A 72,089-nucleotide genomic window follows, 5' to 3' on the forward strand; every position below is an offset into this window, starting at 1 on the left:
AAGCTTATTATACAGAATATTCTCATGTGCTATACGGCAACCTTCTCGAAACGGGGTTTCAAAACTGTGTTTACACAAGGACAAAAACAGAAAACAAAACGGAAACAAAAACAAAGTTCCAGATGCTTCACACACAGTAATGATCCTGGCTCTGTCTGCTGTCAAACAACCTCTGAACACAGTTCAGTAAATGATTTTGTACGTTATCAGAGCAGTTTTAAGATCATAACTTCATCATAAACATTTAAAGTATCTCAATAAAGTGTTGGTTTGTTTGTAACAATCTGATTGTTGTAAAGTTCTGACTGCTCTGTTCTGATGTTGGTTTTGTCCCACCACACTGTTAATAGAACTTTGAGAGGACAACACAGTTTATACTTGTAGTTTTAGATTATTGTATGAAACATATGTACGTATAAACAGGAAGACTGATGTCACCTGCAAGCCCTGAACTCATCTTTGTGTCAACTTCATTATGCAAACCGAGGGTTTATAGATCATATGACAAATAAAACGGTGAGAGTACAAGTTTAGTTGCACCACTGTTTTTATCCTCTTATTCTCATATGTAATATTCAAATGTACTTTTAAAATCTTTCTCTGGCAGAGCTGTTGAGTGATGAAACCACAGTGAAAGGCTGCAGAACCAGTTTGGTTTCCTTTTGTTTGCGGTTTCTGAAGTTTCACTCTCCAGTCTGAAAAATTTCCCTGATGACAGGAAGTGCGATGAGGTCAGTGTCTGATGAGAGTATTTAAGCTGACCGTCAGGCTCCTAGCCTCACAGTCCTCCTGCTATCACCTTCACCAGTGGAAGTTTCTTCTCCCGCACCGCAGCGTCGTCTCGACCACAGAGGAAACCAAACATGTCCCACATCATGAAGGTGTTTCTGCTCCTGGCTGTCATCATCTGCATCTCTACAGCTCAGAGTGAGTGTTTATTCAGTATTAGTGACTCTGACAGAGACACTGTGGGGCTCATTCTGTACTTTGTTTGTTTTACCGAAGATTTGTTTTAATCAACAGATGACTTATTCAAAAACATAAGAGGCAGAGAACAAAAACCAAAACAATCAAACAAAAAAAAATTCAATTAAATAAATTAAATTCGATGTAATCAAATTAAATTAAGTTAAATTAAATTACATTAAATAAAATTAAAGTGAATTGAATTAAATCAAATTAAATTAAATTCAATTCAATTCAATTAAATTAAATTAAAGGATACTATTCTTTAAATACAGAGAGGATACACTAAAACTAAACCTACGGGCAGTGCCAGCCGTGGCATAGGCAGTCTAGGTGAATGCTAAGGGCGCCATCAGCCACAGGGGGCGCCACAGATGGGGGAATCTGTTTATTTTTGAGTCATTTTGAGTTATTTTGAAATATGACATAATGTCACAACAACATAACTCCAGAGCAAAGCCTACTAAATAACAGAGAGGCATATTTTGGGCCCCCAGCCCCCCCTCCCCAGATTGTTGCACTTCACCTGCTCTCTGGGGGAGATGGGCGGAGTTATCTGACGTCACGTGAACCCCCAAAGGAAAAGCACTCTGATGCTCACTCAGTTATCACGGCACTACTGAGAGGAGTGGATGTGGAGAGAAGGAACATGACATCAGCAGGAGGAGAGCTCCTTAAGTTAGCTGTTAGCCGTTAGCAGTTAGCAGCTAGTTATCATTACCTCTAAGCAGCTTGCTGAGGTTGCACTGATTTGCATTGTGACCCGTTCAAGCTCTATTCAGTAAAAAATTATATTGGGTGAACGTAAATTCTAATATTCTCATGATGTGTTCAATGTTATCTTGTAAATTGTAGCTTTGGGTGAGACACTTGTAAAATAGTAAATAAAAAATAGTAGAAAATAATAAAAAGGCTGTTTTTCATGTGAAGGAAGGTCATGTTAAAGGTCGTTTCATAAATGTGTATTACTGAATTTGTGCATATTTAAAGTTAGTGTAATGTAGGACTGAATGACTTTAAAACTTAATTTTCTTATTTTTTATTGTGTGGATTCCCGTGTTTCCCTGGGACAAAAAAAAAAGAGAAAATTATGTTGTAAATTTTATTATTATTTTACACTAATATATTATTTTATTATTTATTCTTCTGAACAAGTTAATTTGCAATGTTTTTTTATTGATTTATATGATTATTATAACACATGTACAACATGTTACAGAACACAAATTAGCTCATATTTTAATCTGATGTTTTATTAGCTATAGGGAGTTTATTTTCATTTTGGCCTCAGGGACATTTTGACATACGATGGGCTCATGAGTGGATCAGAAAAGATCAAAGTTGGGAAAGAAGAAGCTGTTTGTCATTTTATAGGCTACATTTATACATGTTTTGGTGGAAGAATTCTTATTAAATGTTTTTTTTTTTTGTCCTTTGTCTTTCTCCGTACAGTGGGCCGCCAGTCAGGAAGGTGTCTGTGTGAACGCGTCAGGAACATAATCCCATCGAAGTCCAACGTAAAGGAAGTCAAGATCTACCAAGCGACCATCTTCTGCGACAGAGTGGAGATTGTGTAAGACGTCTTTAATTAATGCCAGTGCTGATGGTTGCTGACTTATTTTTCTGTCTTTGGTTTTGTATTTTGCACATTCTCGTTCCCTTTTTGGATTTTTAATTAAAATGTTTGTTTTACATTGTGTTCCCTTGTATTGACCCCAGGAAGAGAGAGTTGTCCCCTCGTGGTGGCTATGGAGACCCGTATAAATAAATAAATTTGATTTGAAATAAATACAAAAAGAGATTTGATAATAAGATATTTTTGTGCTCATGTATTACCAGTATTAAAATGTAAAAAAAACAAAACAAAACAAAAAGTCTCCATACTGCTCGTGTGGTGTCCGTTAGCCGCCACATTCAAATTCAAAGACACCATTTAAACCACGTTTTTCGCCTGAATGTCGACTGTAGCCTCTCAGACCAGAGCTGCCCGCATGTTCGTGAGGTACACAAGCGCCGGCGCGACATGGCATCAACGAGATTTCACAATACCTGCACACCTGTGTTCACACGCTACCAGGAAGCGACTCACACAACAGAGAGAGAGATCTCATTGATCCCATCTCGCGCCATTGCTCTGGTCTGAGAGGCTACAGTTGACATTTAGGCTAAAAACGTTGTGTAAATGGCGTCTTTTCAGTTCGAGTTTCAATGTCGTGGCTTACGGACACTTGGATTACACCACATGAGCAGCATGGAGACATTTTGTGTTTTTTTTGTGTTCTTTTTTGACATTTTAAAACTGGTCACCGTTCACTTCAGTCGCACTGGATCTGGCTGCAGCGCTATTTTCATTTTAGAGTAAACGATCGCTTTGATCTGAAAACGGCTATACTTCACAAACTATTCAATTAAATGGTTCATTTCTTACACTCTAGGATATTTTTGTCAGATTTGCAGCAAGGATTGCTGGGTAATGTGTCTGCTGATGTTGTCCAGTGTCAAGCCCGTTATAACTTCCTCACGCCACTGGTTCCGCCTCAGTTCATAACAGTCAACTTCAGTCCTGCCTGACGTATTTATTTAGCAGTTTACATTAAATGAAGAGAGTCTGACCTCACCTCCACCGTCCGTTTCAACAGGGTCACCAAGAAAAACGGCTTTCGTTACTGCCTGGACCCCGAGCTGGACGCTGTGCAGAAACTCCTGGCCTCCCTCGTGTGAGTGCATGAATCCCATCCTCATCCTCTGAGTGACAATCTGTCAGTGTTGTGACGTGTCTAACGTGCGTCCTGCTTGTTTTATTGTCATATACAGGAAACCGAAAACAACAGCCTGATCAACTGAGCTCCCGTCCACCAGCACGGACCAATGAGAAGTTTGATGACCTCTGACCCACCAAACGCACTTTCAGTGAATGTAGACGTGACATGAGTGAAAGCTTTATATCTATTTATCTCATATTTATACTGACAGCACTGAGACTGTGTCTCCGCTCTATTTTATTTCCTTGTTTTTTAAATGTGACTTGTGAACCAAACGGTTTGTATTTTGGGAATTTAGGAGTTTTTTAATTAATAAAAAAAAATAAAAAAAAATCAAAGAAGCACTGAGTGATTGTTTTTTGTTCTGAGCCTGACACTGCTTTAGTATTATTATATGATTATGTCTGTCTTTATATCTCTCTTATTGTTTTTTGTTTGGACTATGTTTTTTATTATTATAATTATTATTATTATTATTATTATTATTATTATTATAGTTATAGGCCTATATTTTATGTGGTTCTTTAATTTTATATTACTCTGTTAGTCTTATCACTGTTTGAATAGTATTTAAATCTATTGTATTAAATGTCTATTGTTTCTCATGCACTGGTCTCAAAATCTTATTATTATCATTATTATTATTATTATTATTATTGATTTATTTTATCATTTTTATTTTAATTATTATCTCAGACTAAATAATTATCAAATTTTTTTCACTAGACTTGCTTTTTGATTCAAAACCAGGCCTCTACTATATCATTATTTTTTTTAAATGCGAATAATAAGAATACGAAAGACAGAAGAAAGAAGGAAGAAGAATTTTACTGGCCAAAAGTATTGACTAAAAGTTAATAATTATTTAATTTTTTATTTATGAAGTTAATAATGACAATTAAAAAATAAATTAAAAAATAGATCAATAATAATAAGAAGAACAATAATAATTATTATAATAATAATAACAATTAAACACTGAGACAATAAAAATGTAACAAAATACATTTCAAATCTATTAAAACAGTAACTAGAGGAAAACAGAGTGAAAGGACCCCATAATGGTAAAATATATATTAATAGTAATAATATTATGGTAGAGGCTTGTAATGAGCAGTAAGTATAATGACGTATAGTAAAGTGTTGGGACTATATGTTGATCATTATTTTAAGAAATAATAAAAACAAATTGTTTATCAATAATAATAATAATCATAATCATAATAATAATAGTAATAATACAGTAGAGGAAGTATAGTGAATTTTTTTTTATTAGGCCTATGTATTGTGACTAAAAGTTGATGATTATTTTGTCTCAGTTAATAATAAAGATTGAATAAATTAAATTAAATAAAAACACATTTTTTTGTTGGGGGAAAAAAACACTGAGGGGCGCGTGACCAGATTCGTGACGTCATCAAACGGCGCCAAACAAAGCTCCATGTGCAAGCGGGGCGAAGCAGCGCAGAGAAGAGTTTGGTGTGTTTTTAGTCCGTGACAGAAAAACAAGACTCTGAATGAAAACACAAACCTGCAGCGGAGAAGTTTAACTTGGAGATGACGTGTTGGATTTCGAGCTGAAATATCCACAGAAGAAGAAAAGACGAGGAATAAAGAAGGAGGAGGAGAAGAAATCCCGGCGTTTAAAATTTAAAGTCCGGAGGAGAGAACTCTGCGTTTATTAAAGGTCGGTCTGGTTTATTTTACAACTTTATCTCTACCCTAACATTACTGACGTCTGTTAAAGGTGTTTCAGTAAAGTTTAGCTGTGAAGTAAATGTTCCTGCTGCATTCATGTGTCTGTGAAGAGCAGCACTAACCTCTGAGATGTAACGTTAGTGGGGAAGTATGAAGCAACATAAAACTGAAGTGAAAACACCCAGAGTTGTATTTCCACACAGGATGTGAGTTACTGAAGCACTGTAAGATGTTTACAGCACTGGACAAGGACATGCTGTCATGGAATATAATATAATGAGTCTGTTTCCTTCAGTGTTTGAGCACCTGGAAATATGAATCGCTGTGTTTTGTTACCTCAGAGTGAGCCGTGTGTATCTACACAGGGAGCAGGTCCTCGTCAGCTCCCGGTTAAAACCTCCTCAACAACTCTGACTGGGAGAAGTTTCGGATGGTCTCAATCTGCAGCTACAGGCCTCTACAGCCCAGTTTGCAAGCGTCCCCATGTTTGGTCCCCCCTCTGTTGGGGTACCGAGCACACAGATGTGCTACTAAAAGGTGGAGCTGTGAACACTGCAGTCTGATTGGTCAGTAGAGGACGCTCACTCTGCTCAGGGCTGACTTGTGTCTGGTTTTGAGGCTCATGTAACCACTGTTCATACTGTGGAGAGTTTTATTAGTAAACTGTAACTATAAAATGAGAGGATGTTTTGCTGCCTCTCACAGCAGCTGGAGTCTGAGAAAAAATAACTTCATTCACTGGGCCGACTGCCGGAGACTTTTAAGGTGCTGACACACCGTCGGCCAATGTCGGGCTGTCTGTGAGCGTCTGTCGCCCTAGTCTTTGCATTGTGTCCCGCACTGTTGGCACTAGTCAAACCCCTGTCGGCGGCTTTTCTGCCGATTGAGCGTGTTGAATCAGTGGCAGAGCTTGTTGGTGAGAGAGATCACTCTGATTGGCTGTTCAGGTTTTATTCCCTCGCCCCTGTAGCGAGTGAATCTGCCTGTAGTGAAACAGGTGTTTCCTCCTCAGGCTCCACTTCACTCAGCTGCCCCACAGACCCGCTGCTGCTTCTTCCCACTTTAACCTGAATAACAAACCGGAGCTAGCTGGGAGCATGACCAGAGGGAAGCACAGCCAGCTGTTGCGTCGTCTACGTCGACCTGTGTCAGTTGCATTTGAACACACTGCAAAGACGTCATCTTACGGCCAAGGAGCACGTACGTTCTGCGCCTGCGTGAGAGAGAGCGGAGTGAGAGAGTGGTACATCCTGTCAGCCGAGGGGTTTCCTATCTGTGCAGCCGAGCACCGCAGCACCTCCACGGACTATTACATCCAGACGGTCCCGGTGTTTCCTCCGCAGGCTCCACTTCACTCAGCTGCCCGATAAACCCGCTGCTTCTTCCCACTTTAACCTGAATAACAAACCAGGGCTCGGTGCTCCGGTTGGATCCAAACGGAGAGGCGGGGCTAGCTCAGAGACTAGCGGAGGCTAACTGGCTGTGCTTCCCTCTGGTCATGCTGCAGCTAACGCTCCACTAGCCTCCCAGCTAGCCCATTTGTTATTCAGGTTAAAGTGTGAAGAAGCAGCGGGTCTGTGGGGCAGCTGAGTGAAGTGGAGCCTGAGGAGGAAGCACCTGTTTCACTACAGGCAGATTCACTCGCTACAGGGGCGAGGGAATAAAACCTGAACAGCCAATCAGAGTGATCTCTCTCACCAACAAGCTCTGCTGCTGATTCAACACGCTCAATCGGCCGAAAAGCCGCCGACGTGAAAGTGCCGACGGTGCAGGACACACTGCAAAAACTAGGGTGACAGACGCTCACCAACTGCCCGACTTTGGTCGACGGCCGACCGTCGGCTTGGTGTGTCAGGGCCTTTAGCCTCCCAGCTAGCCCCGGCTCTCCGTTTGGATCCAACCGGAGCACCGAGCCCTGGTTTGTTATTCAGGTTAAAGTGGGAAGAAGCAGCGGGTTTATCGGGCAGCTGAGTGAAGTGGAGCCTGAGGAGGAAACACCGGGACCGTCTGGATGTAATAGTCCGTGGAGGTGCTGCGGTGCTCGGCTGCACAGATAGGAAACCCCTCGGCTGACAGGATGTACCACTCTCTCACTCCGCTCTCTCTCACGCAGGCGCAGAAATTAGGGTTGGGACTGTTAGGATTTTAACGATTCCGATTCCTCTTACCGATTCCTACATTATGTTCATTGTACTTGCTATACTTAAACAAGTATATAATAAACACAAATGCAATCATACAAATACAAAAACTTCATTCTAACTGTTGCACAGTACAATTAGATGAAAATACACATTTGTGTGTGGTGTGTATTTCAGATTTAGAGCTTGTATCATCTCCCTGAGAATATATAACAACAAAAAGTGATTCTCTGATTTCTACAGTAACACTATTACCTCAAATTAACCACAGCAATGTAATAAAAAATACTTATATGCACTCATGCTTGGGCACTGTTATTTACGTGACAACACCTGAACAGAACACACACACACACAGCTCTTTGTTTCTACCGCTCCCCTCGCTGGAAGTCTCGGACCTCCCGCCGCCCGCCTCTGCCTTGATTAAACACTGAAAATTAAATAAAAGAGGGAGACAGGTGTCTCCTATTTTATCTTATTTTGTTATATTTCTCCCTCTCCTCTCGCTGGAAGCCGGCTCGGACCTCCCTCCACCCGCTCCCGTCTCAAACACGGAGGTCTCCCTCTCTGCGGAGCACCCACGGCGCACGCCCGGCCTGTTAAATAGCATGTAACCATGACAACTGTGTGACACAAACTAACTAACTAACTAACTAAATTAAATAACATCGAGCTCGGTCAGGTTCGGACAGAAATATGCGCCCGTGCTGCACTCTAATGGAAATGCACGTGACGTTGTTTTTTTTTTTTGTTTTTTTTGTTTTTTTTTTTACAATCTAGGAATCGTTTGTAGGAACGGTTACTCCAAATGTGATGGAACCAGTTCCAGAACTGGAACTTTGGACCCGGTTCCAAAAAAGAACCGGTTCCGGATCCCAACCCTAGTTCAAATGCAACTGACACAGGGCGACGTGAGGCGACGTAGACGGCGCAGCAGTTGGCTTTCGTCGCTGCTAGTTCTTTGATGTCGGTTTGGTGTGTCCGCACGAAAGCGTTTGGAAATGGGTTTAAATCCCCCTGAATCGTACACACTGGTTGATATCCAGAATATATCCAAAAGGTCAAAGGTCAACTTCACTGTGACATCATCATGTTCTGCATAAAACACTTCTCTGGTCATTATTAAACGTCATATCTCAGGAACAGAAGGGGAGACATTTGGTCGGAGACTGAGTTGGTGACACTGATCTTCTCCTCATGTTTTCACTGACATGGTGTAAACTCGGTGTGTGGAGGCGTACACCTCTGGGCGGTAATTCTAGTCACAATTACTCTAATTAATGTGCTGATGTTGCTCTTTGTGTCTTTTTCAGGATGCTTCTCTCTCCTGCTGCTGTGTGACGAACCAAAGATGGACAGAGAACACCAAGAAAGGAGAGAGGAGGAGGCGGAGGAGGAGAGGACAAGTGGACTGGGAGAGAAGGACAGAATACTAAAAACTCCACCCAGGAGGAGAGAAGAGGAGGTAGACGAAGAGGAGGAGGAGGAGGAGGAGGAGATGATGAAGGCAGGTGCCAAAGACAAAGAGATTGGTGGACACACTCCGATCTCTGCCTCCTCCTCCCTCACCTCCTTTCCTTTCCTCACCTCCTCTGTGTGCCGAGGAAGAGGAGGCGGAGGAGGAGGCGAGGACGGGGAGGAAGACGAGGTCAGAGTCGCCATAGTCACCATCGAGGATGAGTCCTGTCCGTCCGAGCCTTTTGGCACGGAGACGACCAATCAGATCACACGGACAGAGGACGGAGGAGACGTAATGAAGGAAGGAGAGACCGAAAGAGTGAAAGAGAAGGATGAGGAGGAGGCAAACTGCGATGAAAGAGAGGATGAGGAGGAGGAGGAGAAGGCAGAAGTGACGTCACCATCGCTTCACCTGCAGAATCAGGTAGGACTGTTCATCAAGTCTGTTTCAACAAGAGCTCAGTTGGGATTTAACAGTGAAGGAGCATAACTGAATACTTTTACTCGATTACAAATTCAAGCTTTTACAACCACTGTTGTATACGAAGACGTATAAAGAGTAGTGCAACAGCAACTGTCAGAGACAACGTTCCACATCACACTTGAGTGAGCTGGATTGGACCAATGATTGGCTCCGAACACACTCACATGTCACATGTCCTCAGTAAACGACACCAGTGCAGCACAGTGAAGCTTAAACATCACGGTAAGACAACAGTGAAAGTTAAGCAGCGTAGATGTGCGGGTTCAGCCAGCAGGTGGCGACGTTACACACTCTGTGAACGACACAGCAGACAGCAGCACACCTGTGTGTTTGTGGCATTCAGGTACCAGTCGATGACGTCAGCGTCTTTGTGTGTGGCGTTCAGGTGCCATTGTGTCTCCTGTTTTGTCGTCTTTATAAACAAGGGGAACACCAGCTGCTGTGTGTGTGTGTGTGAGAGACAAAGTGTGTGTCCTCCTCTTACTTTTAAGTTTGAAAACAATACTGCATTTTAAAGACAATTTAATGTTTATTTTCCCAAATAATGAGTCATTTATAGTTTTATTTTGTTGTATTCTTTGACTTAATTTCCCCTCCACCTTATTGCTTTTATATAGATGAGTTAATGGTAAATACATTTAACATAAGTTCGTTAATAAGACAGAGCCAACTGTAAATTTACCAACTGTGCTGCACACTGTGTTTTCTGGGGTCAGAAAGAATTTGATCCATTTTTGTTTCCAGTTGATATTGTCCACTGAGATGTAGTGGAGTAAATTATAATGTTGTGTTAAGTGGAAATACTTCAGTAACGTACAAGTACACACTCACAGACAGTAGGTGTGTGTGCAGGAATGTGCAGCAGTGAACATTCCTCAGATTCCTCCATCGGGATCATGGGATATGAAGTCTCCTCCCATGGGAACTGTTAGCTTAACACACACACACACACACACACACACACACACACACACACACACACACACACACAGAGCCATACTGGTACAGAACCAGTACCACACCCTCCTCATGCTGGGACACCTGATGAGTAGTGAACGTGTAGTGCTCTCTGTGACCACTAGAGGCAGCGCTGTTATTAAAATCAAAGCTGATTATTGAAGCTCAGATTTGGTGATGTTCAAGTGTGTGTGTGTGTGTGTGTGTGTGTCAGACAGTCAGACAGATTGGAAAAACTAGGGCACTAATCTGGTGAGACATGCTCTGTAATCTAAGAGCATTTTTTTCTAGATTACTACACATATAGAAGATTAAACACACACACACACACACACACACACACACACACACACACATACACACACATGCTCTGGCATCAGATGACCGGTGTGAACAGAGCTGCAGTGGTATGTCCGGTATGTGGACACGCACATTTAATTTCTCATAGCAGTGGTGGAAGAAGTACTCTGAACTTTTACAGGTACCAGTACAACAGTGTAGAAGTCGTGCATTCAACATCCTGCCGGGGTCAAAGGGCAGAGCTATTAACAGCTAACTAAACTCACAGTTTTTAAGTAAAAGTATTCATTGTGCTGTAAACTGCCTGTTATTATGTCTGACATGATCAGATTATTAATCCTGTTGCATCAATGTTACGCCCCGTTTCCACCAAACACTTTCAGTATGGTACCTTTGGAACCAACAGTGACCCTTCAGACATGGTACCTAGACCCTCGGTCTGTTTAGTGTTTCCACCACAAACAGTACTCTTAAATGTGGGCGGGGTTGTTGCCACTCACTGCTCCGTCCAGCACTCACTGTATTTCCTCATCAGCGGTGACACAGATGGAAGTCTGCACCTGGTTGATCGTTCACAGAACAGGCTGCAGTGAGAGTCTCTCTCCATGGGATATTTAAAAACAGCAGCTTTGTAGCACACAGGAATGACGCTCCACAATGTTTTTTTCTTTCTCCGAGTGAGGATTAGAATATATGGAGTTCACATAACTCAGTCTAAAATAACATATACTAGTCCATACTCATTGGTAGCTTTGTCACCTTCTACCTATGCCAGTCCTCAATGCCTATGTGCAGTTTCACATAGATTGACCACGTCAGTGAGTAGAAAAACATGGGACAGACAGAATGACTGACTGACAGAATGACACACTGACAGTTTCTGTGATTATGTACAGCATACCATACCATGACTTAGTCATACCAAACATTAGAAACAACACCAACATTGGTCCACAGGGGGAGCCACAGCGATCGGTCGCATTTTAGCCATTTTGAAGCATTTTTCTGTTGTTATAGCGCCACCCAGTTGCCAATTAGAGTTAAATTTCTCCAGTCACCTTGAGGCGTCCTGTTCTACATATCTACCAAGTTTAGTAAAAATCCATATGGCGGTTAGGCCTAGATAAGAAATGAGCTCTCTAGCGCCCCCATTTTGTTTGATGGGGTCAATCATGGAGGGGTCCCCTCAGATTATGTGTGGTCATATGCCTACAAAGTTGCGTGGTGATGGGTGAAACCCTTGAGATGTTCTACACCTTTATGTGATGAGCCACGCCCTCCGCAATATTCATTGCCTTATAGAAGCTCAGTTTTAGGAAGTTTTCCAACTTTTGCCAAGAGGGAACTTTAGATATTGGTCCCTAGATTATGTTCACCCAGTTTCATGCAGATCGCTCAAACTTCCTAGGAAGAGATCCATTTGAAGTGTTTTTCAAAAATTTCAAAATGGTGGAAAATCTATATAAGCGGAAGTTATGGGTTCTTGAGGCAAATGTGTTCCTCATGAGGAGAGGCATCTCTGTGCAAAGTTTCATGTCTCTACGACATACGGGGCATGAGATATGCCCATTCAAAGTTTGACATTTCAGTGGGTTGCTATAGCGCCCCCCTTTGGCCAATTGATGTAATATTGCTTCATTGGCATCCTCCCATGACCCTCTACCACTGTGCCAAATTTCACATGGATTGACCAAGTCAGTGAGGAGAAAAACGTGGAACAGACACACACACAGAGTTTTCATCATTATATAGTAAGATAAACACTTGAAGATCCACTCATTACTAAAAGTGTGTGTTATATAAAAACTAAAGTGATGGTCAAAGTTGTCACAGTGAAATTTAAGGTGATGGATTCACGTCATCAACTCATGCATTGAGTAACATAAGTTAACATTCCACCTTAAAAGTCGCCGGCAGTCGGCCCAGTGAATGAAGTTATTTGTTCTCAGACTCCAGCTGCTGTGAGAGGCAGCAAAACATCCTCTCATGTTAAAGTTACAGTTTACTAATAAAACTCTGCATGGCTCTCCAAAAATTTCAATGACGAAAAAGTGTGCAAAGGCCTTAAATCTGATAAGAAAAAAGACACAATTCACAAATTAAGGTTTTACCTCACAATGTAAAATGCCATAGGCTTGTGCTAATTACGTTAGCATGCTATATTTGTTTTAGTAAAATGTGTTCAGTATAAGACAATTGTTTTGTCAGTGAACCTTGTGAGTTGTAATGGAGCAAATTTTTGTAACGTTACCTTTGTTAAATGTCGCTGTTGTTCCTGGCTTCATATGAGCAGAGGAAATCTCCACTATGCTAATTTATACAATGTAAATGCCATAGGCTTGTGCTAATAACGTTAGCATGTTGTATTTGTGGGGAAAATGTGTCCAGATAAAGACAAGTGTGTCTGTGAATGCTGCGAGTTATAGTGAAGCTGATTTGTGTACTTGTTTGAAATTGTCTGTCTGTCTGTATGTTTAATGTGTGTTTTGAACCCTTCCGCTGACTAGTGTTTTGCAGGTGTAACTGTTGATCAGTCTGTTTTTATAAAATTGCTTGTGACACCTCAAATGTGGCTTTAAGTTGCAGCTAAAAACATGTTGCCCGTTTCGTAGAAAATACCGAGATATATATCATGTATCACCAGTCAGCCTGTAAATACCGACATATGAATTGTTGTCCACATCACCCAGCCCTAATCCAGCAGATAGTGTGTTTCATTTTGGATCCCATCATAAGTTAGCCTCTGTTTCTTTTACTCTCACACACCTTAACACACCCTCATACTGTGTGTGCACGAGGTCACATTCCAGATCCGGGCAGCTTTCCAGACAGCTAGGTCCACACCAATCCCGCCGAGTCAGCGCACTGCACACACACACACACATGCACACACACACATTCCTCGAGCTGCGGCAGCATTCCTGGAGTCCTGTGCTCGTCAGCAGGACGGAGGTTTGAACCTGCGACCTTCCGGTTACAGTGAAGTCTCTTTGTGGCCTGAAAATTAATTATATTCTTTGACATCCACACTCTGACCGCGACACGTCGTCAGAGGAGAATAATAATTCAGCCTCCAGTTTTTCTTGAATCGATACGAGAGTCACGTTTCATTTCCAAGTTTTGCTCATGTTTAAATTGACATTACGTATTTAAAACGGAGCCAGTTACTCTCTCGGGGGCCGTGTCCACTGAAGAGGTTTTTCTTATGGTCAGCATTTGTTTATGCCTCCACGCCAGCGAGAGGCGTGGCCAGAGGCATTACGCTTACAGGCTGCCCATCCATCTGTCCGTTCCGTTCTCATGAACCGCAAGAGATTTTCTTTAAATTTGGCACAAACATCCACATGGACTCAGTGATGAAGTGATAGGATTATGGTGCTCAAACGTCAAGGTCACCGTGACCTTATGTCCGTCCTATTCTTATGAATGCAAAATCTCAAGAAGGCCTTGCGAGAATTTCTGTTAATTTGGCACAAAAGTCCACTTAGACTTAACAATAAACTAGTAGGATTATGGTGCTCAAAGGTCAAGGTTGCTGTGACCTTGTGTCTGTCTTATTATTAAAAGTGTAAAATCTCAAGAAGGCCTTGAGAGAATTTCTTCAAATTTGGCACAAAAGTCCACTTAAACTCAACAATGAACTCATAGATTTTGGTGGTCAAAGGTCAAGGTTGCTGTGACCTTGTTTGTCTTATTCATGTGAATGTGAAATCTCACATTCGTCAAGGGTTTTTTTTTTTTTTTTAAACGTGGCACGTATGTCAACTTGAAATCAACAATAAACTGATCAGACTTTGGTGGTCATAGGTCAAGGTCACTGTGATCTTATTCTCATGAATTCAAAATGTCAAGAAGGCCTTGAGGGAATTTCCTCATATTTCACACAAACGTCCACTCAGAATTCACGATAAACTAGTAGGATTATGGTGCTCAAAGGTCAAGAAAGCCTTGAGGGAATTTCTTAAAATTTGGCACAAACGCCCACTTGGACTCAACAATGAACTCGTAGATTTAGGTGGTCAAAGGTCAAGGTTGCTGCGACCTCGTTTGTCTTATTCATGTGAATGTGATATCTCAAGAACGCACCAAGGGATTTTCCTCAAATTTGGCACATGTGTCCGCTTGGACTCAATGATGAAGTCATAGAATTATGGTGCTCAAACGTCAAGGTCGCTTTGACCTTGCATCCATCTTATTGTCATGAATGCAAAATCTTAAGAAGGCTTTGAGATAATTTCTTCAGATTTGGCACAAAGGTCTGCTTGGACTCAGCAATGAACTGATGAGACCTTAATGGTCATCGGTCAAGGTCACTGCGATTATATTCTCATGAATGCAAAATCTCAAGAAGTCCTTGAGAGAATTTCTTCAAATTTGGCACAAACGTCCACTTGGACTCAACAATTAACTAAAAGGATTATGGTGCTCAAAATTAAAAGATTTTACAGCAGTGAAACTCAACTTATTTTTGCCCGGGGGCCACTTTTGCAAAGGAGGCCAGGGGCCAGTTAACAAACAAGCATTAATGATTATTACACAAATAACTAGCCCAGATGTCTGTCGGGGCCTGGGGATCCTCTCCTGACCCTTTTCTTTTATAAACAAGTTGTATTTATGCTTTTTATGCGCTCTGGGACATTAGTTACATTAAAATGACAAAAAGAATTCCCAGTGTGAATTAATTTGTTTTCACTGTGAAATAGAAAATGGACGGCGGGCCACCCAGCTCCCAGAGTATCAGTGTTTTAGAGGCTTTCTTCTAGGTGTGTTGGGGGACTTCAATTTAAGGCTAGACCTTTAAAATCCTGGTTATGTCTCTGGAAACATTCATCAGTGAGCACAACACCAGATTTATTTAACTTTGATAAAATGAGAAGTTTCAGAGGTGATTCAGATAAAACACAGTCGGTGCTGTTCTGTTTTTCACTCAGCCTTTTTCAATGATTTCATAAAATACACTTGTACTCTAAACTATAACCGCAACTAAATCAGGAAGGAGGAAACAGGAAGTGGCTCAGACAGACCAGGTGTACAAATTCCCCTGTCTTCTTCTCTGTCTGCATCATCACTATGGCAACCGTACAGCACTGCGTTTCCATCGGTGGGTGTTTCACCGACCTGCGTGTTTGTAGACAGGACAGTACAGCACCTGTTCCTCGTTGTATCTGTCCTGACACTGTTTTACAGCGTGTAAGGCGACACTTGAAGAATGCCTGTAAAACCCTCAGTCTTCAGTCGTTCTCGCGCTCCCCCGCTCTGTTTTTCTTTCTCTGGAGTTCCTGTCAGCCAGTTTCTTTTCACACATGAGGCACGAAACTTTGCTGTCTTCACGGAGCCGTAAAAGTGATGTCTTTTTGTCACGTGACATTAATCACTCACGGCTTTGTTCAGACATTACAGCACATTTATGCAAAGAACTGCGTGTGAGTGCAGTATTGGGCAGCATTGAAACATAGCATGATATGTGGATGTTTAGCTAACCAGCAGAAACACTCACACCACTGTTCGACCCCGGCCGCCATTGAACAAAATGTCGCCTCAGTTGTGACGCCTCATGAAGGAGGGAAGGAGAGAAGGGCGCACACTCTGATGTCACAGGACAAAAACTCTGTCTAGTTGTCAACACTGGAAACAGAGTTTCTGAAAATCGTTTTTGTTTTACACACACCATCCCTTTCCTTCCTCCCTCTCCTCCTCTCATTCATCCTTCCTTGCTCTCCTCTTCTCGTCTGTCCTGACCTCTCCTCCCCTCGTCAATCCTTCCTTCTTCTCCCCCCTCCTCTGTCCTGACTTCTCCTCTCTTCCATCATTCCTTCCTCTTCCCCATCCTGACTTCTCTTCCTCTCTTCCATCCTTCCTTGCTGTCTTCCTCTCTCCTGTCCAGACCTCTCCTCCTCTCCTCCACCCTGACTTCTCTTCCTCTTTTCCATCCTTCCTTCCTCTCATCCTCTCCTCTATCCTGACCTCTCCTCCTCTCTTCCTTCCTTCCTTCCTTCCTTCCTTCCTTCCTTCCTTCCTTCCTGTCTTCCTCTCTTCCATCCTTCCTTCCTCCATCTCCTCCTCTCCTCTGTCCTGACCTCTCGTTCTCTCTTCCATCCTTCCTTCCTCTCCTCCTCTTCCTCATCCTTCCCTCTAACACTGTTGAATCCTGATTCCTCCCCTGAGAACGATTGCAGCTTAGACACACAGCTACTCATTAAAATATGCATGAGCACTAAGTCTCTTACATCCCTGCAACACTCCCTGCATTCATTATTGATGAACACACACACACACACACACACACACACACTGCAGCCGTAGTGTTTATTTGCTTTGTACAGCACCTGTTTTTTGCTGCATTGCACCTCTGTAATGTTTCCCACTGGAAACACGGCAGCGCCTGTGTTTGGATCCTGTCAGCTTGTTAGCTCGCTCAGCTCAGAATCTGACGGCTCGCCGTGTCATTACTGTCAAAACACACACTCGGCTCGGGTTAAAAGTCTTCACAGGTCCACTTCCTGGGAACAGACTATACGAGGACATGAGTTATATTCAATGTTCATACTGTTTTCACTGCACAGCAGCTGCAGGGTCATCTTGGTTTATATTTCCCCTGAAAAAAGTATCTAAGTTTAGGAATGGTCCCAGAGTTACTCTGATATTGTAGTAAAGTAAAAGTAGAAATACCACAGTTAAAATATTCATAAACGCTAGCTCCTGTTAGCCTCTTTTAGCATTGTTAGCCTCTGTTGGCTTCTGTTAGCCTCTGTTTAGCTTCTGTTAGCCTCTGTTGGCTTCTGTTAGCCCCTGTTAGCACCCGTTTGCCTCTGTTTAGCTTCTGTTAGCCCCTGTTAGCACCTGTTTGCCTCTGTTAGCTTCTGTTAGCCTCTGTTTGTGTCCGTTAGCCCCTGTTAGCATCTGTTTGCCTCTGCTAGCTTCTGTTAGCCTCTGTTTGTTAACCCCTGTTTGCCTCTGTTAGCTTCTGTTAGCCCCTGTTTGCCTCTGTTAGCTCCTTTTAGCCTCTGTTTGTCTCTGTTGGCTTATGTTAGGGTATGTTATCCTCTGTTAGCTTCTGATACTCTTTGTAAACTTCTTTTAACATCTGTTTATCTCTGTTAGCTTCTTTTAGCCTCTGTTAGCCTTTGTTGGCTTCAGTTAGCTTCTGTTTACATTTGTTGGCTTCTGTTATTCTCTTCTAACCTCTGTTAGCCTCTGTTGGCTTCTGTTAGTTGCTGTTAGCCTCTGTTGGCGCCCATTGGTGTCTTTCAGCCTATTTTAGCCTCTGTTAGCTTCTGTTATCATATTTGGTTAGTGAACTTTGTTCAAACAGCACTTTGAACACTGTTTGTCTTTGAGTTTGGAGACCTCTGAAGTTTTCGATGTTGGTTTGGTTGGGTTTTTTGATACATAAAATGTAGTGAAACAGCAGCTGAGAGTAGCCATGTTTCCATCAGCCTTTTTAGATGCGAATCTAGAAGTATTGTATATATAAGTAAAATCCGCTGATTCGCACAAACTAAAATACACTCGCTTTAGCCGGGTTTTGGTTGATTTGAAAAAATGTTGATTCGCAAAACGGGGGATGGAAACAGTTATGTTCGAATTAAGTCTGATGTAGCGCACCTCTCTCCATGGTGATATCCACACTCCGGGTCGGGAAGGCGGTAATGCATTTACAAGCTGGTTGCCAACCACCAGAAAACATAGAAGAAGAATGCGAGACTTGTTTTGTTTCCGGTTTTGTGGAACACTCGCACAAGTTCGTAGTTTTCACCAAAGTCCGTACATTTAATGGAAACAAACCACATTTCCCAATGATTCGAATCACTTTTGGATGGAAACATAGCTAGTGAGTCAGTATCTACTGAACTCCACTCAGTAGATACACAAAGAGGAAGAGATGAAACATCAGCTGCTGAAGATCAATCCCTCACACATTCCTCTGATCCTCTCTCAATCTTTATTGATTCTGCACACACTCGCAGGCTAATCCAGCTAGCTAGCTCACACACACACACACGCACGCACACACACACACTACAGACAGAGACCACATCTGCTTCAGTCTTTGAAGTGGTTTCCTCTGTTTCCAGTCTGACGGTAGTTAGCTCCGAGCATAAAACGCACAAAAACACACACAGTCACGGACACACACTCCCAAGTCGTCATTCACTCCCGGAGAGGACTCATTCATGCGCATGCATGCACACACTCACACACAAACATGAGCACATACACACAGAGTCCGCAAGTGTGGGAACAAGTCAGCTGTTTTAATGTATAACACACACACACACACACACACACACACACACACACACACGCATACACACGCACACACACCAGTTTCAGGTTTTACAAGGCCATCAGAGGGAGAGAGTCAGTGGGTCTGCATACCACAGAAGAAGAGAGAGTTTTAAAAACAAAACAAAAGGGCAGCAAAGAAACACATGAAAAAAGAGACGCTTTTATAAATACATTTTTTACTGATTGTTGTTTTCCTAACCATTAAGAGAAATATTTTTGTGACTACCAGCAGTGAAAAGTAACTAAGTACTGAGCTGAAGTATTAACTCACGCTACTTTCTACTTCTGGGGTGATTTTTTATTATTATTATTTTTATTATTAAGGCTTAAAGTTATGCATAATTAAGGTTGGGGTTGCTTTAAGTGACAGGCTGTCTGCTGATAGTGTCCTCAACTTCTCAGTCAGACCCACAGCTTGTTCCTCTAGAGCTTGACCCTCTCGCCTAAATATGGTCACTGTTGTACATATGGTCATCATTTTTACAGTCTTTGATTTAAAGTTATTAAATTCAGCCCCACCTAGCCTCTCTTAGCCTCTCTTAGCCTCTGTTAGCCTCTGTTTGCCTCTGTTAGCTTCTGTTAGCCCCTTTTAGCCTCTGTTAGCCTCTGTTTGTTGGTGTCTGTTAGCTTCTGTTAGCTTATGTTTGCTTCTGTCTGCCTCTGTTGCCTTCTGTTAGCCTCTGTTTGTCGGCTTCTGTTAGGCTTTTTTAGCCTGTGTTTACCTCTGTTGTTTTCTGTTAGCCCCTTTTAGCCTCTGTTAGCCTCTGTTGACTTCTGTTAGCCTCTGTTTGTTGGCTTCTGTGAGCCTCTGTTAGCTTCTGTTTGTCCCTTTTAGCCTCTGTTAGCTTCGGTTGGCGTCTGTTAGCTTCTGTTAGCCTCTGCTGGCTTCTCTTGGCCCCTTTTAGCCTCTGTTAGCTTCTGTTGGCCCCTTTTAGCCTCTGCTGGCTTCTGTTGGCCCCTTTTAGCCTCTGTTGGCATCCGTTAGCCTCTCTTAACTTCTGCAAGCCTCTGTTTGTTGGTTTCTGTTAGCCTATGTTAGCTTCTGTTAGCCTCTGTTTATTGGTTTCTGTTAGCTTCTCTTTACTTCTGTTGGCGTCTGTTAGTCTGTTGCGTACAGAACCTTTAAATAAAAGATCTGAGTACTTCTTCCACCACTGACGGCCGCTGTCGTTAACGTACAGTTCAGTGCACCTACAACTGCCTCACATTTAAAGGCAGTTTTTGTCGTCTGTTTGATTGACGTGATATGATTTCATCTCTTGCAAACGTTTTTAAACATCCAAAATCGATCTGTTTTCTTAATGCAGCATGTTTTAACTGAACTGTGAGAAAACAACAGGAGTAGGGGGTCGGGGGAAAAAGAAGAAAAGGACATAAATTGGAAGCAGAGAGAGGGAGAGTTTAGATTTATGACAATGAGACAGAGAGAGAGAGAGACAGAGGAGGAGAAAGAAGGAGGTAGGAATTAGTAACAGACATAAAGGAAAGAAGGATGGAGAGAGGTAGGAAATTAGAAACAGAGAAGAGACAGAAGGGAGGTAAATGGGGGAGGAAAGGAAAGAGGAATTAAAAAGGAAGTGAGGACTGATTAAAGGAGTCCGGAGCATTATGGGATTGATCAGTGGTAGGAACTGATATGATGACACATAGAGAGATCTACAGATTAACAAGCCCAGAGGTCAAAGGTCATCTGGGGCCTGGTGAGGCTGATTGAGGAGTAGGATGGAGCCCCGGGGGTCGGACAGTTGGCAGATGGCGTGGGGAGGTTTTATCTGAGGTGAATAATTATTTACAGCCAATAAACGATCTGTTCGGCACGTCACCGCCGATGCTTGATCAGGATCACTTGTGTTTGAAATGTGAGGACGTAAAACTCTGTGTTACGTTGCAGGATTGGAATGCATTGTACTGAAAGGTGTTTCCAATGTTCAGTTAACATACATTGGAGAACAAAGTATTGGAAACACCTGTCAGCGTGATACGACGTGGCACAACACCATCACAAACACGTCTCGGCATCAACAGATCGGAGCGGCTGCAGGGCTTCAACATTACACTCTACAGGTGTTTATATTTTTCTGGACACCTGAGTTTACATTGCAGGTTCCTTTCTCTTTTTTGTAAGTGTGGGGTACATTTATGACTGAAATAACACACAGGCTCAGGCCAAGAGAAGAGAATGAGGACTGATTGGTTTTGTGTCGACAACCTGAGGCTTCCAGGTAAAGAGAAAGTAAAAGAAAAGGAGGTGGAGAGACATAGGGGAGAAAACAACAAGAGGAGGAGGTGAACAGGTGAGAGAGGAGGAGGGAGGTGTTGAGTGTTTTGTCGCCTCCGGCTCTGGGTGAAGGTTTGGCCTCCCAAATTACCCCCCAGCAGCTCCTAATGCTGCCTGATGTGCGAGTGTGAGCCTGTGGGAGTTTCAGTGTGACGACCTCTGAGGTCAATCAGCTGTGAGAAAGCGTTGACCTCCGACAAACCTCCTGCTGGGCACGTTTCAGTAATCTTCTAGTCCGTCTGGTAATGCCGGTCCTTCGGTCGGCCCACCACTTTGTTTCAGACTGAAATATTTAAACGATTAGTGGACACTTTGCTTTGAACTATGGTTCAGACGTTCCTGTTCCCCTCAGGGTGAACTGTGAGAACCTTGGTGATCCTCTGACCTTTCAACGAGCACAGTTTGTCCATTACTTTTGTTTATGATCAAATACCTGCAAAAGTAATGAGCCTCAGCTACTTTGTGCTTGGTGCTAATTAGCCAATGAAGGTAGATGAAGGTAAAACACTCCAGAATTTTAAAATACACCCTCCTCTTAAAGGGTGTGCCGTATCACCTCATTCACGATAACACGAGCCTGTGAAGTCGTCAAAATCCTGCCCTTGGACAGTGACTTGCGGCATCAGAAACCAACAAAAAAAGCATTCTTTAACATCGGCGTGATACAAGGCCAGCTGCTGTTATAGTTTAACGGTGCCGGTGGCGTCAGGGGGAAACATGGTGGGACAGAGATGCAAGTTAAGGTGGCTAAAGTCCAACTGGGGCGGGTGGGAGTGGTGGTGGATGGGTCCAACAAACACACTTTCACCTGAGAAAGCCATGTTCATGTCCCGTAAGATTCTAACTTTCTTCTAAGTTTTCTAGCTAAACCTTATTTTTCCTAAACCTAACCACGTGTTTTTGTTGGGGGTAAAAAAAAAAAAACAACCCAAAAACATCGATTTGCAGTGTTGTACCGACGTAGTGCTTTTATTTTGAAAGAGACTGTGTGTAAACGTTACCCTGGAAATCCAGAGTTCTCGCAAGAGCACAATTTGAATCAGTAATCAGTAATGATGCTCATTACCCATGCCCTTGGAGCCGAGCTGCACCAATCACATCGATGTATCTGACTTGGCTTTTTCTCTAAAAGAGGAACAGAAGATGCCGCTCGAATCTTTCCTTTGCAAGAAGGACGTTTTTGCTGTTTTGCCGAGCGGATACGGCAGGAGTCTAATCTACCAGTTAGCTCCACTGATAGCGCTCTGGATACGCCATCCTGTGTATTGTTCTGATTGGTGGTAGTGTTATCCAATTGCGTGCAGTGAAATCTCCACCAGGTGGTGCCATGGATGAGAAATACACGAACTAAGCGGTGCAAATGAAGCGAGTTATACATACGCCTATTCTCAGGAGTTGAGAAATCTGAACTCCAACAACCAATTGACCTATGGTTAAGTCCCACCCTCAAACGTGATGAGCCAATCACAGTGCGTATAGCCATTCCCATACACTCAGACATTCTCTGCCTGGACGTCCATTGAAATGCATTACAGAAAGTCAGTTTTGTTCGGTTTTATGAGCTTTTTCAGAGATTTGAAGTTTAAAAATGGTCAAACGGTGTGCATGGGGTACATGCAACTCTGACACAAGGTATCCTGAGAGGCTGGGCGACCAGGTGTATTTTTTACACTTTAAACCACATCTCAACCGAGAAAAGTGTCTCCTTTGGATAAAGTTGTGTGGTAACGTTAGACCACAACATCAACTCAACGTGAATAAGATTAACAATGATGTCTACATCTGTCCTAAGGTAAGTCAACATTGTGTTGGAGGCAACATATTGTCACTTTGCTGGAAAGAAATATAAAGTTATCTTTAACATCTCTAGCTAACGTTAGCTAAAGTTAGCCTAATGTTAGCTCCTAGCTGCGTTGTTCATCATGTCACCTTGTTTGCTGGGAGTTCATTAGCCTATTTTGTTCTAGTTTTGTACTTTGGTGATCGTACGTCATTGTTAGCTGTTGTCCAAAGGGCTCTAGTTAAGCTAACGTTAACTTCTGGAGCTTAGCTTCATTAACTTATCTGTAATGGCAGAGATAACAAAGGTTGGCAAACGTTATGCTGAATGATTCAGTGTAAATACTGTAGCACCAAACTAACAGAGAGACACTCTTGGTAAAGATGGTAAAAAGGCCGTTATCCTTTTCTCATATTCTGAGCCAAAAACCTTAACTTTAGTGGCACTTTAACTTGTTGTCTTTGATGGTGACGGCAACCAGATGCAGTTCACAAGCGTACACTGTGACCTGTAAATGTTGGCTTGTAATTTAAGCTTTTCATCGACCTTCTCAACAATAAAATGATGAATATATCCCTCCAATGCGTAGTTTAGGCCTTTTGGTTACTTCTCAATGACATCTGATCGTTATGTCCCCAGAAATCCTGCGAAATGCCATGTACTGTGACACCTGCCATAGTGCCGGTCACTGAATGTTGATAAGTTTGTCCGAGTGAGTGGAGGGGGGTGTGGCATAGCCATGGGTCAATTCACACGTTGTCGCTGAAGTGTAGCGTCCACTCTCCAGTCCCCCTCGCGATAACACCATTAGCTAACATTTGTACTGTTAGCACTGCTAGCCGCTAGCCAATGGCTCATTTACCTCCATGTTGAGAGCCATGTGCAGACAACCTCTGAATCATAGATATGCTCTGAATGCTGTATGCAGGTAAAAATTTGCAGTACTTTTACTTGTAACAGAGTTGTAACATTTGTACACAGTGGTACTGCTACTTCCCTTTGCTAACATGCTCACAGTCGCAGTGCTTAACACACTTACGTTTAGAAGGTATAATGTTTACCATGGTGTGTTAGAATGCTATCAGCAACTGGCCTCGAATCACGCCGACGTTAAAGAGCGCCTTTTTCTGACGCCGCAAGTCACTGCCCAAGCATTGGATTTAGCCAATTTCACAGTGAGACTGGGCCCGTGTTATCGTGAATGAGGTGATACGGCACACCCTTTGAGAGGAGGGTGTATTTTAAAATTCTGAAGCATTTTACCTTCGTCTATAAAACTGCATACCCCAGCTTTAACTGTTACCTGTCAGGGATACATGTGAACATTCACCTGTTGGCTGTGACGTTTGAACTCCTGACGTCAGAACATTTGGTACATTTTCCTCAGAATTCTAAATAGAATGTGCTGCTCCCTACACACACACACACACACACACACACACACACACTGCACGCGGCTCCACCCCTCTCCCTCACGCGGCACAGAGAGGCATGTCCCTGCGTGTTCCTGTGGAGGTCGAGTCTGAGCAGACAGACTGAATCCTGGAGCAGCAGCAGCAGCACGCGCTCCACGCGGACCGTTTCCTGTCCACTGAACCCTTTATACTTCTGGATGGATTGTTGACGTCACGCCCTCTGATCCTCGGATACACTTCTTTTGGATTTCGGGATCTAATCGCTCTAAATCACATTTCTAGTTGTATTACGCATCTTTGACAGTCCTCTACAGTCTCCGGGAGGCTTGTACCTACCGGGGGCAGCCATGGGTTTCTACGGCACCTTGAAGCTCATCTTCTACAAAGTGAGTATTGATTATAGGAAGGGCTGATCGATCAGCTGATGTCAGCAGCTGCGGCTCGAGCTCCGTTGCCGTGAATGTATTGAAAGCTGTCGTGCAGGAACTGGAGGTTGTCAGGCTCGGACAGCACCGGGATGACAAGGCGTTTCTCTCTGACAGCGGAATGCCTCAGTGGCGCGTGCGTGTGTCGGTGTGTGCGCGCGTGTGTGGACCACTGCGGAACCGGCAGAGGGGAAGAGAGACTCCTCATATCATGTCCTTCCTCTGCCGCTATCTCTTTCTCTGTGATTGCATTATTGATTATTGATCACCCAGCTGCGTGCGTGTGTGTGTGTGTGTGTGTGTGTGTGTGTAGGTGTCTGTGCTTTGAGCCTCAGCAGGTAAACACACAGAGCCAGTGAGCAAGGCATTGTTCAGGGTTTGAATCCTGCTTCAAACTGCTGCAAAATATGTTTAATGACAGGAGAATAAAGCAGCAACTACCTGTGAATGAAATGAAATGTATAAATATCAAACAACTTGAGTATCTGATGCTAAAATTAAAACCTTCCACTTCCCTCAAAGTGGTATATGACACACTGCAGCTGCTGACCAGGGGATTTTTTAGGTCAAAAATAGTACATTAAACAGCAGGAGTCAATGAAAATTAACTTTAGATCAACCAAACATTAGTATACAATCTATATTTATCCCTACAGCCACAAATTACAGCATTAAAGCCCTAAAAACTGAAAATAAAGCATCCATACTCTGCAAAGACAAAAGGGATATAACACTGCGTAACTCCTATAAACTGTATTTTTGGGGTTAAATATGCTGTATTGAACAGGAAAAAATATATGAATATGAATTAAGTTAGTAATCAATGCATATTAATCTCCACAGCTGCGAATCACAAGATTAAAACCTTAAAAATGAAAATATCTCTTTCCTACACTTTGAGAACACAAATGTCCACCGTGTACAGCTCCTTTTAACTGCATTTTTGGGTCAAATATGATGTATGAAACGGTAAAAATGTATGAAAATTAATTAAGATTAAGCAAGACATAGCACAAACCACAAGATTAAAATTGTAAAAATGGACAGTTTTGCTTCCCTACTCTATAAAAACATGAGTACACAGTACAGCTCCTTTAAACTGCATTTTGGAGTCAAATATGGTGTATGAAACAGCCAAAATCTATGAAAATGAATTAGAATTAACCAAAACTTCAAGTCCCTAAACTGTAGGAACACAAATACAAGAGGGATACCACATGGTACAGTTCCTGTAAACTGCCTTTTTGGGTCATATATGGTGTAGGAAACAGTACAAATCTATAGAAATAGATTCAAATCAAGCAAAAATTATTTAGTATTTAATGTATATTCATTTTTACAGCTTCAAATCACAAAATTAAAACTTTAAAAATGAAAAAATATCTTCTCAACACCTTGAGAATACAATTACAAGAGGGATTCCATAGTGTACAGCTTGTGTAAACAGCATTGCTGGGTCAAATATGGTGTATGAAACTGTATCTATGAAAATGGATTAGAAATCAAGCAGAACTGTAGTATCTGGCGCATGCTCATCTTTACAGCTACAAACCACAAGATTGAAACCATAGACATTCACAATTTTTTTGTTTCCTTACACTGCGATAACCCAAGTCAAAGAGGGATATTACACAGTATGGCTCATGTAAACTGCATTTTGGGGTAAAATTTAGTGTGTGAAACAGAAAAAAAATCTATGAAAATGAATTAAAGTCTGACAAAACTTTAGTATCTGATTTTTATTTGTCTAACCAGCTTCAAACCACACGGATCTAACCAAAGAAAGATTTTTTTGCTTCCATCTATTGTGAAAATGTAGATTATTGCTTTATGTATCATAGCCACACTGTAAGTTCCTATGGTAACACCACAGTGATGCCAGCAGAAGTACAAACACCATAAAAGTATTGAATAGTTTATTATAGGGATATAATAGAGATTTTACAAACAGATGTCACGCAGCAGAGCTGAATTCTTCTGGTTTTAACAGTAAACACATTTTTGTTGTTTTTCATCCTCGGGTGAAGTTTTTCTTTTTGGCTTAATGAAATCCACACAGACGCGACATCTGTTATAAAAAGCCAGGGACATTAGGGTGAAAAAAAAGTCAGAAAATGAAAAGCAGATTATGAGTTTAGGTCAGAGTTAAGAGCTGAAATTACAGCCGTATGTTGTTGATGTTGAAGCACTGACATTGTGGGAGGTTTGGGGTTCAATTCTGGCCTCAGTGATGATCTACAGACTGAAATACTCGGTGTCTGCTTGTATTTTATTTTGAAAAGTGACACAGATTATGCAGCCAGTTATGATGCCCGAGAGGAAGGAGGACACACTCACACACTGTCCCGTACATCTCCAGCCTCCAGTGTGTGTGTGTGTGTGTGTGTGTGTGTGTGTGTGTGTGTGTGTGTGTGCATGTGCGCGCGCAGCAGCCTGTTAGCGCGTGCTGCTCTATTTTAGACGAGTGCTGCACCGGCGACATTCCTGCGATTTTCTGCATTCCTGCGTTCATTCACTGAGAGAGAGACACACAGAGAGGAAAGGGATGGAAGGCTGATTCAGACCTCTGGGTGGTTGCGTTTGTGTTACTTAACAGCGTAGGTGTTTTCAGTATCTGTCCAGTAATACAGAGGGCTGCAGTTTATCTGCATCTTTTTATTAATGTGGACTGGGCCCTTCTTTGACCACAGGAACATCCCAGAAACCCACAAGCATTTGTAGGAACTCATTTCCTTGACACATGCAGTTTAATGTGTCTCAGAATCAGAAACAAAAATCGGGGTTTTTTTGCCAGATAGGTTTTCACATACAAGGAATTTCCCTTGGTATTTTGGTGCATAATAATCAAAGTGAATAAAGATGCATGTTCATCTTAACGCCACAAACCACAAGATTAAAACCTACGAAATGGACATTTTTGTTGCTTCCAAAAACAATAAAAACACAAGTTAAAGAGGGATATCAAGCAGTACAGTTGATTTTTTTTTTGCGTCAAATATGGTGTATGAAACCACAAAAATCGGTGAAATGAATCAAAGTCTGACACATCTTTAGTATCCACTGCTTGTTGGTGTGCATAGCTTCAAACTCCAAAAGAAAACCTCAGAAATTGACTTCTTTTTGCTTCCTTATGCCATTAATTACACAGTACAGCTCATGTAAACTACATTTTGGGGTCAAATATGGTGTATGAAACGTCAAAAATCTATGACTGTGAATTAAAATCAGACAAAATTCAAGTATCCAATGCTCGTTCTTCTCTACAGCTTCAAACTACAAGCTTAGAAATTTATATTTCTTGCCTCCTCGCACCATTAAAACACAAGTAAAAGAGGGATGTTACACAGTACAGCTGTTGTAAATGTAATTTGGGGTCAAATATGGTGTATGAAACAAGCAAAACTGTATGTAACTTCAAACTACAAGAATATAATCCAAGAAATTGACATTTTATTGCTTCCTTTTCCCATAAAAACACAAGTAAAAGAGAGACATTACACAGTGCAGCTCATGTTAACTGCATTTTGGGGTCATTTTTGATACTCTCCTACATTGTGTAATTAGGGATTATAAAGGGATACTACACCGGAAGTCCTGGCACAATTATACATAGATCACAGTAAAGTCACTGTGTGCTCCTAACTGATTAGAATACATGCATCGTAAGTCATTACAGTAATGTTATAGAGATGCTACAGCATCTGTTCATTGTCGTGGACTCTGCAACAACTGTTTACTGTCCTTTAACACCTGTAATTTCATATGTCTCGTATCCAGATAGAATTTTAATACAATATAATATATGTTGATAGATTTCAATAGAAGAAGGACATGGCTGGATTAACCTGTTAGAGGGCCCTGGGGCAAAAATTGCTATTTGACCCTGATGACCCCCCAGTTACCACCTTGTGTGGACTGTGTATGTTGTCACCAACCTCCAGTGAGCGCTACTGTCTCTCAATGTTTCTCTTTTTCCCACCAGATGAAGAGGAAGTTGGATCATGGTCCAGACGGCCGTCCGTTTCCTTCAGGGAAGAAGCACTGCAAGGGCAATGGATACCTCAGGTACAGCACAGATTGTGTAACTAACCCATAGATGACTAAAAGAACTTTATGTTTAAACTCTTAACTATTAACTGCAAACGAGGAGTAAATGCAGTAGCTTATTGTTGTTGTAATAATCAAATAATTAGCATTGTGTTAGCAAAACAGGATATGAAAAATAACTGACACAACAGAAGTGGACCTAAAAACAATTTTCGTTTGTTCATCGTAGCAACTTTTTTTAAGCCTTTTGTAAGCTGGTAATTTACTACACATTGGAAATGCTAACTGGTACAGATGCTAACATCCCTGTTCCTCTCAGTCCTTCCAGTCTGGTTCAGGCCACCACACCAACAACATTTGGTGACCTACGGCTGGCCAATGGGCATTCGGCCCAGCGGCGGCGAGTCACCTCCGGCCCGCCCCCCTCTGGCCTGCAGGACTGGCTTCATACCTTCCAGGTCAGGACTCATGTCGCTTCCTTACACTGAGTGCATAATTAAGTGTTAGCTAAAACCCTCCTCCAAACAGTGATCGTCCTATCATAGCTTAGTAACAGTAACTAGGCACAGCAGCTTTTGATTTTTTGTTGGAGGGTGAGGTCTTTTTTTGTAGCTTTTCGAAAAACAAAAACACATTGTGTTGTTAGCATTCCCTGCTAACTAGCTTACTACCAACAGCAGTAAACTGGTGTTACCTATAAAGCAGAGGAGCACATCGTTGGCTAACTATTATTTAGGGTTTCAGGCTATGTTAGAAAAATCCCCATTCAGGACTAACGTTACAGCATTCACTGTGTGGGAGCCAAGATGCTAATTTATTGGAGTTTTGGCTAACGTTAGCTTCCCCAGATCTTCTTGGAATTTGGGGAAGTTTACATTCAGCTGAAAATATGAAAATGAAAACACAGATTTGACTTGTTTGTTGCTTGTCCAAGTATGTTTTTGTGAAGTAAGCATCCAAGCAGGGCTATGAATAACATCGCAGCTGACGTTAGCTTAATTAGCTAGATGGCTATAGAGTTTTCATTTTAGCCACAAAATAAACAGTCAGGGTCTCGAAATAAGAAGCTGTTTTGTTTGTATAAATGTCAAATGTTAAAACTGCGGTTGGTATCGTTGAAAACTAAATTCTGTTGAACGGAAGTTCTAGAACGGGACTTTAACATGCATAGCAACAGTAACTAAGGGGGGGGGTTAAGTTAAGTTTAAGTTTATTTACTTTATTGCCCTGAGGGGAAATTCATTGCTTTTATTAAAGGTCAATGTCAGTATGTCATCCCACATTATCTAGCATGTTTCATGATAGATACTTGTCATACTTGATGAGCTGGAACAAAATACAAGTGGATTACTTGCCAAGACAACACTAATGTGTGTGCGCACACACACACACACACACACACACACACACACACACACACACACACATTGCATCCCTTGATGTGCTGCATTAAGTGTGTATGTGAATATCTTCCGCTTGCTGCACGTAAACACTGAGCGTTAGAGGAGCGCTGCCTCCGAGCTGCTCTTATGTAACTAATAATAATATAAAAAAAAACATACAAGTACAGACACACACATGCAAATGAAAATCAGGGATCTGTGTTTTGTAGCTTGGGGAAAAAGTTCAAACAATTTCAGAGACGTGGAAAGTCTTTGAAACACACAAACAGAGGATACAAGAACACACACATGTACACAAATAGACAGAAATGCTTAAATATTCTCAGACACACACTCAAATAGAGCAAAATGTCTTCCTCATGTTCTTCCTCTTCACCCCCCCTGCAGACGTGGAGCGGTCCTGAGAGGTTATTGGCTCTGGACGAGTTGATTGACAGGTGTGAGACCAGTCAGGTGAAACACATGATGCAGGTCATCGAGCCTCAGTTCCAGAGAGACTTCATATCCCTGCTGCCCAAAGAGGTACACACACACACACACACACACACACACACAGATATCGTCCCAATTAAGTCCCAGTGTCCTCAAATGAGACGACATTTAAGTCCCAGTGTCCTCAAACGAGACGATAAAGTCCCAATGTCCTCAAACGAGACGATAAAGTCCCAGTGTCCTCAAATGAGACGACATTTAAGTCCCAATGTCCTCAAACAAGCTGACAGTTAAGTCCCAGTGTCCTCAAACAAGATGATAAAGTCTGAATGTCCTCAAACGAGAGGACATTTAAGTCCCAGTGTCCTCAAACGAGACGATAAAGTCCCAATGTCCTCAAACGATAAGACAATAGAACCCTAATGTCCTAAAACGAGACAACAATTAAGTCCCAATGTCCTCAAATGAGACAACAATAGAACCCCAGTATCCTCAAACGAGACGATAAAGTCCCAATGTCCTCAAACAAAATGACAATAGAGTCCCAATGTCCTCAAACGATAAGACAATAGAACCCTAATATCCTCAAACTAGACGATAATAAAGTCCCAATGTCCTCAAACGAGACGATAGTAAGGTTCCACACAATTCTTATCTTCAGGTGATTTTACACTAAAGAAAACAGACTTATTAAATTATATTTAATTTCTGACATAAATCCTCGACACTGGACCTTTAAGTAAAGGACCTGAATAATTCTTCCCCCACGGTCCTATAATGTGACCTATAATAAAACAGATATGAAACATGTATATCAGTGACACAGAGCAGTGTTTAAAATGTGTGTGTCTGTGTGTTTGCAGTTAGCTCTGTACGTGCTGACCTTCCTGGCTCCCAGAGACCTGCTGCAGGCCGCTCAGACCTGCAGGTACTGGAGGATCCTGGCTGAAGACAACCTGCTGTGGAGGGAGAAGTGCCGAGAAGAAGGTAAACACAGTAAAGACACAGTGCGCCATGCACTGGATGTGCTCTGCTGGGGAATGAGAGCTCTGGTCTCAAATCAGGTCTCTGTAGTTTCATTAAACAGCTGCTGAGTGTTGTTTTTATTAGACAAACAGGAGGAAATAGAGCATGTATTGGGGACTATTTTCAGTGGCGGATTAATCCACATTTGTGGCAGCAGGATGGTGTATGTAGGACTGAGTCAAAATAATTTACAGTGTGTGCTGATGATGATGAAGGGACGAGACCCAGTGCAGCAGTGTGGCTCACTGATGTGTTTCTAATGGGAAACAATGGAGCTCTATGGCGCTGAGGAAGAAGATATATATTAGACCTTTGTGTTTGTTATACATCACCAGACTTGTCCTTTAATTATGGAAGCAAACTTCCAATGATGGAACACTGACTGTGCAGCGCAGCGTCCCGCCCTTTCCCTCCTCTTCACTCTTTCATCGCATTTGCTTCGACACATCTTGATGAATCGTCTCCAAAACCTATAAAATGAGGAGAAACTGTTGTATTTCCTGTCGTGGCTGTGAGCGTTCATCATGTGGTGCCTGTGCACGGACTCTGGAGGTGTTTTCCACAGGGCAGATACGAAAAACAGGAGAGAAGGCAGGAGCTTACTGGATGTACAGTGCTTTCTAACCTGAGTGTAACATGCAAATACAGCTACACACACACAGTCAGTCAGTCACTCCACCTTCATTCAGCGCAATGCAGTGGCTCTGTGTGTGTGCGTGTGTGGTGCGTGTGTGTGTGTGTGTGTGTGTGTTTCTCTCTGGGCGTTCTGCCAGTCAGCCGAGATTCACTGCCAGCACTCAGCAGCCATACCAATGAGCCTACCTAGCGTTAGCACCACGCCACAGCCATACTAATGAAGCCAGCGTTAACTGCAGCCCACCAGCTTCATAAATAAGGATAATTTGTATTTGCACTACAGCCCTGTCATACCAGTGGGATCACTGTTGGCATTAGCCAGCATTCTGCGAGAATATAAATGCTGATAATCTGCATTAGCACAATGCCAGGTAAATAATAATGGAAGTAGCGCCAATGGTACATGAACTCATATCAGATTCTTCTACACATGAATGAAAGGTAGAGAAGTTTTGGTTGGTTTATCTGATGTTATGGTGATAAAACCAAACTTATATTAGCTCAGACTACTGCAGTCTACTGTTCCGATCGTGTTTACTGTGTTCACATAAAGAGTCCATATGAAGGCCTCCCTCTTTTAGTGTAGAGAGCTGCATGGATGATGGTTTTTGTAGGATGGCGCAGAAGTTATGCTGCATTCACATGCTCCTCAGGTGTCCCATTGCCCAAGTTGAGAAGCCTTCTACTGATTTTGGTGTGTTCATGAGATTTAAGTCGTAATGAGGAAACAAAATGGATTCTACAACGAAGATGTTTTGAATATTATTTTTTAGAGCATTTAACCAACATGTTGATAACATTTGGCAGCTTATATCACAAAAAAACAGTATGATTTTTTTGGGGGCAGAGCTTAGCTGGAGGCCAAACGATACTCCTCAGACATTAGCGCTGGCTAGCAAGTTCTGTTGGCTTGTTTTAGACAGTGGAGGAAGATGATGTGAGTGGTGCGTTCAGAAATACTCATTCAAGTGTTGGAGCGAATTCTCATGTTGCGTTACTCATGGAAGTTTGAACGCTACAATATTTTGTTTTGACTCGCTTCATACGAAGTAGTGTAAGCTAACATTAGTTACTGCTGTTTCACTGGTGTGAGAGTAGTGTAATCTAACATTAGCTGCTGCGGTTTCACTGATACGAAGCTACAGCATCTAATGTTAGCTTACACTGCTGTCACACCAGTGACACTACAGCAGCTAATGTTAGCTTACACTGCTGTCATACTAGAGAAACTACAGCAGCTAATGCTAGCTTACACTGCTGTCATACTAGGGAAACTACAGCATCTAATGTTAGCTTACACTGCTGTCACACCAGTGACACTACAGCAGCTAATGCTAGCTTACACTGCTGTCATACTAGGGAAACTACAGCATCTAATGTTAGCTTAGACAGCAGTTGTAACAGCTGTGCTAATTAAACTTATGATAGTGACAACTGCTGTGGCTAATGTTAGCATATAACATATAGTAGCTTATAACTCATACAAAGTTGTCTTCTCCCTCGTGGCTTTGAGTAAGGGTATGCAGCAGGAACATTTTGCTGACGTTAAGCCTCAATAATAATGACGTGCAGTCATTTTAATAGCCATGTTTGCTAGCTTATCTGATTGTAATTACAACAGCTAGCGTTAGCTTAAACAGCAATAAAAAAAGCTTGAGTAGCAAAGCAGTTACCTTTAGCTTAAGCACCAAAGTTGTAAATGATGAGTCGAAATGTATGTCTTTATCTTTGGAGGACCAGTTAAGGCTACTGTATCTGTTAGCTTAGCATTTAGCAGTGCTTACAAAACTGTAATATTTAAATTGTTTGAGTTGCTGTTCGTTTACACCGTTAATAAAAGAGTAAATAATCGTAGCGTTAATTGAAGTCAACTACCATCATTAAAGCACATGACAGCTTACACTTCACAGTTGCCAACAAACTATAGCAACTTTCTACGATACATTATTTTCTTCAGCGATTATTTCTTTCTAGTGTGTGTTTGTATAGTAAAGTATGATGTAACCAGAACATTTTTACATATTTTGCTTTAAAAAATTACTTGAGTGATTAAACGGTTATCAAAACTGTCTTTCGTCCTCTCCACAGGTGTGTCAGAGTATGCGTCAACTCGTCGTAGGAAGTGCTCATGGCCAGGTGTGGCGGTCAGTCCTTGGAAATCGGCCTACATTAGACAACACCGCATAGAGAACAACTGGAGGAAGGGAGACACACGGGAGCCCATGGTACACAGTCACACTGATCCAGCTGATAGGCATGTATTTGATATGTAAACATGGATTCAGTGTCATTAAATCCGGGTCTCTGTCTTTCTCTCTGCAGGTGTTGAAAGGTCACGATGACCACGTGATCACGTGCCTGCAGTTCAGTGGTGACCTCATTGTCAGTGGCTCTGATGACAACACGCTCAAAGTCTGGTCCGCCATCACCGGCAAGGTATGGCGCAGTGTCAGCAGAGACAGACATATTGATTATGCAAATTATGATTTTCTGCTGCTTCAGCTATAAAACACAAGTGTGTATGTGTGTGTATGTTGGGGGGGTGTCTGGTTTGTCTCTTCAGATTACATCGTAGTATTGTTATACTGCTCAGTGTGCTGTAAGCAGTTGGTACGACTTTGTAGTGCTGCATAATTACATTTACCAGTAGTCTCCGTAGAAACAAGTCTTTAAGCCTCTGCGCCGGCAACAGCTTTGACTGGAGAGTTTATGTTTCCGGATTTTCTGTCCATACGTCCATTCTTGTCAATGATGAACGGATTAGATTTTGGTGTTTAAAGGTCAAGGTCACCGTGACCTTGGGTCTGTCATATTCTTGTGAGTGCGATATCTCAATAACGCCTTGAGGGATTTTTTTTTTTTCAAATTCAGCACAAATGTCCACTTGGAGTCAACAATGAAGAGATAAAATTTTAGTGCTTTAAAGGTCAAGGTCGCTGTGACCTTGGGTCTGTTGTATTCTTGTGAACGTGATATCTCAAGAATGCATTGAGGGATTTTTTTTTTTCAAATTCAGCACAGATGTCCACTTGGACTCAACAATGAACAGATTAAATTTTAGTGGTTAAAGGTCAAGGTCACTGAGACCTTGTGTCAGCTCTATTCTCAAGAACACATTGAGGGAATTTTTTTCAAATTTGGCACTAATGTCCATCTGGACTTAGGGATGAACTGATTAAATTTTGGTAGTCAAAGGTCTCATGAACACAATATCTCATAATGCAATGAGAGAATTTCTTTAAATTTGGCACAGACATCCACTCTGACTCACTGATGAACTGATTAGATTTAAGTGGTCCAAGGTCAAAGTCACTGTGACCTCCTGTCTATCGTATTCTTGTGAAGAATGCATTGAGGGCATTTCCTCAAATTTGGCACAAATATCCACTCTGACTCACTGATGAACCGAATAGATTTCAGTGGTCAAAGGTCAAGGTCACTGTGACCTTGTGTCTGCCCTATTCTCAAGAACACAATATCTCAAGAACGCATTGAGGGAATTTCTTCAAATTTGGCACAAACATCCATTCTGGCTCAGCGACAAACTGATTAGAATTTGGTGGTCAAAGATGAAATATCACCTTTTTTGTCATAAGTAATTCATTCGCTAATAATGACAAAACTTCACACTGAGGTCTAACAGGATAAAATAATGAAGTGATGAGATTTTATATCCAAAAGGTCAAAGGTCACCTTCACTGTGACATCATAATGTTCTGCATAAAACACTTCTCTGGTCATTATTAAACGTCATATCTCAGGAACAGAAGGGGAGACATTTGGTCAGAGACTGAGTTGGTGACACTGATCTTGAAACTGTGCTGATTGTATAGATCTTCTGTGCTGTCGGGTTGAAGATGTGTGTGAAGCGTCTGTGTTTTAGAACATGTAGCTTTGTTACAGCAGCGTCCATACTGAAAGCATTATCAGCAGTCATTTTAAAGCATGTTTCACTATTTTCTAACATTTTAAAGACCTGGATTTAATCCAGAATTTTGTTGCAGCCTTTGCATCAAATGGTGTAGTGCTGTGTGTGTGTGTGTGTGTGTGTGTGTGTGTGTGTCGCCCTTAGAAGTCAGTCAGCATCATGAATTAGAATATAATAGAAGAGAACAGAGACTTTTAATGTAGGTCAGCATGACCCATCAGAATACTATGAAGCTTATGTGGCTGAATAGAGAAGAAAGCAGTAGAATAGAATAGATTAGTGTCAGGCGGACCAGTTGTGTTAGTCAGGGTGTGTCTTTGAGATGTTATTTAAACAGAGTGTGTATACACTGACAGCCCGAGGCTGCTCTGTTTGAGTCCTCAACCTTTATGTGTGTTAAAGGCGAGGAGACAGTCCACAGTGTTTGTCCAAAGACTCTCTTTTAGCCTGTATGTTAGCCGTCACACGCCGGTCCTGTCTTTGCTCTCATCTGTAAATTGTGTGTATTTCCATTTAGAGTGAGCGCAGCCTCAAACGTCTGCAGCTGTGAATTACAACACACACATTAATGCAGCAGTAGCACGAATCCAAAGACATCAGAATAGTTTAATAAGTAGGGTCAGCAGACACACACTTTCACTGAGGTAGGGTTTTGAATGTTTTACTTGTAGTGGAGTATTTTCACAGTGAAGTATTTGTACTTTTACTGCAGTAAAGGATCTGTGTTTTATTGTCGATGTGGTTTCGGTAGAACATTCTTTAACCAGACACACCTGCTCTCCTCTGTGTCTAGACCTGCCCTTTAGTGTGTGCCTTAGTTTGTGTGTGTTTGTGTGTGTGTGTGTGTGTGTGCGCGCACCCTGCAGAAAGAAAAACACACACCCACTTCTATACCCCGAAGGCATGACGAGGCGTGTGTTTCCGCTCGTCTCCCTGTAAAAAAATTCACGGCGGTTACATTATCTTTATGATCAGGAACGTGATGACAGGTTGACGGTCGCCCACTGCCGATAATCGCAGTAGTAACACAGTAGTTTCACTGTGTACTGCAGTACACACACACACACCCCCCACATACACACACACACCTTCCCCTTTCTCAGCAACAGTTGCCAAGGCAAAGTTACCCTCTGTTGCCGCGGCAACCACCATTACAACACCTTCAAGGTGAAACTGCATTCTCTCTTTCTCTCTCCTCAAGCTGTGAAAAAGGAACAAATATTGACACACACTTTTACGACACACACTCTCAGCGCACATACACACATATACACACACGCACATGAACTTTATTTGCACTTTAATTAACAGAAGATGGATTTAATTGTTGAATTTAATTAGCAGTGTCACCTAATCTGGATTTTAATTTATTTTTTAATTTATTTTTTGATGGGACTTGTGTAATTATGTTCGGTAAATGGGCATTTTAATGTGAAATGTGCTAATTGTGGTGCGACACACAGAAATGAGTGAAACACATGAGTGAGCAGTGAATTTATTCATTTTAGAGCACAGTTTTGTGGTTTTAGCTCAGTTACTGAAGTCAGTGTCTCTCTTTTGGGTAAATCTCTTGTGAAAATAAAATTTCAACCTTACGTCCTGGTTTTAATCAGGGCTGAAACGATTCGCTGAGTACCTCAAATCAATTGTTAAATCCAGTACAACTATACAGTGTGCTGTGTAACGTGGATTTGAAGCACGGATTGCAAAACTATGGAGGAAGAGGGATGAAGAGAAAGTGTACAGACAAAATTAGAAAAGAATGAAACAATAAAATTAAACATATCATATACACGTAGCCTTAAAGACAGAAACAAAAATATACAAGGAACATATATAGTTACGTACATGTATACACGCGTGGTGAAATATACAAGTTAAAGTGCAAAGACTCTTGGTAGTAGTTGGAATTTCAAGTCAGATTAAATGAAAATAAAATTCAGACCAAATTACAACAACAACAAAGTAAGAACTATTATGAATTTATAATGGCTGGTTATAAATTTTCCCCCACGAATACAACATGCTAATATTATTAGCACAAGTCTATGGCATTTTACACTGTATGAATTAGCATAGCAGTTAGCAGAGTTGTCCTCTGCTCATATGAAGCCAGGAACAACAGCAACATGTCAGACTGTGTGCGCTCCAGATTTTAACACAGATTTTAAAAAGAAAGTAACACTTATGTAGTGTCTGTGCCCAAGCTGAGATAACCCCGATGACATCACTGTGACGTCATCAGGGTCAGTTCCTCTTGGCTCCTCCACACGACACGATGCAACTGATAAAACCAGTGGAATGTTCCTTTAATGACGAGCGATAACGAGCATCTGTTCATCAAAGCCTTGCTCTCTGTCTCTCAGTGTCTGCGGACGTTGACGGGTCACACCGGCGGCGTGTGGTGCAGTCAGATGGCGGTCGCCACGGTGATCAGCGGCTCCACCGACCGGACGCTGCGCGTGTGGGACGCCGAGAGCGGCGAGTGTGTCCACACGCTGTATGGACACACGTCCACTGTGCGCTGCATGCATCTCCACGGCAACCGGTAAGACACACACACACACACACACACACACACACACACACACACACACACACACACACACACGCTTTAGGAACACCTAACATTTTGCTGCATTCATTTCCATGACAACCAGAAAAAGACTCTCTACCACACACACACACACACACACACACACACACTTAGAGTAACACACTCATGTACTCTACTGACACACATGCCCATTGCCTGCTGCTTGTCTCCATGGCAACCAGTATAACATCAATGGAGTATATTCATTGTACGCACTCTCATAAACACATACAAAACTAACAACATAAAGCAACACACACATACACACACACACACACACACACTATACATACAGAAGGACACACAAACACAATAAGCACACACAACTACACACTAATTACACACGCATACATTATAAATCATGCTAAGACACACACTACACAAACACCACGTGCAGAGACACACATCTACACACTACATACACAATGCATGAACCATTCACATACAGTATACACACACACACACACACACACACACACACACACTGAGATGATGAACTGGGTCATCACAGCATGAGCACACACACTTGACTCTCATTTTAATAAGACAAACTTGAAACTGCCCCGATTGGCCGGCGCTGCAGTGATGTCATCCCTCCCTCTGTCTCTCAGGGTGGTGTCGGGCTCCCGGGACACGACGTTGCGCGTGTGGGACGTGTCAACGGGCCGCTGCGAGCATGTGCTGACGGGCCACGTGGCGGCGGTGCGCTGCGTTCAGTACGACGGGCGCCGCGTGGTGTCGGGCGGCTACGACTACATGGTGAAGGTGTGGGACCCCGAGACGGAGGCGTGTCTGCACACGCTGCAGGGGCACACCAACAGAGTGTACTCACTGCAGGTACACACACACACACACACATGTATATGAGAAGAGCTCATACATAGTAAAGACCTTTTATTAATAAATAAAACTCTGATTCTAACCTGATCTGTTCTCATAAAAATCACATTTTCTCTGAGTTTAGAATTAAACAAACAAGCAGCTGGATCACAGAGCTGACGTCCTGCTCTGCTTAAGCGTGCTTACACCCTTCTATATGAGGCATGACGTCCCTGTGTGTTATTAACTCATCATATCTTCTCTGTCTTCGCAGTTTGATGGTGTGTTCGTGGTGAGCGGCTCGTTGGACACGTCAATCAGAGTCTGGGACGCAGAGACAGGTAGAGACACTCTTTAGTTCACACATACATCAAATATATTTTTGATAAATTTAAATTAAATCAGCACGTAAGTATACGCTTGGTAAAAATTAACCAGTTTATCAGGAACATTTAGTCTGAAAATTAAAAGTTGTTTTGAGAGGCTGATGCATCTTTGTCGTCATTTAAAAGGCTGTTACGTTGTGGTGAAGTGTTCCAGTATTTTTCAACCCATTTTATGCTGATGACAATAAATATATTGTAACATCAACACCTCTCCAACATTCTAGCTTTTATTAAAGGATTTATTGCAGGACTGTTTTGTTAGACGGCATTTGTTTGAGCTCAGTGGACCTAATAAACTGGCAACTTGGTGTTCTTGCAGTTAGCTAAGAGCTAAATATGTACCATAAATTATAAAACAATCATCACAAAATTACACTGTAAATTAGAAATAGAATAATTAAAGATTATTACATTTCATTAAAGAAATCGTGTCCATTAGCTTTGAAATAAACCAAATAAAATCCCTATTAATATTATACAATAATAAATTACACCATAAAACACAGTCAAAGCCATCTCCACACTATACACGCAGAACATTTATAAACAAAATTAGAAAAGAATTAAACAATAAAATAAAACGTATCATGTACCAAGTACCGCTAAAGGACGGAACAGGAACATATATAGTTACGTACATGTATACACACGGTGAAATATTATAAATATATTAAGGTGCAAAAAGACTTTTAATAGTATTTGGAATTTCAAGTCAGATTAAACAAAAAAAAAAAAATTCAGACCAAATTACAACAACACAAGTAAGAATCTACATAAATTTAAAGTTATGGAAGCCGGGAAAGGCAGTGCTTGCAATTTTTTTAAACGACATTATCTAAAACAAAAATGAAAACTGTTCAAATCAGAAAACAAAATGTTGTTTAGCTTTTATTACTTCTAATGTTTATTGGAGTCAGGTCTCATATTTGGCCACAATCAAACAAGAAATGAGTCAAAAAGTCGTTTTCTTGTGATAGATTACCTTATTTTATCGAGAAATCAACCTTTTTTTTGAATCTACATAAATTAAACTGTTATTGCGAGAAAATAATCAACAAATAACAAAATATAGGACAGGCAAAAATAAGCCCGGGGCTTCAGCCTACTCCTTTTTCTCAAAATGCATGTCACTGAAATAAAAATGGTTCATTCTTTCAAAAAAAAAAAAAAAAAACCCTGAAAAAAATTGCAATCACGGCTCCTCTTGGCTTCCATATGATGTAAACCAAAATTATTTTCTTTCTAATGAAATCAACCAGTTTTCAGCGATTTTGTTGTCAAAAACTCGTCGAAATAATTTAAAAGATTTTATGAACGTGTAAATAAATCAGCACTTTGTGGTTTAAAATAAACCTGTTTATTCAAAGTTAAACCGCTAACCTGAAACTGTCCCGTCCAGGTGGGTGTGTCCACACGCTGACGGGCCACCAATCGCTGACCAGCGGCATGGAGCTGCGTGACAACATCCTTGTTTCCGGGAACGCTGACTCGACGGTCCGAGTGTGGGACGTGCGGACGGGACAGTGCCTCCACACACTGCAAGGTGAGACAGTGAGAGAACAATGACGTCCCTGAGAGGGTTTGTGTCAGAGGGAACAATGAGAGCAGCGTGAAGGTGAGATGATGGCGGTCGAGTCAGCGCTAAAACACACAAGTCTGCAGTCCTCCGGGAGACGGAGAGGAAACACTGGAACAGGAAAGAGAGCACACAGACGAGGGAGAAGAAGAGTCAATCAGAAATAAAGTAAAACCAGAGCTAAAGTTTATTTTAAGATGCGGAGAGAGGAGACGAGGGAACAAAGACACGAGGGAACAAAGAGGACGTGAAGGTAATTCATTATAGCAAGTGGAAACAAGAAGAGGAAGGAAGTACAAGTGGCAATACCACGGTGAAAAAAGTACTCTGTTACATGTAAGAGTCCTGCGTTCAAGGATCCTCCTGGGCGCCTCCCACTGCAGGTGTTAAGGGCAGGTCCCACTGGTAGGAGGCTCCAGGGTAGACCCAGAACATGTTTGAGGGATTATATATCTCATCTGCTCTGGGAGCACCTTGGGGTCCTCCAGGAGGAGCTGGAAAGCTCATTGAGCCAGTTTCTATTGGATTAACTTCATCTTGTGTTTCCTTCAGGTCCCAACAAGCACCAGTCGGCGGTGACGTGCCTGCAGTTCTGCAGAGGTTTGGTTCTGTCCAGCTCCGACGACGGGACGGTCAAACTGTGGGACCTGAAGACCGGAGCCTGGCTGCGAGACGTGGTGGCCCTGCAGAGCCGCGGATCAGGTCAGGACCCACCACCATCTGCTGTACACTCACCTGTTACAGATACCTGAGTCTAAATCAATCACTCGTTCTCTCTCGACAGGTGGCGTCGTGTGGCGAATCAGAGCGTCCGATACTCGGCTGGTTTGTGCTGCCGGCAGCAGGAACGGGACGGAGGAGACCAAACTGCTGGTGCTGGACTTCGACCTGGACGACAAGAAGAAGGAGACGGAGTGAGAAATGAAACAAAGACGCCATAAAAAAAGTTTGGAAGTTAATTTCATTTTGACCAAAGTCATGGCTGGATCTGCTTCCTGCAGCTGTCAGACAGACAGGTATGAATGTCACAACACATCCTGATTGGCCAGCAGACATATGGACACATTGGGAGGACAGCTGGATGGACAGAACATCCACTATGACCTGGATACTCAATGTGGATGATACAAAAATGGCCAAAATATCAAAACTTTTGACATCATATAGCTGCGCTGACATGGACGACGCCATATTGGACGCCACAATCACCCAAATGACCATCGCAAACATGGCGACAAATGAATGTTTTTGCCACTTTGATGGACAGAAACAAGGATGTACGTTCTTTTCTACGACACACGGTGAATGTTTGACAGACAGACAGACAGACGGATATGTGCTGATCAAAAACAATTCAGATGGATGCTCATGGATGGATGGTTGAATGTAACCGACGGAGGGACGAGGGCATTGACTTCTATTGCTGCTGAACCAATGAGGAGCTCAACAACGCCGATAAACATACCAATCCAAATGTACCAAATCTTGAAGGCCAGAGACACGTGGGCAACTTCTTGAGGCAATGGGACGGGCAATGTTGCTTTGAGTCAGTATTGTTTTCATACCAGCAGCCAACCTACGGCGGCTTATTAGGGCCACTGTAGGTTAAAAAAAAATTAGAAATTTAATAAAAAGCAGAGCGGGGCACTGGGGTAATATTCAGAGAGAAACCTCAGAATTTCAAAGATCAAAGTCGAAAATTCACAAGAAAAATCAACAAAATTTACGAGACAAACTGTAGTGAGGAATTTGTGTTGGATGAATGAGTCAAGCACAGGACTTTCACCCAGGGGACCAGGGTTTGTGTCCCATGTGAGCCAACACTGGCTTTTTATTTTCAGGTTTTGGGATGTATAAAGCCGCTGAATGCACACTGTTTACACAAAACTCAGCCGAATAGCCTCGTTGGTTGTAACGTCATTGTCTTGAATGATGAATTTCAAACATATGTCTCGACTAGACGTTGCTGGGATTCGCTGTTTACAGGTGGAGTAAAGCGATGTGGTTCCTTGACAAAAAACAAAAGAACAAACACTATTTTTTCCTAGTAAATTTGTCACTTTAATCTCAGAGAATATTCAGTATTTTCTCGTAAATTTACGATTTTGATCTTAAAGATTCTTCTTTTTTCCTCACCAATTTATGATTTTATAATCTCTGAGAGTATTCAAATTCTTTTATGGTAAATTTGTGAGTTTTGAATTTATGATATAAATCTTGGACAGCCACAGTTTTTTCATGCACATTTATGATTTTATAATCTCAACAACTTTAAACCAGGAAATAATTCATTTGTTTTTTGTTTTGCAAATTTATCACTTTATAATCTCAGAGATTTTAAATTGTGTTATAAATTTGTGATTTTTTTCTCGTAAATTTACGACTCAAACTTGAAATTTCTTAATTTTTTTGTCACAAATTTATGAATTTATAATCTTAGCAATCTCAGAGAATATCCAAATTATTTTCTGGTAAATTTACGACTTTAATGTTGAAAACTCTGAGCTGTCTGTGACTGTTACTCCTCCCCTGGCTCAGTTTAATTTTATTTAAAAAATGTTTTACCTACGATTGCCCTAATACACCATCGTACTGTCATAGCAGGCATTTTTCTGTTGGCGTTGTTTTTTTACATAGTTGCCCGTGAAGTTGCCCGTCTCCGTTGCCTCTGCACGTCCTTAATGTGTGTCGGCCCTGCAGTACTGTAACATATGTTTGTGAGCTGATGGCGGCGCAGGAAACGCTGGCCGTTATCTCAACTGGTGAAACCGTGAAAGTGGCTGGAGTGAAAGTTTCCCATCCAGCAGAGAGGAGAGGACTGAAGTGGAAACCAGTATAATCCAGCCACAACCAGAGTCTTACATCTGCAAACCAAACCCTCGCTTTGATTCAAGCTTCACAGCCGCCTGTTTTGAAGGTTAAAAAAACATGATTTTAAAAGCAGAGGAGGATTAATGTAATCGCTCAAAGCTGCTCGTCACCTCTATAAAACCTTTACAAGTGCACTGCACATTAAGTCACTCACATGTTTCAGTGATTCACGCTGCAGTTTGGCTCAAAATGCAAATCCTCAGTCTGCGTGTTCGCGCCAAAGTGAAAGTAAAGACAGAAAACGTGCCATCGTTAATGCTGTTAGTAACACCTGAGTTTTTGCTGCTGACGAGTCAAAGAACACAGTGTAGATCTGTAAGCTTACCAAACACTAAATCACCCGTACACTCAACTAGTTTCAATCAGTAATCAGGTTTTTCCTTCAACGTGTTGTAGTTTGTCTTGCTAAATGTAAAATAAGACACTTTTTATTGCAAGAAACTGAAAGTAAAATCAGAAAAAAATAGCTTTAATGAACCAACTTTACATTTAAGCAGTTTCTTCTAATCAGTGATTCTTGTTCAAATTTTTCTCATAATTTTTCTCTACAGCCCGGAAAATTGCAGGGAGATCAATATGAGGAAAGATTAGCATAGCAAAGAAAGGACATTTAATTAATCAGCAATTTATTTATGAAGTTTAATCACTACTGAATACTTCAAGCTGAACTCTACCACTGCATTTACGTCATTTTAGATTTTCAAAAAGGTAATTTCAGGTTTCACCATTTCAACAAAATTTCAGATTGTAGTTCACAATATAAAATATAGAAAATGTACTTCCTTTGTCCCTTCTGTGCTTCCATAGCCGGAGTTTGAGTCATCAGAGCTGTTTTCTGTTATTCAAAATCTGTAAATGGTCGCGTGTCTCCCTCAGCTTATTAATAACTCATGAACTCCATTTTTTCTGCCATAAATGTCCGAATTAGCTCATAATTAAATTGTATTTTAGCAAGAAAAAAAAAATCAACATTTAAAAAAGACTAAGGAAGCACAGAAAAAGCCATTTAATGACCACTTAATTGTGAAATTTAATCACAGCTAAATAATGTTGAATAGCATTAATATTTAAGTTTAAAAAAAACATCTGAATTTTTCTGTTTTTTTATTTTTTTATTTCATTTCATTCGGTTATATTTCACAATATACAATAAAAAAAAAAAAAAAAAAAGAATTTAAATGATTTTGTCCTTCCTGTGCCTCCATACGATCCTTTGATTCATCTGTCTTCAGCTACGTTCAAAGCTAAATCTCCAAAGGGTCACTCCTCATGTTTCTCCTCAGCTTATCAAATATTAAAAAAAATACATAAATGATTTAAAACAACTCCCCTTACCAGATATTAATCCAACATAAGCTGCCGTTGCCAGGCAACACCTCCAGCCAATCACCAGAGGTCTGGGTGATGTTTCCCCCGGCAACAGGTGGTATTTTCATGCTGTGAAAGTTGATCTTTCTGCAGGTGTGAGGCTCTGGTGACGTCATCGTGTAAAATAGTGTAAATAAGACAAAGAGGATGTAAATATTCAGCTTTTTATAAGAAGAGAAACAGAAAATATTGAGAGAGGAGACGAGGATGGAGGGATGAATGTGGATCAATAAAGATGAGTTTTATAAAAACGCTGAGTGGTCGACGTGTTCTTTCACAGAGATGTCTGAAACATTTTACTGCACAAAGACTGCTTTTACTTTTGATCATGTTCAGTACATTTTGCTGAAAATACTTAGATAAGGCTCTGAATGCAGAAACTTGTACTCAAGTATTTTGTCAGTATCAGTACTAAAGTAAAGGACTTGAATACTTCTTCCAAAAACCATTTAAGGATGCACAGAAATACAATCTATTAATTGAAGTAATTTCATTATTACAGTTTATTTCACTTTAGTTATGATGAGCCCAATCAGGACATTTCTGTAATTTTTGATACACATTAAATTTTACTTTGTACGCCTGATTTTAACAAGGCTTTTTTACAAGAATCTGCAGCAGCACTGGAAGCTCGGTGAGTATAAAATCTATATATGATCCATTTTTTATTTAAAATGTCATTCTACACACCATGTATTTAAAGAAAATGCTTAAGACAGCTAGATAAGCAGAAAAATGTTTTAAAGTTAAAGCAAACATGATTTAACTGTCATGTACTGTGAGTTATATCAGCCAGCGTATGTATTTTATCAGATTTATATATATGTAGTATTTTCTCTGCTTGACATTGAAACATAAACACGTGCTCCTCCAAAGTCCAGAGGTAATTTCACTGATCCACACAGTTTTATGTTTTCTTAACTTGATAATAAATTATTGACTGGTTATTGTGCTGTTTATGTGCCTGTCATTTGCATTATTTAACAGATCTATAATACACTGGGTTTACATAGCGCTTTTCAGGATACTCAAAGACGCTTAAAGATATTACAATTACAAAGATACCTGAAATGACTAGAGACACACAAAATGGCTGCAAACAGACACAATACAACTACAAAGAGACACAGAAAGACTACAAAAGAGACACAAAAGGACTGCAGAGAGACACAAAATATCTGCAGAGACACCAAACGACTACAAAGAGACACAAAATTTCTAAAGAGACAGAACAGGGCTGCAAAGAGACACAAAATGACTACAGACACAAAACAACAAAGAGACACAAACTGACTGCAGAGAGACACAAAACAATTACAGAGACAAATCAACTGCAAAGATACACAAAACAACGTCAAAGAGACACCAAACAACTACAGAGTTGCAAAATGACTGCAGAGAGACACAAAATATCTGCAGACACCAAATGACTGCAAAGAGACAAAACGTGGCTGCAAAGAGACACAAAATTACAAAGAGACAATAAGACTACAAAGAGACTGCAAAAGGCAAAACCACTACAAAGAGACACAAAATGACTGCAGAGAGACACAAAACATGGCTGCAAAGAGACACAAAATGACTACAGACACAAAACAACTACAAAGAGACACAAAATGACTGCAGAGAGACACAAAACATGGCTGCAAAGAGACACAAAACATGGCTGCAGAGAGACACAAAATGACTACAGACACAAAACAACTACAAAGAGACACAAACTGACTGCAGAGAGACACAAAACAATTACAGAGACAAATCAACTACAAAGAGACACAAAACGACGTCAAAGATACACAAAACAACTACAAAGAGACAGAAAATGGCTGCAAACCTGAGTAAAGAGCACTTATTCCACCCACACTCTAAAATATTTTCATGCTTTTATAGTTTTACTGAGGGTTTTGAATGCAGGACTTTAATGAGATACCATGGGTAAGGGAGTATTTTGACACTGTAGTTTTGCCTCTTCCTCCACCATTGTTTGGCACTAATTATATGGGAAACAGAGACAGTGTTTAATTTGTCATAGTCAAATTATACTTAATTATATTATAATTATAATTATAATTAATTAGTTCCCATTAATTGCTGGTGTAAGATTGAGAGTCTGTTAATCAGCGCACAGCAGATCAGCTGAACGTGTAAAAATAGGGCAAACATTCATTTTAACATGAAGGAGAAAGTTTCCAATAATATCTGAATAATGAATGAGTATTTACCAGTGTGTGTGTGTGTGTGTGTGTGTGTGTGTGTGTGTGCGAAAATGTAAATCAGAGTGAAGCTCCCTGCAGAAATACAACTTAATAAGAAAAAACAAACTCACTGTGTGTGTGTGTGTGTGTGTGTTTGTTTCATCCTGTTTGGCCCAGAAACTGATGGGGAGGTTACCATGGTAACCACGCCGGAGGGCAGCGCGACTACACGTCAGAGGTTTTTCCACAAAAACCTGCAGAGGAGCAGAAAGGTTTCAGAGCTGAACGAAATTAAAGCATCAAGGTGTTTGTAGTTCTGACAGCGGAGGAGGAAGTGTTCAGATCTTTACTGGAGTAAAAGTACCACCACCACCACCACCACGCAGTCACAGGCCTGCGTCACAAGTGAAAGTCCTGTATTGAAAACGTTAGTTCAGTAAGAGTATATACATTTCACAAGGAAAGTTTAAAGTCTCGAAAGTAAAGTCGCTCAGTGCAGAAGAATGCAAAAACAAAAGGTAATGACATATTACTGTATGTAACTGATTTCTTAACAGACCCACTGGGTCCAGGGGCCAAAGGGTTAGGGGCCCCTCAGGCCTTCATTTGTAAAATGATGCTTAAATTAATGAAGAGAGAGAGGAGAGGCATGAAACAACAACGAGTTGCAAAACAAGACACAAAATAACTACAAAGAGACACAAAACAACCACAAAGAGACACCACATGCCTTCAGAAAGACACAAAATGACTACATAAGACCCAGTTTCCCCAGACAGATACAACAAAACTACAAAGAGACACAAAGCGACTACAAAGAGACACACAAAAACTACAGACACACAATAACTAAATAAGACACAAATTTTCCTCAGAAAGACACAACACGACAACAAAGACACAGCACGATTACAAACTAAATAAGACACAAATTTGCCTCAGAAAGAGACAACACAACTACAGAGACACAAATCAACTACAAAGAGACACAAAACAACCACAAAGAGACACCACATGCCTTCATAAAGATACAAAATGACTATGTAAGACCCAGTTTCCCCAGACAGATACAACAAAACTACAAAGTGACACACAAAAACTACAAAGACACACATAACAACCACTAAAAGACACAAAACAACCACAAAGAGACACCACATGCCTTCAGAAAGACACAAAATGACTACATAAGACCCAGTTTCCCCAGACAGATACAACAAAACTACAGACACAAAGCGACTACAAAGAGACACACAATAACTACAAAGACACACACAATAACTACAAAGACACAAAAAAACAACCACCAAAAGACACAAAATGCCCTTAAAATGACACAAATTGACTAGGAAGAGACACACAATGACTACAAAGAGACACAAAACAATTAATAAGACACAAATTTTCTTCAGAAAGACACAACTACAGAGAGACACAAAACAACCACAAATAGACAAAAAAAAAATGCCTTTAAAATGATACAAATCGACTACAAAGAGACACAAAGTAACAGCTAACGGTTAGCCCAGCTAAACGTGCACACAGAAATAGTAATGTTTGTTCAATCCTTGTGTTTATAGACTTTACAAACATCGGATCAGTCTAAACAGTGATACAAAAATGTGATATGTATGTGTGTATATGTATATATATATATATATATATATATATATATATATATATATATATATAGATAGATAGATAGATAGATAGATAGATATAGCTAAAAGGTCTGCTGGTTTTCTACCCGGACGGATGAGTCATGGCCTTGTAAAAGATTATGTTTGTTTCTTTTAGTTGGTGAGAATGTGTCGCCGCAAACGCGACAAACATCCACTAACTTTGACGCCGTTTTCTGCGAGCACGGCTGAGCCATTTTGTACCGCTACACGTGTTTCTAGTCGGACTATGTTTACAAGCACAAGAGTTCAGCGAGCCACTGAAGGACCGCCCTGCAGATTTACTATTGGTTCTGCAACGTAGGGAGTTTTTTTTTTAAACTCTGAAATTGTATCCGCCCATCTAAACACAAAATCAGGGAGAAAGACATCAGTCTTTAGTTAAGCAAAGTGTCTAAAGACTGACTTGTGAGTCTAGACTTATACCAGAGTGTTTCTGTCACACAGTGAGAGTTCATTGGTTCACTTTAGCCGTTTGATGTGATCACATTATGGAACATTTCTACTGATAATTAACTTCAGTAAATGTCACTTTTCCCTGCCGGTGTTTATGAAGGACGTCTTTCCAACAAGGAGTGTCGAAGAGAGAGAGCGTTGAGTATTTAATATTTTATTTTCTGTGAGGGAGACAGAAGTCCTTCATCTTCCTCCACACTTCCTGACAGTCTGTCTCGTTCCCTCACAGCAGAGCTTTGTGTTTGAGTACGTGGGAGTTTGAACGTTACGCAACACAAACTGGCTCCGACATCCTGAAGGAGAAGTGAAACGTGGAGGAGGTGATGTGATGTTTGTTCATTGATAAAATGAATCATATAAATCATATAAAGGAGGGTACTTTCTCCTCCTGTGAGCACATGAAACGGTCTGATGTGTTCATGGGTTCACTCGGTGTGACACCAGAGTGTTTCTGAACCCACAGTGACAGGATACTGAGGAGGAGACGTGAACGAGGAGACATGAACGAGGGGACGTGAACGAGGAGACGCGAACAAGGGGACGTGAACGAGGAGACGTGAACGAGGGGACGTGAACGAGGAGACCTGAAGGAGAAGTGAACGAGGAGAAGTGAACGAGGAGAAGTGAACGAGGGGACGTGAACGAGGGGACGTAAACAAGGGGACGTGAACGAGGAGACGTGAATGAGGAGACGTGAACGAGGGAACGTGAATGAGGGGACGTGAACGAGGGGACGTGAACGAGGGGACGTGAACGAGGAGACGTGAACGAGGGGACGTGAACGAGGAGACCTGAAGGAGAAATGAACGAGGGGACGTGAACGAGGGGACGTGAACGAGGAGACGTGAACGAGGAGACGTGAACGAGGGGACATGAACGAGGGGACGTGAACGAGGAGACCTGAAGGAGGAGAAGTGAATGAGGAGACCTAAAGGAGAAGTGAACGAGGGGACGTGAACGAGGAGACCTGAAGGAGGAGAAGTGAACGAGGAGACGTGAACGAGGGGACGTGAACGAGGGGACATGAACGAGGGGACGTGAACGAGGGGACCTGAAGGAGGAGAAGTGAATGAGGAGACGTGAACGAGGGGACGTGAACGAGGGGACCTGAAGGAGGAGAAGTGAATGAGGAGACGTGAACGAGGGGACGTGAACGAGGAGACGTGAATGAGGGGATGTGAACGAGGAGACGTGAACGAGGGGACATGAACGAGGGGACGTGAACGAGGGGCGTGAAGCGAGGGGCGTGAAGCGAGGGGCGTGAGCGAGACAGTGAACGAGGAGACGTGAACGAGGAGACGTGAACGAGGGGACGTGAACGAGGAGACGTGAACGAGGGGACGTAAACAAGGGGACGTGAACGAGGAGACCTGAAGGAGGAGAAGTGAATGAGGAGACCTAAAGGAGAAGTGAACGAGGGGACGTGAACGAGGAGACCTGAAGGAGGAGAAGTGAACGAGGAGACGTGAACGAGGAGACGTGAACGAGGGGACGTGAACGAGGGGACGTGAACGAGGAGACGTGAACGAGGAGACGTGAACGAGGGGACGTGAACGAGGAGACGTGAACGAGGGGACGTGAACGAGGGGACGTGAACGAGGGGACGTGAACGAGGGGACGTGAACGAGGGGACGTAAACAAGGGGACGTGAACGAGGAGACCTGAAGGAGGAGAAGTGAACGAGGAGACGTGAACGAGGGGACGTGAACGAGGAGACCTGAATGAGGAGACGTGAACGAGGAGACGTGAACGAGGAGACGTGAACGAGGGGACCTGAATGAGGAGACGTGAACGAGGAGACGAGAACAAGGGGACATGAACCAGGAGACATGAACGAGGGGACGTGAACGAGGAGACGAGAACGAGGGGACGTGAACGAGGAGACGTGAACAAGGAGACAACCTGAGAGGAGGGTCTGATCCAGTAAAGAAGGGGCGTGAAGCGAGGAGACAGAAGGAGGAGAAGTGAATGAGGAGACCTAAAGGAGAAGTGAGGAAAGGAAAGCAAAAGGAGAAGGAGGAAAGTGAGGAAGGAGGCGTGAGCGAAAGGGGGCGAAAGGGGACCTGAGGAAAGGCGTGAAAGGCGAGGAAAGGGGCGTGAGCGAGGAGATGAGGACAGGAAAGGAAAAGTAAGAAAAGGAAGGGAAAGGAAAGGGGAAAAAACAGACGAAAGGAATAAGAGGAAATGATGACAGGACAGGAAAGAAAGGAAGAATATGAAGGGAGGGGGAGATAAGGACATGAATTGTCAAAGGAAAAGAAAGGAAAGAAGAGAAAGAAAGGGAGAGGGAGAAGAGGAGTGGAGAAGAGGGGAAGGAAAGAACTAATTGGAAAGGAAACAGAAGAATAAGAAAGGAGAGAAATGGAGGGAACGGAAGAAGTTAAAAGGAGGGAAGACAGGAACTGAACAGAGGAGTGAAGAAGGAAAAGAAAAGAAGAACAGAAAACAGTTCCTATGCTGCAAAGCCTTCTGAGGCCTGCTGTGATGTGTGATGTTGGGCTTTGTAAATAAAATTGAAAAACTGAAAGGAAAGAAAGGAAGGATAGGAAAAGAGAGGAATGAAAGGAGAGGTGAGGACAGAAAGGAAAGGAACAATAGACAAGAGAGGAAGAATAGGAAAGGAAAGGAGGACAATGGCAGGTGAAATAGGACAAGAGGAGAGGAAGGAAAGGAAATGAGGAGGGAAAGGTTATTCATAAATTCATTACCTGTGTGTGTGTGTGTGTGTGTGTGTGTGTGTGTAGGCAGTTATGATGCAGGTGAGCTGCAACTGAAAAACATCTCTCATCTATTACCCATGAGGCTTTGCAGCTTGTTGACAGCAAGTACGTCCCCTCAGGGCTTAACACACACACACACACACACACACACAAAATGTCATGTAAAGAACAGTTCTGGTGTCATTTTGTTTATTTATTTATTTATTTATTCCAGTGTCAATATGATTCAGGTTTGTTATGAATAAGAAATTTTTCTACAAATCCCAAAAAAATCAGATGTTAAACGTCGTCTAAACAGAAACAGACACACATTAAACACACATTAAACACACAGACAATTTCATACACATTTTCCCCACAAATACAACATGCTAACGTTATTAGCACATGCCTATGGCATTTTACATTGTATAAATTAGCCTAAGGGCTAGTGGACTTGTGTGTGATTTATCCTGGCTTCATGTGACCAGAGGACATCTAGCAGCTAGGCTAATTTATACAATGTAAAATGCCATAGGCTTGTGCTAATAACGTTAGCATGCTATATTTGTTTTAGTAAAACGTGTTTAGTATAAGACAGTTGTTTTGTCAGTGAACCTTGTGAGTTGTAAGGGGGCAGATTTTGTAACGTTACCTTTGTTAAATGGTGCTGTTGTCCCTGGCTTCATATGAGTAGAGGAAAAGGCTGCTAGCTGCTAGGCTAATTTATACAATGTAAAATGCCATAGAGTTGTGCTAATAATATTAGCATGTTGTATTTGTGGGGAAAATGTGTCCAGATAAAGAATTTGCAGCTTTAAAGGGCGGTTTGAGGGTTAAGTATTACAGTACCAGTGTGTGTGTGTGTGTGTGTGTGTGTGTGTGTGTAAGCTGTTATTGTAATGACTCTGACCGCCCAAACACAATCATGTTAACAGAGTTGGGTGTGTTGCAGAGATCTTGCATTGCATTGCATTAGATTGTGCAGATGTTCGTGTTATTTTGTCCAACTGTACTCTGTGTGTGTGTGTGTGTGTGTGTGTGTGTGTGTGTGTGTGTGTGTGATCATGGCTGCAAGCGAGGAGGAAGATGAAATGTGTCTTCTGCATTTCCTGACAACACACACACAAACTAGCAGCTATGAATATAGGGTGTGTGTGTGTGTGTGTAGATGATTAAAATGCCTAATAAAGTCCAGAAAAAGCACTCAGCCTAAGTAGCAGCCAGTAAAACACAATCAAAACATCAGGCTGGGACTCATTACTGTGTGTCTGTGTGTGCTTGTATTTGCTACACAGTGGGGACCAAATCATGTTTCTAACCAACAGAGTGAGGACACTTTGGGAAGGTGAGGATATTTTGGCCAGTCCTCGCTTCCTCAAAGGCCTTTTTGAGGGTTCAGAGTATGTTGTAAGGTTCAGGTTAGAATTAGAGTTCTCAGAAAGATAGAGGTACATGAATGTGTGTGTGTGTGTGTTGAATCTTCAAACTGGAGTGGATGTGGAGTGTAATCCAGATTAAATGTGTTTACTGTGTGAGACACACACACACAGAGATCGATGTAATTCAACTAAGAGCAACACTTACTGGCTGAAGTAGTTTCAGTTACCACGGCAACCGAGAACATCACCACCACCACCACCACCACCACCCCCCCTCCCACCCGCTCTTTCAGTTCAGTTCAAATGAGCTTTTTTAGACCTAAACAGAAGCAAGGAGTCGTGTTACAAACAACACGTGACCAGCGGTGTAATGTAACTGAGTACATTTACTCAAGTACTTTAAACTCCTTTACTTGAGTATTTCCATTTTATAATGATAAAACATTTTATTTGTATCACACTTATGAACAGTTTTGGGCGACTTACTCTCAAAATGTAATAACCACACTCTACTAGTTACCTCCTTTTAAAGATAATGAGTTACTTTACAACATTACATTACATTACATTATTTACATGTGCTGCTTCATAGCAGCTTCAGCTTGTTACAGTTCATTTCAAATCCATGTAAATTATTTTAATTGCACCCATTGTTTTTACATTTCCTTCTCTCATTTATGTTTTTTATTATTATTTATTGTTCTTACAAAGTTTCATTCATTTATTTATTAGTAGTAGTATTCTGCGTATCCTTCCCTGGTCAGTGAAACATTTACTGTGTACTTATTTTTGTACTTGTTGTTTTTATGTGTAAAGTACATTGTAACCTCGATATTGATAAAGTGTTGGGGGTAACATATTACAAATGTAACATAGTGTAATGCAAAAAAGAAAAAAAATATGATTTATAATAAAAAAATACATAAATAAAGCTTACTGATTAATTAAAAAACAAATAAATAAAGGGAAGTGCAATATAACATTTAGGGCTGTAGACTCCTGGTCAACTAATCGATTTTTTGGTCGATATGCTCTCATACGACCAAATTCTCATTCGTCAAATAATCGACGTATTACTTTCATAAGGAGAAAAGTTCTACAGCAACAGCTTTCCAGGATTAATCCATCATTTTTAAGTCTTGTGTGTGATTCATCCTGGCTTCATATGAGTAGAGGAAATCTCCGCTTGTCGCTAGGCTAATTTATACAATGTAAAATGTCATAGGCTTGTGCTAATAACGTTAGCATGTTGTTTTTACTTGGAAAACGTGTTTAGTATAAGACAGTTGTTTGTCAGTGAATTTTGTGAGTTGTAATGGAGCCGAATTATGTAATGTTACCTTTGTTAAATGTTGCTGTTGTCCCTGGCTTCATATGAGTAGAGGAAAAGGCCGCTAGCTGCTAGGCTCATTTATACAATGTAAAACGCCATGGACTTGTACTAATAATGTTAGCATGTTGTATTTGTGGGGAAATGAGTCCAGATAAAGACAAGTGTTTGTCTGTGAATGCTGCGAGTTATAGTGAAGCTGATTTGTGTACTTGTGTTTGAAATTGTTCCTACTAAGCCATGTTTAATGTGTGTTTAATGTGTGTTTTGAATCAACTAAACTTTACAGCACTTAACACAGTCCTCCACCACCGACTAGTGTTTTGGAGGTTTAACTGCAGAGTGACACAGACACACCACCACACAAGTAAAAAATAACGTGCAGATTTTTTTCCCCACGACTAATCGATTTGTTGAAGATTATGTGCGACTTTAGTCGACCAAGATTTTCTTTGGTTGACTACAGCCCTGATAAAATATGATGTAACAAGTGGACGTTTCTCATGCAAGTCGTTCCACAACTGAGGAGCCCTGACAGCAAAAGCTACTATATACTTCTATTCCACATTTATTTGATAACTTTAAAGGTTCGGGTTATAATACAAAATCTAATCAACTAATACTTTATGATGTATTATTATAGATTAAACTACGCAGCAGTTTATAAAGTTACTAAAGCTACCAGCTGCAGCATTAAAGTGATGAACACATTAATGCAACAATAATTATAATCCAGTAGTTTCATGTAAATTATTCTAAAATGAGTTGTTCTGCAAAATGAGTCGCCTACTTTGGGGTACCTGCAGTAAATTTTGATGCCAAAACTTTTGTAATTTTACAGAAGTAAAACACTTTCAATGCAGGACTTTGTTTTACTTCAGTAAAAGATCGGAGTCCCTCTAACACCACTGTTCTCACTGTGCATGTGTCTGTCTATGATCTGTCCATGTATCTGACTCCATCTAGTGGTCAAACAGCTGAACTGCAGCGACCCGAAACATCAGTCTCTTAATAATCATATTATGATTTTAATAACGATTAGGGGCTTGCAACTGCTGATTACTCACTATCACGAGTATAATTTTTAACATGATTTGAGAAAATGGTGTTAGTTGCATTTAACTAACTAGCTAACACCTGTAAATACATCACAAGGGAAATTTTAAAAGCAATAAACCTATACTGGGAAGATACAGCGTGAAATAAGAACTTAAAAAATAAAAAGTCACGGACTGACCCTTTAACAGCAGCAAGTCGCTCACCTGCTTTTACAAACACATCACCTCATGTTCGGAGGGAATCTGACTCATTTCTCCAAGTCACATTCTCTATTTCTAACTCCTCTTTAAGCTCCTCAAACCTTATTTATTCCTGTGTTCATTCATCACACAGTCACACTCTGGCAGCCATGTTGCGTTAAAACACGTTTAATTCAATGTTCACAAACAGAACCACAACAGGAGACGGTCTGTAGGCACAGCAGCAGTTTGGGTTTGAACTGCGTGAAAACATTTTGGCTTCTAGATAAACTCCGTCTGGCTCCTGCGCCAAGATAAAAATAAACTTATTCACTTAAGATTCTTCAGTGTGTGGGGCCGTGTGCAGCCGGAGCACATGTTGCTGAACCTTTAGAAAACATCACAGAGGGAGTTTGTTTCTTTCCATTCTTCACATCACAACATACAAACTTATATTTTCACTAACTTTAAATGTGGTAATATTTAATACTTGCACTGTAATTTAAAACATCTGTACTGTTCGTTAAAAAGCCACGTTTACAAAGACTTCAATGATAAGCAGGGCAACCATCAATCAATCTGCATCATGAGTTTTTAATTGTGTCTCTCTCCCTCTCGTCTCGTGTCGGCCTCGTCCACAGAAGGTCACTTTTCGCTCCCGATCACCTGATGGTGCGGTACATCATGAAGTCGACCGTGGTGCATCGTGGGAACTTCCCGATGGAGCTCTCCTCCACAGGTGTGTAGACTTTGATCTGACGCATGTGCGTGTCTCTGCCGTTCTGGTGGTTGGCGAGCACCGCGATCTGGATCATGAAGGTGCTGATGGGCTCGTTTGTCCGCTACAACACACACACACACACACAGGTCATTAGTGATGCTCTTACTCACAACTTCCTGCCACAACACATAAAGATACACACAGTGTCACATGAAGAGGGCTGCTGTCGTTGAGTCCTTTTCAGATTTTAGCGCTGATTGGATTCAGAATAAAATATAAACACATTTATCAATTTTTTTATTGAACAAAAAGAAGCCAAAGTTCTCAAATGTTAAATGTTTTCTGAACACAAGCTGCCAAAAACAAACAAACATACAAAAAAGTAAAAATAAAAAAGCAAAATACTGACTGTATTCAGGAACCGTCTGATCAAACTAGTTTAATAATATAATAAAAGTTGCAGCAGCAGAAAGACAGAAATATTTACAGTTAAATAGAGAAACAAGAAGTAAATAATCAGAAGTAAAAAAATAAACTGTACGAGAACAATTAAACTCAAAACTACAAGGCACCTCATTTAAATTTAGTTTATTATTATTTATTTTCTATAATTTTTTAAAAAGGTGTTAAGTTTAATTTTAATTTGAGCTTTTTTATAATCTTATTTTCATATTTTGATTATATTTATTCACTTAAAAAGGGGAAACCTCACATATGTAGATATTATTTTTATTATTTATTCTTTTAAAACACAACAGCTGATTTTTATTTTTTAATTTATTTAATGATTTATTAGTAAATTCTCACATATGTAAATGTTACTTTTATTAATCTCTTAATTTTGAATAAATAATTTTACCAATTTTTTATTTATTTAATTTAAATAAATACATGTAATTAGAATATACCTTCACGAAAAATTTCAATATATTAATTAAAATGAATAAATAGGTAATAATAATAATAATAATAATAATAATTACAATAATAATAATAATAAAATAACCCTTTGAAACCTGAGTGAATGGGCTTGATTTGGAAAAAAGGCAATGAGAACTTTATGAAATGACCTGAAAATGAGCAACATAATAAGCGTTTTTTGAGGAAAAAAAAAAAAAATATATATATATATATATATACATATATATATACATATATATATATATATATATATATATATATATATACCTGATAAAATATAGCAACACAGTAAAACAAATATATAATTACATATATATACATATATATATACATATATATATATATATATATATATATACATATATATATATATATATATATATATATATATATATATATATATGAAATAATATATATATACATATATATATATATATATATATATATATATATATATATATATATATAATATATATATAAATATATATATATATATATATATACATATATATATATATATATATATATATATATATATATATATATATACATATATATATATATATATATATATACATATATATATATATATATATATATATATATTACCTGAAAATAAGCAACACAGTAAAACAAAATAATAATTACCTTAAAAATACACAAAAAATAAAAGTATAAAAAGAAGAAAATTACCTAATAAGGATTGGTCAAAAATGTAATGAAATAATATCTATTTTCTGTAACATAATTTTAAACATATATTAAGAATACTTAAGAGCTTTGATAATGTTCCAATAGTGCTCATAACCTTTTCCCACCATGTTTTCTATAGAAATCAAACCAATACTTTGAGGTTTTGATGGTTGAAACGCGTGTTAAAGGCACCTGACCCAGGTTTGAAAGGGTTTAAATACACTCACCACTAGGTGGCACACTTGCGCCATCTAGTGGGCGCAGAAAATAAAGGAAATGGTTCATGACACAACTAAATATTTATATTAATAAATGTGAGCAGCCTAGATCGATCAATGCCAGCGTTCTGCACTTGACGGCTCCTTGATGCTTGGAGCTACAGGCTGGTTTTCAGAGCCAAAAAGGTATTATGGGTCACATGAAAGATGAGGTCACGTCAAACACCGACAGCCCTGAGAACCATTCATGAAACTAACCTGTACAGGAAGAAGCAGAGGAATCACAGACACACACCGATTAGAAACGTTACCTGATTCATCAGAGAGATGTGGATCCACCCGCTGGGCTCCACCATCTCTAACTGCTGCAGAGAGGAAGAGGAGGAGGACGATGGTGAGAACAGAGCACATCATGTGAAGCGTAAACACCCAGTACTCCCAGTACTCCCAGTACCAGCAGGACCGTGTTACCTGAACTGTATGTTGACTAAATGAGGCTGCGATCCGTCTGACTGCCAGTAGGTCTCCAGGTTGTCGTCCCTCAGCTGATCCACTCCGAAACCTGGACACAAGTTCAGCTACCATCAGACTACACTCACCCCTCTGTGTATTGTATCTGTATCTGTGCATTAGGGTTTGGAGCTGACCGGGTTTACAGGAGGAGAGGGACCACACCGCCTGGGAGCCGATCTCACGAACCGTCCCGGTCCGCTCCAGCTGCTTCGGGTCAGCGCCAGGTGGCGTCTTGCTCGGGGTGGCCATCCTTTACATCACAGGGAAATACAGAAACATGAGTTCAGCGAACACAGTCTCAAAACTCAGGAACGTAACGCCAAACTCCCTTTGCATTTTTTACATTTTGATGTTTGCCTGTGCATTAAAATATGTAAATTAATGACAGAGTCTGATTTGAGAGCTTCTGAGAATTAAGAGGTTTTTAGGAAAAATTCAGCAGGTAAGTGACACATCTGGTGGCATCTTATTTTGCCAGGCATCTCACATTTAGTGCCACATTTGTGGTTAATTCCTTGGCTTTACTCGCAATACTTTAAGGAAGGAATATCAAACATATTCATCCTTAACACAGAATATAAAAATGGACCACAGTGTTTGAATTATGTGTTGTTAAATGCATGCAACCTAAGGCCAAACTCCCTTCACATTTCTCACATTTTTAAGTTTACTTGAAAACTGACAGATGTAAACTAATGACAGAATCTTATTTAAGAGCTTTTAAGAATTAAAAGCTGCTTAAGGGAAAATCGGCATTTAAGTGACACATCTGGTGGCATCTTATTTAGGGTGGGAGTATCACACACATAGATCCGTGTAAGCTGAACATAACAATGGACTACAACGTTTCAATAAATCGTTACTTCTCTGAAATGCATGCAATGTCCAGGAAGTCAGCCAAACTCCCTTCAAATTTCTAACATTTTTAGTTAAATTGTATATTAGAAGATTTAAACTGATGACACAATCTGACTAAAGAGCTTCGAGGAATTATTACATTCCTAGGATATATTCGGCATATGTGTGACACATCTAGTAGCGATTTATTTAGCTGCATTAAAAAATAGGATAAATGTAAGTGGCTATCTGAAGGAGGGGGATATCAAACCTACTGATTCAAACATTTACTCATTAAAATGACGATAGAGTCAAAGTGAAAGGCTTCTGGGAATTACTAGATCTTTAGGGGAAATTCGGCATACAAGTGACACATCTGGTGCCATCATATTTGGTTAAAATTTATATAAAGTGCAAAATATGTGGTTATTTTAATCGTGGCTATTTGAAGGAGGGGAACTCAAACACTCCAATCGGCAACACCGAATTTAAGAAAGGACCACAACGTTTAAAAAACAAGTTGTTTGTTATTTCCCGAAATGCAGGCAATGTCAATATGTGAGTGAAAATTAAACGAGCGTTCAAACGGAGTTTGGTGTGGAGCTGCAGCTAGCTGCTAACAGCTAATATTTCTCCACTAAAGCCACTGAAACTTAAATGTACGACATGAATATGAAGTAAAACTTACAATAGCGGTTGTGACGAGTCTCCAATGTGTCGCGCTAATGTATCACATGTTAAGAAAAAGGTGGACAAAGCTCAAATCCGCATTGTTTTGCTGCGGCCACTTCGAATCTCCCACTTTTGTGAGTCCGGGGCGCTTTCAGATGACGTCACCGAGCGCAGCGTCGCACTCTGTTGGCGTCTCTCCCGCCATCTTTCCAGCCGGCTTCCAGGAGACGAACACGTTGCTGGAAAAAAAGAAGTTTCAGCCCCGATTTTTTGTGTCTAAACGTCGTTTCTCGTTTGTTTGCTCTCGAGTCGGGGAACGGGAGCCGAAGAGGGGTGAGTTTTTAACTTATCGCCCCGGATTTCGTGCCTTTTTTCGGGTTGTGTCGCCGTAAAAGCGAGCGCTGTTCCCCCACTGAGCAGCTGTCAAGTGCGGGGCCTCCGATGCTAATGTCGCAACCGTTAGCTAGCTGACAGTAGCCTCCAGGTTAATACTCGTAGTAAGCGGTGTTGTGTAGCCTCCAGCGTGGCCGTTTAACCATCGATTTACCCGCCTGAGCACAAACGTAGAGCTAGTTAATATTGTGAGAGTAACGCAGCTCTTATTAATAGCAGAGGCCCACCGACAACATTACGTTTTCGCTTCGCCTCTCAAAATCCTGTTAAAAAATTTTTCAATTTAAGCTTTTCCCGCTCATCGACATTTATATACACATAAAAGGCCACGATACAAGACGTCTTGTCAGTCTTTACGGTCGGTTGATGAATTCGGCATATGAATGACTCACTCATCGGCAGGTTATTTAAGGATAAATCCAACTTTGGTGCTCGACACCGCCCGTCACGTTGCGTCTCTCCTTTGGGATGTTATTCATAGAAAATAACAGTCTAACCTTCATATTTAATCACGCGTGTTTACTTCATGTGTTAAATGTATGCCGGGTTGAAAGGGCGGACACCGCCGACTGGTTAAAGGCCGTAAATCACGTATAATGACGGGCATGTACGTTCAGTGGCGAGGCAACAATAAAAGGCCAGGCTTTTAAATGGAGTCTGGTGTGACTCTCTCTTCTCAAAAAACACTGCGTGGCGCTAACTTGACCGCTTCGCAGCAGATTAATTTACGTCAGTTCCACCTCTTGATGCCTTGAAATGAAAACCCACCAGACTGGGATCTGCATTAAAGCCAGGGAGCGCTAGCTGTGGTTGCAGTCAGGAGCAGGTAGAGGCTGGTGCAGGGCCGTGGTGCTGCATGCCCATTGTTCAAGGCAAAGGCTGTGCGTTTTTGTTCAGAATTGAAATGTGTTGCTTCAGCAGAGTGAGCAGTGTGAATGAGGACACAGGTTTGAGCCTGAACCACTGCAATTTAGATAGTGTCTCTATTGACTGTGGTGCCTGACTCTCTGAATGTGTGCGTCGGATGAAAACCAACATTCTACCTTCATTTCCTTCATCAGCCTGCCTCGTCATTAACCACCCAGATAACTCCCGTCTTCTTGTTCAGCTCCACAGGTGCTAGCGTCCGTCATTCCAGCCCTCCATCATGGCAGACAAAAACACCAGGATCGCCATCGTCAACCACGACAAATGCAAACCGAAGAAATGCCGTCAGGAGTGCAAGAAAAGCTGCCCAGTGGTCCGCATGGGTGAGCGCTCATGTAGTCGCTCATGTTGTTCATGTCCAGAAAGATTTAGCTGTCAGAAGTAGAATCAGCTGCAACACTTCAAAACTAAACTGTACTCAATGTGTGTGTGTTTGCAGGTAAGCTGTGTATCGAGGTGACTCCACAGAGTAAGATTGCCTGGATCTCAGAGTCTCTGTGCATAGGCTGCGGCATCTGCATCAAGGTAATAACACCTGAAGTCACATTTAAGTCTAGTTAGTTAAGACATTGTGATAGCTGGTCTTTCATCAGCAGCCTCATGAGACTTTTAGTTCAGCATTCTGTCATCTGATTTGCCCTTCAGTCAATCAAGACAATCTGAAGGGTCGATAAAAAGAGTTACTGCATCCATGTTTTTATTTTAAGTCTGGCTGTCCTTTGTCATTGTAGAAATGTCCGTTCGGAGCGTTGTCGATCGTCAACCTGCCCAGCAACCTGGAGAAGGAAACCACACACAGATACTGCGCCAACTCCTTCAAACTGCATCGGTACGCTGATTATTTGAGTCATCAGTCGGAGACCTCTCAGGCAACTGAGGTTCTTAAAGTCAAGCAGGTTTTTTTTTTTTTTTTTTTATTGTTGTTGTTGTTGTTGTGTCAGTCAGTGTGCCTTCTGGGGGCATTTTGGTCCCCAGATTTTGCTCCTTGGTACAAGCAGCTGCCCTCAGGAAGAGACGCTTTTCCTCGTCAGGCTCTGAGATAACGGCATCTTCTTTTACAGCTCACAGCAACTTAATACGACACAGTCTCCGGCTTTTATTTAATCTGTAGCGTCAGAGAGAAATGATGTTCTGATCCCTTTTTCGTGCAGTTGGCTTGTTTACTGTATTACATGGACGTCACTGTCACTGAACATCCAGCTCTCGCGTCTGACTCCAAGGTAACGGATAAAAGGGCAACAGGGTTCAGGGTGCAGTGTTACGAGAAAGTAGCGTGTCTCGATTGTGTGCGTACTGCGTGCAACATTTAAGGGCAGCTGCTGGACCTACTAAAGGTAAAACGAAAATGTATTCAGAACGCACCTTTATTTTCTTCTTTCCTCTCTCATCAAACATGACAACCCCTCAGATTTATCTGGTGACCCTTCGGAGGGGTCTGACCCCCATGTTGGGAACCACTGAACTAAACTGAATGTAAAGTATTTAAATGCGTGGCTAACCTGTAACAGAGTATTTTTACGTTGCTGTGTGGGTGCAGAGTACTTCCACCACTGCTACACTGTGTTTGAAGAATACTGAGATCTTGGTGTCGCTCTACATGTGTTGCTGTGTTTATAATGTGGTTTATGTGTGTGTGTGTGTGTGTGTGTGCGTGCAGACTGCCGATCCCCCGGCCCGGTGAGGTGCTGGGATTGGTGGGGACCAACGGTATCGGCAAGTCTACAGCTCTGAAGATCCTGGCTGGAAAACAGAAACCCAACCTGGGCAGATACGATGTGAGTGTTCAGACACACTGTCATGTTTCTGTAAAGCCGACACGTTGCGGTGTGATCTGGTGTTAGAGGCGGTGCTGTGCTGACGAGATAAGACGTGGGTGTAGCTGCTCACAGCTGCCATTTTCTCTTCTGACCAACTGATCGACTGAAAGCTTCGTTTGCTGAAAAACCCTGTGTGATAAGAAAAGATTGGCTCTTGTACTGATAAGGACAATACTCCAAATCCAGCTCATTGATTAATTAGCTAATTAATGTTGTCCCTCATCACTTACAGAAAATACACATATACAGGAGCATACGATTCAGTTTGATCAGATAGTTTAAAACTGCTTCTCGATTCCTGTCCCTAAAGTGACATCACTTAGATATTTATGAGATATTTTAACAGTCTAAGCGACTTATTAAATGTATCTACAGGAGTCAAATCAGGAGCAGTCGTGTGTCGCGGTCTGTACTGTGCCGGTTTCAAGTCAAACACTCGGCTGGTTGCTGTCAGAGCAGAGATAACAAACAATATGCATTAAACCTCTCTGCTGTTTCACGTGCTCTCTCTTTGTCCACATGTTAATGTCATGTACGTGACTGTGTTGTTCCCCAGAATCCTCCAGACTGGCAGGAGATCTTGACCTACTTCAGAGGTTCTGAGCTGCAGAACTATTTCACCAAAATCCTGGAGGACGACCTGCGGGCCATCGTCAAACCGCAGTACGTCGACCAGATCCCAAAGACTGTCAAGGTAAGCCAGCTCAGCACTTCCTGTTCACAGCAGGAAAGCAACCAAGTACATTTACTCAAGTACTGTACTGAAGTGTAGCAGGTTGATATGTTTACTTCACTTCATGTACAGCTGTGATAGCTTTGATTTTATATATGAAATAGATTTATACTTTAACATATTGCCAGTAAACTTGAGTATTTTTACAACGTGATGTTGTCACTTGAGTAGAGGATCTGAATATTTCTTCCACCACAGATCTTATTATTGTTTTAATCATATTGTTTGAAGTGTGTTAAATGATTTCAGTACTTCAGGGCTGGTTGTAATTCTCCCTGTGTGCCTGCAGGGGTCAGTAGGGGCCATCCTGAGCAGGAAAGACGACACAGACACACAGAACATCGTCTGTGATCAGCTGGGTAAATAACAAACACACGATACACATATACACACTCAGACAAACACTTAAAAGGGGAACTTTGGTATTTTTTTGCCCCTGACAGGGTCTGATTGTTAGTAGAAGTGTCTGACAACATTGTTGCGTCCTGTTTTGTGTCAGAGTTTCCCTGAAGAAGTGTTGTTCTGAAATCCCACAAGAGGTGACTCTTGCAGTGAGAGCTGAACATGAGCCCTGATAAGAGTAGGAAAGGCCTATCTTACGCCGGAATCCCACTGGATGTGTGTCCGTTGCGGAACAGCAGCACTGGTTATCTGCTACATGCTCCACCGTTCGTCAACACCCACCGGCAGTGTTTGCTGTGCGGAGCGGTGCAGCTCCACGCACAGCAGGAGTCACGAGGACCCATGAGATCTCGCAATTATAGCAAGATGTAGTTTCTATAAACAGAACCACAAAGCCAGAGGAGTAGTAGGAAGACATCTCGGTGCACCGCCATGATTAACATCTCCTCGTCCATGGTGTCAACGGGGTGAAATGATGTCTGGAAGCCTCTGACCTGTTGACTTCAGGCCTGCCTCCGCCCATTATGACGTTCTCAAAGTGTAGTGCAGGGATTAATTTTTGAAAATTAACCGGATGTTTTATTTTGTTTCTGTGCACGACTTCCTGCCCTGCACGATCTGCTCCATGCTGAATTGCTGCGATGTGCTCCGGCAGAAATAGAAGTCCTGCGTATTTGTTGCGGAGGGCTCTGGAGTGCCGCAGCTGTGACGGAGCCGCAACCAGTGGAAACACACACACTGACTAGAATTGAAATGGATCGGCTCAGCTGCCGTTCCAGGGCGCAGACGCAACCAACACGCATCTGGTGGAATTTGGGGGTTAGGCCCCGATCGTACAGGATGTGTTATAGCAGCTGGAGGCTCCTTTTTGTAATAGTTTTTAATGAGAATGAAGCTTTTTGCTTGCACGTGCCTGTCGTTTGTGCACTCTGGATGCCTGGCGTTTTGGCTGAGGCGCTTTGAACTCCTTGAGTCTAAAAAACGTCAGCTCAAAGCGGAAAAGGCGCCCCAAGTCATCTTTTTTCCCATTGTCCAGGTGGATGATTTGAGAGGCGGGCCTTCTGTGGTCGTCACGACAACAAGTTTACAGTTGGTAAACAATGGAGGAGAAACTGGTGGTAGCGGTTGCTGGATACTCAGAGTTATACAGCCTGATGATAGACAGCAGGTTGTCAAACTGCCCCTGAGTCATCCTAAAATCTGCCTGTAAACATCCATGATGGAGGAGAAGCTCCTGGACCAACTGGTGCTACTCCCCATGATCCAGCCTCTTTTTTAGGGCCTCATGTACCCACACAGATCTCTGTTTATCTGCTGACAGCCTCTCACCCTCAACCAGAGCTACAGACAGTACTTTTTTATTACTAGTGGCATTCAACAATTGAAGTTTTCCAACAGATAAACAACATAATGCAGCTGAAGACAACACATTATAGTAGATCAAAGAAGAGCAGGTAACAAAACAAAAACTATTTAAGCTGTAGTTGTTAGTCGTCTCCATACTGGGCACGTCCCACTGGTAGGAGGCCCCGGGGCAGACCCAGAACACACTGGAGAGATTACATACCTCATCTCATCCCAGGAACACCTCGGGGTCCCCCAGGACGAGCTGGAAAGCGCTGCTGGGGAGAGGGACGCTGGGGGTGCTTTGCTTGGCCTGCTGCCTCCATGACCCAATGAAAATAGATGGATGAATAGATAGTAGTTATGGGAATAACAACAAGTAAAATAAGCCACACCAACAACATAAGGAAAAGAAAAGAAACACAAGGGAACAAAATATGATTAAAATACACCAGAGATAAAAAATAACGTGTTATTTATTTTCCTTTGTTAATAGGTTAAGTTGATATTGATACATTCCAACATCATAAAGGTTGTTTTGTCACGTCTCTGTTGTGATTGGTCGTTTATTTGTTGTTGCCGGGCAGATCTGAGTCACCTGCGCGAGAGGAACGTGGAGGATCTGTCCGGAGGAGAGCTGCAGAGGTTCGCCTGCGCCGTCGTCTGCATCCAGAGAGCCGACATGTGAGGAAACGACCCGCTGCTGCCGATCGTAGGTCCACCGTTTGACCGCGAACGCGCAGACTGACGTTTTGTTTCTGTGCCGCAGATTTATGTTTGATGAGCCGTCCAGTTACCTGGATGTGAAACAGAGGCTGAAGGCTGCCATCACCATCCGCTCACTCATCACCCCGGACAGGTAACGCCCGTCAGTCACTCCCTCTGCTTACAGCGACCAGTTTGTAGTGCTTAAAGTATCCGAGTGCATCACCACACAGATTATGCGTTTTCTTCATCGTTCTTAAACTGTATCAGAGTTGTGTATAAGTGTGTGTGTGTCTGTGTGTTGCAGGTACATCATTGTGGTGGAACACGACCTGAGTGTGTTGGATTACCTGTCTGACTTCATCTGCTGTCTGTACGGAGTCCCCAGCGCCTACGGAGTCGTCACCATGCCCTTCAGCGTCCGAGAGGGTAAAACCCAAAACACACAAATAAACACAGTAAATATGCAACAGTGTGTAAAACGAATGGATGGAAACATACGGTGGTTGTCGGGTCATGGGTCTGCATGTTTCCACTGCAGCAGAGAAAACAAAAGATGAAATTTATTTAGTTATGAACACTAATTGGTGACTGATGGGTGATTCTTACAGTAGAAATTAAGACAACTTGTCCATCAAAAAGAAGTCTTTAATTTCCTTTTCACTCTCAGGCATCAATATCTTCCTGGACGGTTACGTTCCCACGGAGAATCTCAGGTTTCGTGAGACCTCGTTGGTCTTCAAGGTGGCTGAGACGGCCAATGAGGAGGAGGTGAAGAGACTCAGGCACTACCAGGTGTGTTCACGTCATCTGATCTTTACATCGCTGTCTTTTTTCACCTGGTAGTCACTTCCATCCTCCTTCCCCCAGTTTCGTTCTTCTGTTCCCATATTTCCTTCGTCTGTCCTCCTCCCCTTTTTCACCATGATGTGCTTTCGTTGTTCAGTATCCAGAAATGTCGAAGACGATGGGCGAGTTCACGCTGGACATCAAAGGAGGAGAGTTTACAGACTCTGAGATCATGGTGATGCTGGGAGAGAACGGTAAGCAGCTGAGGTCCTAGTCTGAATCATTTTTATCAGACAGAATTAAGACAGAATTTTACTGTGGAAAAACTGCTGCTCGTGTTTAGACATTAAACATTTCAGAACTTTGTAAAAAAGAAAACAAAGTTAATCGTCAAGCTGTTGAAAAAAGTAACGTTTGGGTGTCGGTACCAGATCTGTAAGATCCTGTTTCAGCTGAGTTGCAAAAACCTTGAATCAGCCTGGGGCCGCACGACATGATAACAGTCAATATCGCAATAACGTAAGGCTGTGCAATTAATCGTCTGGTGATCGTGATTACTATTTTGAGGTCAAACAATTTCAAAATTAATTAAATCGAGGGTAAACGATTTTTAGAAGACACGCATGCTCAATACCACCCCCTCCCCTCCTCTCCCGGAGACCTTCCACAGACTTCAGATTACGTTACATCTTTCCAAGATGGCGGCAGCAGTTAGTTTGGTCTAGGTCAGTAATACAGTTGCAAACAATCTTTTTAAAGGTGCGGACACACCAAACCGACATCAAAGAACTAGTGGCGACGAAAGCCAACTGTTGCGTCGTCTACGTCGCCTCACATCGCCCTGTGTCAGTTGCATTTGAACACACTACACGGACTACATCCGACGGCCAAGTAGCACGTACGTTCTGCGCCTGCGCGAGAGAGAGCGGAGTGAGAGAGTGGTACATCCTGTCAGCCGAGGGGTTTCCTATCTGTGCAGCCGAGCACCGCAGCACCTCCACGGACTATTACATCCAGACGGTCCCGGTGTTTCCTCCTCAGGCTCCACTTCACTCAGCTGCCCGATAAACCCGCTGCTTCTTCCCACTTTAACCTGAATAACAAACCAGGGCTCGGTGCTCCGGTTGGATCCAAACAGAGAGCCGGGGCTAGCTCAGAGACTAGCGGAGGCTAACTGGCTGTGCTTCCCTCCGGTCATGCTGCGGCTAACGCTCCACTAGCCTCCCAGCTAGCTCCGGTTTGTTATTCAGGTTAAAGTGTGAAGCAGCAGCGGGTCTGTGGGGCAGCTGAGTGAAGTGGAGCCTGAGGAGGAAGCACCTGTTTCACTACAGGCAGATTCACTCGCTACAGGGGCGAGGGAATAAAACCTGAACAGCCAATCAGAGTGATCTCTCTCACCAACAAGCTCTGCCGCTGATTCAACATGCTCAATCGGCCGAAAAGCTGTCGACAGGGGTTTGACTAGTGCCAACAGTGCGGGACACACCACAAAGACTAGGGCGACAGACGCTCACCGACAGCCCGACATTGGCCAACAGGCTGACCGTCGGCCTGGTGTGTCAGCACCTTAAATGAAATCTCTGATCACCTCAGAAGTTCTCGTTGCTTTTGGTATGATGTTAGGATCTGTCGCAGTCGACCACCAAAGTGTGGTGTGATTCTGTGCACTGGAAGTGGGTTCAACGATAGCTTTTAAGTGGGGTTCCATGCTGTGCCCTTAGAGTTAGCCTTTTTAGCCATTCCGCTAGTATACGCTGAAGCTGTCTACATAGCGCTACATCCTATTCGCATGATTTTGCTTCCCAAGGCACACTTCAACTCGGGATCATCAAGGAATACACCCCAGATCAATTTTACCCCGGACTGGTCTTTAAAGCAATGTTAGAGCGCCACGTAGTGCCACGACTAGGCCTGCGTATTTGTTTACAAATACATCATCAATGAATAAGCATCCAGCCTACGGCATGTTTTCAAAGTCAAAACATAATCGTTTGCATCATCATGATTTCAATTTTGACTAATTATTTCCAACGTTCTTTTATTGAACAAATCGATCATTGAACTCGACACAAAAGGCACCAATAAAAAGAAATAAGTTACATTTTAAAGTGCCGCTTTCTTCTGATACTTTATTACAACGTACTAAAAAAAAAACCTGACATCAGAATTGCAGTTTTTCACAATATGTTTACTGCGCTAGTTCACACCACGATGACAATTTATAAAAATGACATCATCGCACAGTTTCATGGTAATTCATTTAGTAGTTAAGACATTTTACTAAAACCCAAAAATGTCAACCTCATGGTGGCGCTACAAGAAAAGTCACGGGATCACCAAAATCAGTCGTATTCACCATGTGGGCACCACGAAACTCTGCGCCAGATTTTATGTATTTATCCAGTTTGAAGACAGATTTTTATCGTGCCTCTGTGCCGGTGAGAGCCGTGGCCGGAGGCATCATGTTTCAGGTTGTCCGTACATCAGTCCCATTCTCATGAACGCAATATCTCAAGAACGCCTCAAGGGAGTTTCTTCAAATTTGGCCCAAACCTCCGCTTGTACTAAATGATAAACTGATTAGAATTTGGGCGTCTTACATCAAAGGTCAGTGTCACTGTGAATGCTAAAGAACATCTCGAGGGGATTTCTTTAAATTTGGCACAAACGTTAACTTGGACTCAACAATTAACTTGACTTTGGTAGTCAAAGGTCAAGGTCACTTTGGCCTTGCATCCGTCTCATCTTCAGAATGTGATATCTCAAATGGCTTTGAGGGAATTTATTCAAATTTGGCACAAACGTCCACTTGGACTGAAGAATGAACAGATTAGAACTTGTTGGTCAAAGGTCAAGATCACTGTGACCTCACAAAATATGTTTTTGGCCATAACTCAAGAATTCATTCACTAATTATGACAAAACTTCACACTAATGTCTAACAGGATAAAATAATGAAGTGATGAGATTTTATATCCAAAAGGTCAAAGGTCACCTTCACTGTGACATCATCATGTTCTGCATAAAACACTTCTCTGGTCATTATTAAACGTCATATCTCAGGAACGGTTTACGCTCGGTTTACCAAGGTGATAATTGTAGTTGTGAACTCTTGTTTAGATAACATTTAACATGAAAACGTTGGCTTCCTTTGTTGAATAAAAAATAGTTTTGTAGAAAAATAAAATATGGTTCTTCAGGGGAAAAAGTTTAGTTATCGTATCGGCACCAAGGCATCGTCCAGTGTCAGCCGTCACCTCCTGTTTGGTCCTAAACAAACAAACAAGTTTGACCTGCAGGTGGCGCTAAATGAAAAGTCATAGGATCGATCTGCGCAGTGTGTTTAATGTTTGCATTTCTGTTTGTGTGTCTGCAGGCACGGGG

At 41.6% G+C, this 72,089-nt stretch overlaps 4 protein-coding genes across 5 annotated transcripts in view; 3 read left to right on the forward strand and 1 right to left on the reverse strand.

The window, feature by feature from the left end:
• Positions 1 to 699: 699 nt before the first annotated feature.
• LOC125883406 (C-X-C motif chemokine 10-like) lies at positions 700 to 4,108 on the forward strand. Its single transcript, XM_049567667.1, has 4 exons — positions 700 to 927; positions 2,419 to 2,539; positions 3,606 to 3,683; positions 3,781 to 4,108. Exons 1-4 carry the CDS (start codon positions 864 to 866, stop codon positions 3,800 to 3,802), a joined length of 285 nt encoding a protein of 94 aa, XP_049423624.1. The 5' UTR covers positions 700 to 863; the 3' UTR covers positions 3,803 to 4,108.
• A 1,054-nt stretch (positions 4,109 to 5,162) lies between these two features.
• On the forward strand, positions 5,163 to 46,292 carry LOC125883392 (F-box/WD repeat-containing protein 7-like). Of its 2 annotated transcripts, XM_049567642.1 has the most exons (14): positions 5,163 to 5,415; positions 8,881 to 9,449; positions 28,936 to 29,018; positions 29,320 to 29,458; positions 30,791 to 30,925; positions 31,699 to 31,822; positions 34,586 to 34,722; positions 34,820 to 34,933; positions 38,792 to 38,973; positions 39,633 to 39,858; positions 40,115 to 40,181; positions 41,626 to 41,769; positions 42,355 to 42,504; positions 42,587 to 46,292. In XM_049567642.1, exons 2-14 carry the CDS (start codon positions 8,919 to 8,921, stop codon positions 42,718 to 42,720), a joined length of 2,166 nt encoding a protein of 721 aa, XP_049423599.1. In that variant the 5' UTR covers positions 5,163 to 5,415; positions 8,881 to 8,918; the 3' UTR covers positions 42,721 to 46,292. The 2 variants fall into 2 exon arrangements, with proteins under 2 accessions (XP_049423599.1, XP_049423600.1); XM_049567643.1 differs by lacking the exons at positions 5,163 to 5,415; positions 8,881 to 9,449 and adding an exon at positions 24,620 to 24,914.
• Positions 46,293 to 57,193: 10,901 nt separating this feature from the next.
• On the reverse strand, positions 57,194 to 61,763 carry anapc10 (anaphase promoting complex subunit 10). The gene is given in 4 exon segments (XM_049567666.1): positions 57,194 to 57,862; positions 59,885 to 60,135; positions 60,221 to 60,336; positions 61,612 to 61,763. Coding segments are annotated over 3 exon segments (546 nt in total). The 5' UTR covers position 60,336; positions 61,612 to 61,763; the 3' UTR covers positions 57,194 to 57,682.
• Positions 61,764 to 61,775: 12 nt separating this feature from the next.
• The window catches only part of abce1 (ATP-binding cassette, sub-family E (OABP), member 1), a 13,215-nt gene continuing 2,901 nt past the window's right edge, over positions 61,776 to 72,089 (forward strand). The window contains exons 1-13 of the mRNA XM_049567644.1: positions 61,776 to 61,928; positions 63,097 to 63,238; positions 63,355 to 63,440; positions 63,647 to 63,744; positions 64,573 to 64,690; positions 65,289 to 65,426; positions 65,755 to 65,824; positions 67,799 to 67,895; positions 67,981 to 68,070; positions 68,224 to 68,345; positions 68,587 to 68,711; positions 68,863 to 68,959; positions 72,082 to 72,089. The exon at positions 72,082 to 72,089 is cut by the window's right edge and continues 52 nt beyond it. Of these exons, the coding sequence (XP_049423601.1) occupies positions 63,136 to 63,238; positions 63,355 to 63,440; positions 63,647 to 63,744; positions 64,573 to 64,690; positions 65,289 to 65,426; positions 65,755 to 65,824; positions 67,799 to 67,895; positions 67,981 to 68,070; positions 68,224 to 68,345; positions 68,587 to 68,711; positions 68,863 to 68,959; positions 72,082 to 72,089 (1,152 nt within the window). The 5' untranslated portion in view covers positions 61,776 to 61,928; positions 63,097 to 63,135. The remainder of the gene's footprint in view (positions 61,929 to 63,096; positions 63,239 to 63,354; positions 63,441 to 63,646; positions 63,745 to 64,572; positions 64,691 to 65,288; positions 65,427 to 65,754; positions 65,825 to 67,798; positions 67,896 to 67,980; positions 68,071 to 68,223; positions 68,346 to 68,586; positions 68,712 to 68,862; positions 68,960 to 72,081) is intronic.

This window comes from Epinephelus fuscoguttatus, linkage group LG23, assembly GCF_011397635.1.
Source record: "Epinephelus fuscoguttatus linkage group LG23, E.fuscoguttatus.final_Chr_v1".
In the NCBI taxonomy this organism is placed as follows: domain Eukaryota; kingdom Metazoa; phylum Chordata; class Actinopteri; order Perciformes; family Serranidae; genus Epinephelus; species Epinephelus fuscoguttatus.

Coding starts and splice junctions, on each gene's coding strand:
- LOC125883406 (XM_049567667.1), top strand. CDS start 864: ATGTCCCACATCATGAAGGTGTTTCTGCTCCTGGCTGTCATCATCTGC. Junction 928..2,418: donor CTGCATCTCTACAGCTCAGA/GTGAGTGTTTAT, acceptor TTCTCCGTACAG/TGGGCCGCCAGTCAGGAAGG. Junction 2,540..3,605: donor TGCGACAGAGTGGAGATTGT/GTAAGACGTCTT, acceptor CCGTTTCAACAG/GGTCACCAAGAAAAACGGCT.
- LOC125883392 (XM_049567642.1), top strand. CDS start 8,919: ATGGACAGAGAACACCAAGAAAGGAGAGAGGAGGAGGCGGAGGAGGAG. Junction 38,974..39,632: donor ATGCATCTCCACGGCAACCG/GTAAGACACACA, acceptor TCTGTCTCTCAG/GGTGGTGTCGGGCTCCCGGG. Junction 41,770..42,354: donor GTGCCTCCACACACTGCAAG/GTGAGACAGTGA, acceptor TGTTTCCTTCAG/GTCCCAACAAGCACCAGTCG.